This window comes from Diadema antillarum, unplaced genomic scaffold, assembly GCF_040938485.1.
Source record: "Diadema antillarum isolate AM-2024a unplaced genomic scaffold, OU_Dant_1.0 scf00000170, whole genome shotgun sequence".
Taxonomy (NCBI): domain Eukaryota; kingdom Metazoa; phylum Echinodermata; class Echinoidea; order Diadematoida; family Diadematidae; genus Diadema; species Diadema antillarum.
This window is the reverse complement of record NW_027271059.1, coordinates 1,472,157-1,534,825: the sequence shown is the minus strand read 5'-3', so window position 1 is coordinate 1,534,825 and position 62,669 is coordinate 1,472,157. Positions and strand designations below refer to the sequence as shown.

Genomic DNA, 62,669 nt, shown 5'->3' with positions numbered 1-62,669 from the left:
ACGGGGCATTAAACTGCACATTACTTGAATATGAGACCGTTCTGAAGCAAATAATTTTCACAAAGCAGTTGATATAAAATGTATTCTTAAATGAATCCCACAAGGATTGGAATAATCATCCCTCAGCATTCCCACTGATTTCCACTGATCGGTTACTAGCCATCCCCTTTAAATCAAACATGAAGTTTAAGCTCAAGTTGTTTTATTTCTTTTTCCGACAAATTGAGGATACAATGAATGTTTGGTATAAAATAATGACACTAAATCAGTATGCAATGAACATAATAACATTCAATAAAGACACAGAAGTATGTACACAGGCTTATTTCTCTTAAGCAATGGCATTGCCTGTACATGTAACTTTTACCCATGTTCAAATAAGACGTTGACCATTGCGTAAATGAAGGTTTGAAAAAAAAAAACAACAAATAGAACAACATGATAGAATCATTTCATACCTTTACTTGGTGGAAAGATCTCTTAAAAGGGATGAAGGTCACCCAGCGGTAAGCAAAATAAAGTTACTTGTCCCTTCTTGACGCGTGTCGTGAAGAAGCTCTGGCTGGACTGGATTCTAATAGGTTAAAATCTCATTGAGGTAGTGAACCTTAAGTCTACTGCAAAAGACTTTGCATTTATTTTTTCCCTTACACAAACAGATAGTGTGTGCAGGCATTGGGGGTATTATTGGGAAAAACATAAGAACATACTTTGATTTTCGCTCATGCCAGTCGTGCATGCGATGACAGACAAAATTATTTATCCGTGTGTCTCAGTTTACAGTAATTTTAAAAAAAAAAACAGTTTATGTCAAAAATAATTTCTTGCACTTTGGGTTTTGACATTCAGCAATCAGAAAATGAAAGAGATGGACACAATGACGTCTAAGTTTCCCAAACAGAACAGCAAACCCCAAAGCAAAGGTTAAATGTTGGAATCTTGGGGCGTATAATTTTTTTTTAAAGTAATATTTGACTTTTCTGTACAAAATGATAGATTAAGCAAACGCTTTTCGTTCATAATTATGTCTCTGAGTACCGTGACTTTGAACACTTAATGCAAAAAGCCATTTGCTGCACATTTTTGGCTCTGACACTGACCCATGCAATTCTTTCTAGCATTGATATCCCTTGGTTACAACTTGAAGACGACGGGAAAGTGAATCAATGTTGTCTGCAGTTCGCCCTATAATTCAAATTCGCACTGAGCGTCTTCCAGAATTACCCTCGTTTCTATTCGGTCTTGTGTCATGATTTTGATGTTTTCTCATTTTATTGCCCAGATGTTGAATTTGACGTCGGTCCTCGATCAGAAAAAGCATTCCTATAAACTATGCTTCCTGACTCATTACATAACTCAATGTCTCAATGAATTTGGAACCGATAAACAATCTCTCTATACAGGGGTTAGCTGAATTATATTCTGTAGGTTTGGTAAAGTAGGGGTGTTTCATGCACCAATTCCTTCACTCGATTGATTCATTACCCAGGCTCACCCTGTTTTATGAGGCAGGGAATGAGATGAAGAGAATGAGCACTCATAGCAATAGATTTGTTCACAAACATTCATTTAGTCGTTGCTATGTCAAACAAGCCTCAGACAAGTTTCTTTCTTGTCAAATGCAACCTATGCTTAGTTTGTTCAAAAGGTATAATAACTTTCGAATATGTTAGTAAACAGTTATATCTACCATTCATCGTGAAATATTTTTTCCAAAAGTGTAGCAAATTAGTTAATTTTAATTACATTTTACCAAACCACAAAATGTCATAATGATCTTGTCACATCGTCTCCTGTCATTTCTCCTGCTTCAGCCACGTCATCACATGGCTCAGCTGCCTCGACCGCAAGTATGCTTATCACAAGAAAAAAAAAAAGAAAATGGAATTTCATGCTCGATAAGTTTAACCTGTCTCTTTCGTTCAGTTTTCGTGGTATTCATTTTAATGAGAATTATTTATTTTACAATTAAATGTACTTTGTAAGTATAAGTGTACATGTTGTTGGAAAATTAACTCTTTGTTCATTACCACACCCTGGGCTGCAACAACTAAACTGCTTCTTAATTTTGTATGACTGGCACAACATTATGGTGTATAACAATTTTTCAGTGTCTTTTGCGGCAGCCACATCATCAGATAGCCCAGCTGTTAAAGGCATAATTTACCATTTGCAGATAAAACAAAAACCCAGCATTAGTGCTTTAAAACAGATTAAAAATGCGAGTTAGGGATAGAAACAACCACTGTAAATACATGAATCAGCAAAATCGATGTTAAGTGTCGTTAAATATACAAAATATGAACTATAGTTATAATGAAAATGTTTCCAGAGTAAACCGTGTACAGTTACAGTTTATTAAGAAAAATACTGATATCTCCTTATATTTTAGGCTTTATTGCGAAAATTTTATATGGTAGGATGTTTTGTGGTACAACGACCTACTCATATGCATCAAATACGATATCTTTAACATTTTTAAAAGCACTGCTCCCAAAGGTAAACTGGACCTTTAAGTCCAGTGGTGACGCAAAATGATATAACTTGTCCCTTCTTGACGCATGTCGTGAAGAATTTCTGATTTATCAAGAGCAAGTCAAATACCTGTACTTATCTAAAAACTTGCTTTGAATAGCAAATAATTTCATACTTAAGTACAAGAATTGATTATATACTTATTCAGAGTAATTATTTCACTTATACCAAGGAATTGAAACCTTGGAATTTACAATGTTCTTTACTTAAGTACAAGTATTGAGTATTTTTACCTTTACTTAGGATTGGATCTTATAAGACTAAAACTCTAGAATTTACAATTAACTTTTCTTGTCATTTTTATCAATGACTGCAGGACAAACAGAAAATGATTGGGATTCTCTTCTGAACGAAATTGCCAGTGATATCTCAGAGGAATGTGATATCGAGCGTCTTGGGAAACAGTTAGGGTTCTCCGTGGCAGAAATCCAGAGATTCATTCGAACTAACATGATAGGCGGTAATGTGACAAACCGTGGAACCCTCAACATGCTTCGTGAATGGAGTAAGGGGCAGAGCATAGCATCACGCAAATCGGACCTGGGAAAAGCTCTTAAGGATGCCATGTTAGTCCGGATCGCTGACAGGCATCTACCCTAGGGTATGTCATCATGCAAAACCCGTCAAAATTTCGTACATGTACATATTTCCCCATAAACACACGTCTGAAAATGAAGTATCCAAAATACACTGATTGTATGAAAAAAAAAGTGCTTCATTATATCGAAGTACACTAACTGATTTCTCTTCAGTCCTGAAATTTGCAATGGGGTTTACTTGCTGAAAGTCTGTTGAAAAGTCTTAAGAGGTTAGACGACAGTTTCGTCACTCAGAAATGTCACATGTTTTCTCAATTTCTAAAGTGATGTTGAGGGTATCATAAATCAACACAAATCAACGTGCTTTAAAAAATACTTATGTCTCTCTTTCTCCAAAAAAAGAAAAAGAAAAGAGTTTTATCCTTCACATAGGTGAATATTAAGACGAACCAGTGTGTGTACTTTTCTTTAAAAATCTTTCTCCATGCGTAACGTCACTACCTGTTGTAATCGTCCTGGAAAGGTGGTACCGAAACGTAACCCCCCCCCCCCCTAAAAAAAAAATAAAATAAAAATAAAATAAAAGAATAAATAAATGAATAAATAGAAATGAAAATTAAGAAAGCACAAACAAACAAACAAAAGATAAAACAAAGAAATAATAGTACATCGTAGTAACAAGTATTAAAACAAAACAACAAACAAATTGTGGAAGGGTTGTGTTCCACTGATATCACTGCATTTGAAAAACTTAATTCCTCGAAGGGCTTCCATTCCTGTATAAATATATATATATATATATATATATATATATATATATATATATATATACATATACATATATATATAGGCTATATATATATATATATTCTTTTTAATACTAAGATTATGTGATGCTCAAAACATCAGATATGGATATAGTATATAAAACTGCAACATGATGTCATGATTTGTAGAAATCATTGAATATTGCCATGACAGAAAGTCATATTGCTGCAGCAGATTGTTGTTAATTTTTTTTTTTTTTTTTTTGCGACAGAGGGTTATTTCCAAATCGTTTTATTTAATTTAATTTGATTTCTTTATTCAATAATATCTAATACTACTCCAATCACATTTCTGGCAAGAATGAACAAAAAAGAAAGATAAGATTGTTAGGGAAATAACATAAACTTCTGTTTTAGTCCCAAATATAATTCTATGAAAGAAATCGCAGAATATAAACGGCTGTATCATAATATGGACATGAGTGGAAGGCACCCGAAGATGTTGTTAATATGGGAATGTTATCATCGGCTGTAATTCTCATAATTATTGTCCTGTTTCATTGGCTGTTTCAGAGCTCAGCGACTAAAACTCAACCAGCTGTCGACGAAACAGACCTTTTGCCACGACCCGAGCTGTATTGACATTCATCTGGACATGGCATTCTATGCGAACATTGGTAGTATGCCGGCTATGACAATACTGGATCCGGAGCCCAGAGTTTGACTTCATGTAAAATATGCCTTTGAGTTAGATGGTCCGCCAAGTCCACCTAGCTCGACACCAGTGAAACAAGACCAACGAGTTCAACACTAGGAAGAACGTCCCTCGAAGCCGATATTATATCGCGAGGTTTGATATACAGAGTGTCGGTCTCATCATGGGTCTTATTTTTTTATTTTTTTGCCTTGTGTTGAGCTTTTGGGCTCTCTGACTCGTGGGCTGTATGACTCGTGGAACTTTTTGCAGCGTTGATCTCGTGGGTTGTGTGACTCGTGGATGTTTAGCTCGTGGGATGACCCCGTAGTTTTGTCATCAAGCCATGGTTACATCGAAACTACAAAAATGTATGTCTTTTTCAACGGATTGTCCAATTATTCCTCGAGCTTTGATGTCTTCCACTTATATGCTGCATTCTCTCAATCCACGTGTGTATTTGGATTTTATTCGCCAATAACATGTAAAGACTTTGCATGTATTTAATGTAACTTGTTGACGTGTAATCAGATGTGCTATACGTAAACTTGAATCCACCACATGTTATCATTGTAACACGTAATTTTGCTAGTTTACAGTTTATACATTAGTGATGGATTTTGACTAACGAAAGAATGTGACCCAACGTATCCTACTTCTTACATGTGATAGTGTAATCCTAATACTAGAAACAAAAAGAAGATAGAAATTAAGACTCTGTATTTGGTTTTTCTGCGATGTATGATTTGATGCTACATTGCCACCTTTGTGCCTGAACTTCCCCTCAGAGGAAGAGTTGACCTCTGACATATAGAAATTAATGATACATATTTACCTTTGTCGTGTTCTTATACAGGAAAAATTATTTATTGTTAACGGGCACTGTTTTAATGGAGACTTATAGATTTCGATGATAAGTATATGGCAGCCTGTGTAGAAAGGATGTTCTTTTGAAAAAAAAAAAAAAACAACAACAACACATTATTAGCTGTATAACCCGCTAGCCTTTCGCCTGGATACAGGTGAGGTCGAAGAAACTTTCGACCTTTGTCATTCTTATTTGACACTGTGCCATGAAGATCATTTGAGGATGTGCAGCTGTAGATATGCTTCGAACAGAAAATGTTAGTGTCGTTTACATTATGTAAAGTAAAATTAATGTACAGGGTACATGACAACTTGTAAATGGTTTTACGTGATAAGTTTTCACTGTGTATGTTAGTCGTATATATATTTGTTGGTACATGCATTTTGTACTATGCACTAATAGATATACTAGTACTGTTCCATGACATAAATGAATAGTTTACATTGTGGTGACTCTTCCATCATGGCTCCAATGAATTACGTTACGTGGATGATTATGTGATTTTGCAAGTGCGTCATTGCTACAATGTAGAAAACGAAATCATAAGACGTAGCTGTGCTGCTCTGCTTGTACCTAAAATCATATGTCGATGCGATCAAATGTTAAGATAATTTCATGTTGTGTGGTGTATGCAGGGAGATTACAGTATTTCATCCTGTGTCCATCAATGATTACTGATTTAATGGTGGATGGATGCTGATAATGTTTGCCTACTTTCACTGGTGGTATTTTTTTTCACTACTTGACGATCACATGTTCCATATCTGCTGCTTCAGAATTACAGAGTGTAACATGTAAACTAGAGATCATTTGATATGGTATGTGGTCTTATGCAATTATGGAAGGCAGAGTTCAAGCAACTCTGTTCATAAATGTCTGATGCGAACTTTCTTGGACTGATAGTACCAAGTAAATGTTTTGGATTATCTAAATATAATGTTGACGACACTTTGGTATATATTTGTTCAAACAAATCTCCTTCAAGTTCATACGTTTTCCACAGATAATCAAACCATGTTTTGTTTTGTTTTGTTTTTTCTTTTTGCATGGTTAAATGGACACGGTGATTGACACTATTGCTGTGAATTATAGATTGGTGAAAAATCCTTGTGGGCAAATACGAAGTAACTTTGCCACGTTGAATTTCACATTATTCTACAAATTAACTGAACATGCAAGGCTGTGCGATCTATCATGCCTATAATTATAACAAAGTTGATAATTTGTTCATTGGCATGATCTTGATATGATGTATATCACTGTACACTGAAAACAATCAATGCCGATAATTGATCTGAAATGAAAATATCTCTGTTAAAATTGAAGTCGAAACATGTACTTTTTTCACAAGTTGAAATTACTCTACCATTTTTCATGCGTTATACTTAAGTAGTGTATGCATTTTGTAAGTGTAAATCACCTCATGTAAATACAATCACTGCAGGACAATTCACATCTGCTTATCAACATGACTTTCACTGCGTGAATGTAGTTTGTTTTTCAAATGGTTGCATTTCCCTAGTCTCTTGAAGACATCAGGAAAGTGTGGTAATAAAAAAAAAAATGTATGAAAATTGAATGTATGACAGCAGGCAAATCTACAGGACTGTGATTTGATCTCGATTCCATAATGTAAAATCAAATGAATGTATGGTGATCTTTTGATGTTTCGCCCAAGTATGCTCCTAGCGTTTGTAAAGACAATACAGACATATTCGTCATTGTCACGTTGTGGAGTGAGTTTTGTTTACCATTTGAAGTCTGTAGGAGAGGTTTTAGTGACAAGATAAAGATGGCTCAAATCTGGAAGGTCGGTAACTTAACAAAGAATGATGCCCACTTTATCTAATGAAAACGAGAGTGAGTAATTGTCCGCGGATGATTTGTTTTGTGTGTATAGATCTAATATTTTCCTGCTAAGCTACGATATGATACTCGGGAAATCATTACAATGATTTTGTTGTTGTTGCTATTGTCGAGAGTACAAACACGTTGAAGATGGAATAAGCATTGTACTGTACGGTCTTAAGGAGTATGAATCTATGGTACTGTAAATATTTTGAAACAACACTGAAATACGTTCGTGACGCAACTTTTTATTTTACTTGTTGTACAAACAAGGATTACAAGATGGTGTGCATAATGTGGTCGCTGTGAATATGTCTGACATGTCTGATGTTGAAACACTGATGTATAACAAAAATGATCAGAATATTTCTGTTTGTGGCTGTATACACGTTTATTTTTCCAAATAATTTTATGTTTAAGATTTAATTTGTATTCCATAAAGGGAATTTGCAGTTATTTATAAGTATGCTTAGATACACTGACCTTACAGTTTAGCCACATGAAGTTGATGTATATATTTCATGATCTTATATCAAGAATAGGAATGAATTGTATCAAATTTTAATGATTATATCTTAGTCAAAAATAAAGTTGAAACAATTATCTTTTAATGGTTCCATGTTCATGAGTTTTGTGATGTGTGTAAGTCCACTGTAAATTTGCCATATTGTAACTTTAAATTGCATTATTTGAAGTGTCATGTGTAAACCTTTTCACGTAGGATGAACGGTATCGCCTGTTATCATCAAATAATGACTTCTGTTCCTGTCTTAGAAGCATTGTGGGAGATGTGGTTATAGGAAATGTAAATGCAAATAAATTGTGATGCTTGATAGGACTTAGGAAGACATCATTCTTCAACTTCAATATTTTGAGTTTAAGAATAATAGCTATATTCAATGTGCAACATTTGTTACTCAAGGTAACCTTTATTCAGTTGAACCTTACATGAAGATATTCATTTTAGCCAGTCACTGTACGTATTTTATTCACCAAGATCACAACCAGATTTAAGCTTCTATGCATCAAGTTTCAAGATTTAAACATTGATTTGATATCATTTGATATGTGTGATATACATTATGTGAAACAGTTTCATGCTATGATGGAAGGCATACTTCAACATCTTTGTAAATTGATATAATCTTGCAAATTTCTTGTGCTAATAAGACAAATCAGATGTCTTACAATAGGCTTATTTATGTTAGAATGTTGAAAACACTGTCTTATGTATAATTATGTTCAGAAAATCTCCTGCAAGTATGCTTTCTAGATAATATTAAACAATGTTTATAGCATGGTGAATTGGATGTAGTGAATAAATCATTCAATTCTGAGTTACAGATTGGTGATAATCCGTACGAATGTGGGCAATTAATGCAATGTAACTTTACCATGTTGAATTTCACATTATTCTACATATGAGCCAACACGATGTGCCTACAATAATGGTATAACTTTAATGGCTTGTTCATTCACATGATCTTGATGTGATGTCAGGACTGACAAATAAAAACAATCAATACCAATGCTCAGTAATTATTAAGCTGCATTATTCTATCTCACTTTACAGTGAACCCAAAACATACATTTTTCACAAGTTGTAAATACTGTTTCCTTAATGTGAAATACTTACAATGTGTATGCAGTTTGTAGGTGTAAACACCGTGTGTAAATATCTGAAAACTTCACTGTATCTATAGGCCTTTTCAAATATACCTTTTTTTAACGTGATATTCACTGCTTGGATGTAGTTTGTTTTTCAACTTGCCAATTCCCCAGTCTCTTTGAAGACACAAGGGATGTGTGATGATAAGACATGTACAAAAACGAAGTGTATGACAATAGGCAACTCTACAGGTGAGTTGATAGTGATTCCATAATGTTACATGGAATGAATATATCTTGTTCTTGATGTTTGGACCAAGTAGGTCCTATGCACTCAGCGTTTGTAAATCCAGGCATATCTTCGTTCATGTTACGATGTACAGTGAGTTTTGTTAGCTATTTAAAGTCTGAAGAATGGAATGAGTGACGAGAAAGAGATGGTTCAAACACTGATTTTTTTTTTATTTAAGAAAGAATGGTGCCTTCTTTATCTCATGAAAATCAGAGTAAGTAATTTTATGTCACTTATATTCATGAAACACTGATTTGTTTTGTGTAGGAAGTACTTACCTGTACTATGGTCCTACGCAGTCTGAAAATATACTGTAACCATTTTGCAACAACACGAAAAAAAAATGTTTGTAGACCTAACAAAACTTTTTATTTCACTTACTTCCTGTACAGACGAAGAATATTAGATGTAGCTGTGCATTTTGTGTGAGGTGATATACTTGTTCTGATGTTGAAACACTGTTGTTTATATGCTCAGAATAGCTCTGTTTGGTAGGTATTGTAAGTTATACGTGTTAACCTATCCACATATACGTCCAACGTATTTCTTGGAGCCATTTGGCAATGAATGAGTATATTTGCAAGCACGTTGCGTGAAGTTGATATTGTGCATTTTTCATGATTACATGTGATATAGCAGAAAAAAAAAATGATGTTGAAACATATTTTTCAAATGTTGTAATTACGGTTCCATTTTTGCTTGTTTCTGATTTGTAGGGTAAGTCTAGAGTGTCTTATTTGCCATGATCACTTTATCTGAAATGCTCTCTTATCTGAAGTGTTCTGTGTATTCATGTATGTGATGCCGGGGGGGGGGGGGGGGTCATTTTCATGAAGCATTTTGTCCGACAAAGTTGTCGGACAAATTTGCTCTGAGCCAATCTGATGCAAGGATTTCGGTAGCTTGTAACAGTTTGTCAGAAAAATATCCGACCAAAATGCTTCATGAAATGCATCCTTGGCGTCGTCTTCTATTCACTCCATAACTGCTTTGACTTGTTCTGTCTTAGAAGTCTTATGGGAAATGTGACCATATCATACGAAATGTTTGAAAATGAACTGCATTGAAAGAAGTAGAACTCGGTGGGACAGAGGAAAAGTTCATGCTACTTCAATTCGAGTTGAACGTGATCGGAAGACGAAAGTTCCAGCATCTGATATGACACACGTGCATCCAGTGGTTGTTGTCGTTGTTGTTTTTGTTATACGCAGATATTTTTATTATGATCGATCAAAATATGAAGCGCGGTGTGATAATGAGTTGACAGGTATAAAGAACGATGTATTATAGGTGACAAAACTGAAACAAAATTTGAAAGGTCGGTTAATGTACAGACTGATACTGACTTCAGATGGTGGAAGTCAGGGTCATGCCTCTTCCTCAATATGTTTTGGTTGCCTGTTGGTGTGTTTGTTTGTTGTTTATCATATAGCTTGCGCATTTTTCACTGTGAGTAAGTCTGATGTACTGAACGTAGTTTTATGTATACATCTGTAAAGAGGGCGCAACTACACACGTGATATACACAGGAAACAGAATAACTCATTTAACCTTAGAACACACCAAAAGCGTATGTTTCGTAGGGCATACATTTAGTTGTTTATTTTGTACAGCTGAAATATGATGCAGAGGTTGGCGAATTCAACCTTTCTTCTCGGGTCTACACAGCCGTGTTGCCCGCCGGTCCACACTGTGTAGGCCCTATATTTGAAGCCGGCCAAACACCACTCCATTTCAAAACGGCTGTTTGCAGGCCGCAATGCATACTCCCTGCCGACGAATTATAAAGGGCAGTGATCGAACAGGAACTCAGTGTTCATATCCGCTTCATGAGAAGACAGCTTTTCTTCATTTCGATTTTCGAATTTGCAAATGTTGCATTTCATATTTTGTTACTAATCTGCATCATCATTGTAACGTCTTTTGATAACTATAAGTAAAGCCCAGAGGTTGCAGACACTACATTTTGAGTACTCAGAAAAAGAGGAAAATAAATTTCTAAAGGAAAATTGATTAATCTGGATGAAGATAGATTTAAATAAACAAAACAAAACAAATTAATCGTCGCTGTACAAGCAAGGTTTCGTTTGTTTCTTGTTGGTTTTTTGTTTGTTTGTTTGTTTGTTTGTTTTTTGTATAGGTGGCTTATGAGATTTTTAAAGATAATAAAAAGTTTTAGTACCTCAAAAGTTTCCCTGAATTTCCTTGTCTTAGTTTGTGTTTCAGGTAAAAGTACCTTTCATATAATTAACACTGTGAGACTTACTCGCCACAAAGTGCTCTCATGTCTTAGTAATCATGCAATTAACTGCGACCAGCAGCCCCACACGCATAGCGTAATCGGGCTTCGCATTGTAGCATTCAGGATCATGACAGATTTAGTATCGCGGGTAAATGTCAACTTAAAATCCAACCCGAGTGGCAATGCCTTTGATATTTTTGTTTTTTATCATGGCTACTATACTAAAACAGTGGATAAATATTTGCCAATTTGCGTCGACGTAGGGCAATTTGTCAATCAGTTGCAATAAAAAAACAACATTTTCATTAATGTGAGTATTGTGAGATATAAATCTTGGCAACTAATTGTGTAAAATAGTTTAGCGATCAATTTCTTGCAAGATCCCAGAACGGTATATGTCAGTCAGACAAACAATGTATGAACACAAACAAAAACTAAATTACCACCATAGACAAAAGTAAGTGGTAGAATCTAACATTTTAAGAATAAGTTTTCTATGACTGAGTTTTTGTTTGTGTGTACTTTACATACATTCTATGGCTGTGTGGATTGCTATGTTTGCACACTGTCATAAAGAATGAAAAAGGGATTCACGCTCATTCAAATATTATATTACAACTTATCCATTCAATTCAATTCAATTCAATTCAATTCATTTTATTTCTATACTTCTCATTTATGAACATTACAACAGAAACCAGACAAGTTCTTTTACCTTGTGAACAATGTGCAGAAAACAAACAATATACATGGTGATAACACAGTAATTACATGTAATGATAAATGGTCAAAATCGAAATCGAAATGGGGTTGATCAAAGAGAAGTATGACGGGACCTACATGAAAGCTAGCTTCTTTGGCTGTAAGCCCCGAGTAATCAGTGTTTGTGAAAAAGAAACGGAGAACGGATAGAAGATAAGACCAGAATGATGATGTAAGGTTGCCAAATTTTATGTGATAAAAAAGAAGAAAAAAAGAAGAAGAAGAAAAACAAACAAACTATACATTAATATGAACTTACTGTCACCGAGCCATCATTATTATACAGCCTACTTTGGTATATATACTATAAACTATTGTTGCATTAAAGCTCCTATTAGTAATGTATGCGTAGAGAATTGGACCAAATCTATAGTAGACGTTCTGGAATTCAAGCCGTAATCTCACTTAAAAAAGAATAAATAAACATCTTGACATTCACCATATCTGTCCTCTCTCAAGTTCTTCTCCTGAAGCTTCGATCCTGCTGTCAACCGTTGTCATGGAATTAGTTTGTTCTGCTCTCTTTCCTGTGGAGACTGGTCAATGATCTCGGATGCTTTCATTTCGGGTGCGGTTCGTCTTTCCGAAGGTTTTGTTCCGAAGGATCGTTAATCCCAAAAAAAAAAAAAAAAATCATAACAATAGCAATAATAAAAATAATAATAATAATAATAATAATAATAACAGTAATAATGATAATAATAATAATATTGATAGTAACAATGATAATAATAATAATAGTAATGGTAATAATAATACTAAGACTAACTTTACCTAGATGTTCGTTATTTCACAAATGAAAAGGGGTTCGTTAATCCGAACATTTGTGGCATTATTCCGAAGGTTCGTTATTCCGAAGGTCCATTAACCCGTTCCATGCGGGAACCTGGTGGCCTGCGTGTTAAGTCTATGGGCATTTATGAATTCAGTATGGAACAGGTTAATCTAAAATAAAATAGGGTTCGCTATTCGGAAGGCCCGTTGATCCGAAAATGAAATAGGGTCCATTATTCTGAACGTTTGTTTGTTATCTGAAAATGAAATAAGATAATAGGCTCGATAATCTGATATGATTTTCATTACAAGGCCAGCGGAACGTTTTAAAAAGTGTGTGTGTGTGTGTGTGTGTGTGTGTGTGTGTTGGGGGAGGGGGAGGGAGGGGGTCCCCGGTTCCGCCGGCCTGATGCGTTAATCCAAAAATAAAATGAGGCTTGGCCGGAGGAGCGTTTTCAAAAGTAAGGGGGGTGCACACTTCCGGGTTTCATGAGCTAACAACCAAACAAAAACAAACGAACAAACAGACCAAATACAAGGTCCTAAGGTCATCTTTCCCCTTCCACTTCCGAGTTTCAGCTGACAAGCAATGCAAAAAAAAAAAAAAAAAAAAAAAAAAAGGCCTAAGCCCATCTCTCCCCTTCCACCTCCGAATTTCTTCATCTGTCAACATGACAAGCGGAAAAAAAGGTCTTCGGCTCAAAAACATAATTTCATCGCGCTCACACTTCAAGATCTCTATCTATTTCTTTTTTATTACCACTCACTTACTTCCGGGTTAAAAAAAAAATAGTGGGGGGACCCAAAGTGATGACACCTTTGTATTTCTTTGTATGCCATGTAAGGTTGAGTATAACGAACGGTATTGTTTCACCGCGATTTCATCCAGTCTGCGTCCCCGCCCAACCCCCCCCCCCCCCCCCCCCCCCCCCTCCCTATGCTATGGTACATATCTGCGAGCGCGTCCGCGTAGTTGGGGAGAGTTGCTGAGCGTTCACTACAGCGGACGGACGTGCTGTCTGAATTCTCTCCGGCAGACTAATCGTCACCTACGAGTTACCATAGGGTTTGTGTGTAGGTGTTAGGTGCTAGGCGTCGGCTTCACACCCACTTTGTGTCGACTGGATCGTCATATACGGTAATAAAGTTCTTTATCTTCATGAACTCGTTATGATTCGCGTGATTTAGTGTGATCAATTCTGCGATTATGATGTGGCGTGGTTTGTTGGCGTGATTTTTAACGTAAAGGCCGTGACCGTAGAGCCTACATAGAATATACATCGTATATAAGATACTGTCTACTGACTGTTCAGAGAGAGAGAAACTAGAAGATACTTACGCGCGCGGTTACGTTACATTTTTATTATTATTTTTTTTTTGTTATTATTATTATCATTACTGTTATTATCATTATTATTTGTCTCTCTCTCTACACAACTCGCCTCTCCTCGAAAATCGGCTATGACGGACGGGCATCATAATTGGACTATTAATGAGACCCAATCCACGTGACCACAATGACAGTGAACCCAGGTTTATTCAGTACTAATATTCGTATTCATCTCATTGAAGATATATATAAATATATATATTATATATGTATATATATATTTCTCTCCTCTGTCCATCATTTTGATTGCGTGTGTGTGTACGTGTGTTTGTGATGCGTGTTTGTCTTTTTTTTTCTTTTCTTTATGTTTTGGATTTATTATGTAGCCTCTAATTCAGAACAAGTAGAAATGGAAACTTCTCGAACTTTAATTGCGCAATTTGTCGTTTTGGCGCTCCATAATTACCACATAGTCGTCGGTGAGCACAGCATGCATGCTATAAATTGTGCGTGCGTGCATAGCTAGCTAGCTAGTTAGCTATTAGCTAGCTAGCTGCAGGCAGAGTCTAACTGTTAATACAGTGACAACGTTCAGCCCGAACTTCCCACTACAGCTGTGTACAATACCTTTGACCTTGGCCTTGGCTGGTTCTGTGGCAAACTAATTTGTGACATTGATTCCACAGATATTTTACAGACAGTGAAGACTGGGACCGGGTGTGAATCGTGGGGAGGACTCCTTTACTTAATATACTGTCTAGTCTTCTAGATTTCTGGTCCTGCAACAGACGAGTGTTAAAATGGCCCAGCCGCGGGAAGAGGTAAATTTGATACGTTCTCATGTTTCACTTTCTTCTTTTTTTTAACCAATAATTTTGTTAGACCAGTAGGCCTAACACTGCTCCTAACGTTACTAAGTTTGTAACCTTTTAACGGTAGGTACCGTACCTATGGTTGACTAACAAATCTAATGTCAAGTTGATAAATTATAAAATCAACGTAGGAAAAGTAAAGTACAGTAAGTATCAATATCATGATTATGGTAGGCTTTGTGTGACCTCAATAATATTCTATTCTTACAAAGCTGTCTCATGTTGAAAAATTTTGAGACTTTTCATATACATAAAGGAATTAAAGTGCCAGTTAACAATTACTCCAAGATCTTAGAATTTGCTAAGTTATTATCTCAAAGCTAAAGGGCAGCCCACGTCATACAGTTGTAAGTCATAAGCCGGTAAGGCGATCGGGACACATTTTTTTTTTTTTTTCCTGGGAGACTTAAATGAGGAAATGATTGCTGGGTGGATGAGTGTGGGTTGGGTTGATGCGGAGTGATACACCATAGGCGTGATGACTATAATCCATTGTACGTCTGGATTATGTGTTCCTGAAAATGGCAAATATGGTTCTTGTACAACTGATTATCTACAGGATGACAAATACAGTTTGCACCTTCACCAACCCATGGAGTAGCATACGTGGCAACTTTTGCTATACAAATGATGCACAGGTGTGTTAGTGGAGATGTAGCGCACTCGAGGGTATTTACAATTTTGAAACATGCACAAGGCGAAGCCGAGTGCATGTTGCACTACATTGTAAATACCCGAGAGTGAGCTGCATCTCCACTAACGCCAAAAAATAATCCTGTGCATCATTTGTTTTATAAAATGGGTCGAAAACTAACAGTTTCACGTACCTTTGTGGGTCAATACCAGTCAGCTACATGTAGCACTCGCTCAAGAGTCAAGATGTCCGAAGATGTTCGTCCCAAACATTTACGCACGTCGCACTCGGAAATCCCGCACATATGTGACCGTGCACCTCAAAACGAACATAAAGTCGCACACGCAGATTTTGCGTGAGGACTGAAAATAAGTGAAGTGGTTCAACCTAGCCGAACTTGACTTTTTCATATTTTCTGAAAGAGCGGGTCTTCTTTTACATTATGGGCAAGTCCAAGATAATGCGCGCGTTACGTATGGGACATTCAGAGACTTTTATGAGCTGAAAAATAGTGTTAATGGCCTTTGATCATATTGAACTTCATCATGGTGATTGATATCTAGGAGAAGTATAAACATGTAAAAAATTGAGAAAAATGACCTTGACAATTATATTCTAGAAGAGAAAATATGTGCAGTTACGTATGGGACCAGAAAACTTTTGTTTTTTTGAACATTTTTTTCAACCTCAAAACTCTCTGAAAGTATTTCATTCTATAACTTGTAACTCACTGTGATGAAAGTCACAACACTCAAGATTATCACAGGTAAGTTTCATGTCATTAGGCAAAAAGCTCTAATTACAGGTTCTAATTAAAGACAGACGTGACGTGTTACGTATGGGACAGTTACGTATGGGACAGTTTGTCCCCCATTCATTTAGTGTGTGAAGAACCATATTTATGGGTATTTTGCATAATTATTGTAGTAAAATCAGTTGAAACTACTCAAATACTGATCCAGATTGTCAAAGAAACATTATTCCCCAAATATTCACCATCATAATCATATTCAATCATATTTTTATATTTTTATGACCAACCTGAGTATGCATGCCCTTTGTCCCCCATTCGTTTAGTGTGTGGAGAACCAAGTTTATATGGGTATTTTGCAAAATAATTTTGCAAAATACCCATAAACAAATTTTTGCATAATTATTGAGGTAGAATCAGTTGAAATTACTCAAATGCTGTTCCAGATTGACAAGGGAACAATATTCCCCGTATATTTACCATCATAATCATATTTAACCATATTCTATATTTTTTATGACCAACCTGAGTATGTATGCCCTATTTTTATCAGGATAGTTACTATTAAAAAATTGAATAGTTTAAAGTGTTTACTTCCATTGATGAAGGGCAGTTTGCCATTTAGTTTCAACAAAAAATGACTTGACACAAGAAATATTAATTTTAATAAATAAGCAATACCTGCTGCGTGGAACCCCAGTGATCGAGTAGATATATGATGTCTGTCTAGCAGTCAGGTCATTGATTCGTGTCACACCTCGGTATGTGGCTACTATTGAAACTGAATAAGGACAATTTGTGTATCACTTGCAATAAAAAGGAATCATTGTACTTTATATATTTTTTTTTTGTATATATCACAACCATTTCAAATTGGATCTCCATCACATAAACTTTGAATTCCTCTAGTCTTAGGATTGTATGCTCTTTAGTAATTCATATAATTGGTTTCCAATCATCTCATTAAATGTTGAAAACTGAATCCCCATTTCTACAAAAACTATACCATCCCTTTAATGCTGATTTTTCATTGTGTATTTTGCCATTTTCCCCTCCCCCTTTCTGAAAATTGTTCAGTCAAGTACATGCATTGTTTCAAGTGTCTAAAACTCAAAAAGTAGCTACAATGTTGGGATGCTTTCTTCAGGATGATTGACCATTTGTGTACTGAGAGACCTTCCCAGCTAGCTACATATGCATTTACATGCAATATGTATGAGGATGTCCCATACGTAATGCATTTGTCCCATACGTAACATTATTTTAATGCCTAATAGAATATATTTCTTTTACTGTTTTTTCCTTTTTTCTATGGTATTTAGTTTCTCTAAACAATAAATTAGAACTTTCCAAAAGGGCATTAAAATATCCATAGCAATTTCAGAAAAAACCTAAAAAAATGACCTCAATTTGTTACGTATGGGACATCTCATGATAAGACACAAGCTAATTTGCATAATCATTTGCATAATCCCTAAATTTTTATACCAAGTTAAACTATTTGATGAACTTCTTATGTCCACATATTAATCAAGTATCATTTGCTTTCCTTTGAATTAATATGAATTTTTATAAATGTCCCATACGTAACGCTGTGTTTCACATTTATGCAAATGAAGCCCTTGAAATTTGCATAAACTTACATAATATCATTTTTTCCTCCATGGAAATCAAAACTTCAACTCATAAGCTTCAAAATGATACCAAACACGTCAATATTGAGCAAGGATGAAATTTTGCCTTCTGAGGGGACCTTATCTTGGACTTGCCCTTATGCTAAACTTTGGTATCATAAAAGAGGCAGGAAAGTGTGTTTTTTTAGCAGTTTATCTCGAACATTTTTGGTAGAATAGTGTGATTAGGTGTGTCTTTAGAATCCCTTCTTCATTTCTGAAAAACCTTATCCACACTCTTCACTTTTAACTCTAATAACTTTTGAAAGGATAGCGCTACTGCTTTGAAAGTTGGCATTAGTTATGGACAGAATGTGTTCATGAGGCATGCTTAATTTCAGTTTAATCTGATAATCTCTTCATTGTTGTTACTCTGGTGGTTTACTTCCTGTTTTTTGTCCCATTCTTGCACAGCCAGCACAATTTGGTAAAGATTAAGCGCTTGAAAAGACACTGTACTTCAGATCCTCTTTTCTCAGTTCACACTTTTCCTGAGTTTGTGCTTTCTTTCCAATATTTAGATAGGTTAGGAGAGTCCATTTGATTTGAGTTATACATCATTTTAAAGCTTAAAGTCTGCTCTTTCAGAATATGGTCTAAACGAAAAATTCATGTCTGGCGAATTTTTGTTTGTTTTGAGGTGCAGGGTCACATATAAGTACTGTACGTATAAGAGTTTACGTACGCCACACATATGTTATGCACACAAGAAAGGCCGGCCGGCAGCCCGAACTAGAAGTTGTTTACAGGATTGACAGCGCTTATAGTAGCGCGCGACGCACTTGTAACAACTGATTGAGTGCGCACTGCTAGTGTAAACATTGTGATGTCAGGCCGTAAAGTGAGAAATTAATGCACGCACACGTGACTCATTTCAGCTCTTCCAATTGGCTACATTCTTGAACCCATTTTATAATTGCAGTTATTGTCTTCTTTCAATTTCATCAAATGTGAGTTCACTGAATATCTCTGGTCTGGGAAAATACAATGTACAGTATAAATTCCCGGGTTAGAGTTTTAAAAAGCTGCAGATTCTTCATGTTCCGTCGGACTACGCCAGTCTTCATGTGAATTGATACCCATACTGGACTTACCATGTAATGTAGTGTATTTGATTGGGATTGTATTTTAGTGTTAATAAGACTTGTGGGACTTGGCTGTCCACACGCTATCACCAAGTAGGATGTAATCTTGTGAATGTCTGTCAAACAATGTACCAGTATTAAAAAGCATGACATTTTCAATCTGGTTGCACCGGTTCATTGTTATTCCACAGTTGGAGCTGGACTGTGAGGAGCTGAAGCGACTCCTGGAGCTGACAGAAAGGGAGTCGGTCAAGGCACTGCTGGGGAAACAAATCCAAGATGTGGAAGGGAGACTGCAAGGCCTGGACAACGTCAGTGTACGAGAGCCACCCAGTGAGAAAAGGGAAGATCCAGTGGTGGCTATGAAGCCCAGTGAAACAAAGAAGATTGCTGTATCACAGCTGCCTACCAAAACCATCACTTCCTATGGTGAGGCCTTTAAGTGTAGTCCCACATGATTATTTTCAAGTTGGCCCTTTAAACTGATCACAGTAGATGAGAACCAACCAGTCAAATGGACTTACAAAATGATATTTCTGACTTGAAAGATGAAAGTAGTGGAATTTTAAAGTTTCCACGTGTGTGTTCTTGAATAGGGCCTAACCCATTAGAGTCAAAATCACATGTTTGAATTGACAGAGTTAAAGATGTGATGACATCACAAATCTCCCGTTGACATGTCAAATGATGGTATGGTGACATCATAGCCTCACCCTTTCTGTGTTGAAAACTTGAGTCTTGGTGTAAGAATATGGAGCTTTGACAAGTTTAAAGGGAACACTAACCCAAAGAGCAATGCGGATTGAGTGAAAGCAGCAACATTAGTAGAACACAGCAGTAGAAGTTTGAGGAAAATTGGACAGTCGATGCAAAAGTTATGAATTGTTAAAGTTTTGGTGTTGGAACAGCTGGGTGAGGAGACTACTAGAGGTTATGACGTATGAGAGGACAACAATATAAAGAAAATAATATAAAGAAAATTCCACAAAAATTCAATTTTTCATGAAAATTACAAATTCCATCAACTTGGTAATGATATGTGTGGGTAGCAATATTCCCCCTGCTTTCTGAAAGCGGTATTAAAGTCAAGTGCTCTTCCACAATGCTAGAAAATTTATGTTTTGTTGAATTTTCTTAATCTTTTCTTTATACTTCATAACCTCTAGTAGTCTCCTCATCCAGGAGTCCCAACACCAAAACTTTAAAAATTTGTAACTTCTGCATCAATTGTCCAATTTCCCTCAAACTTTCACTGATGTGTTCTGCTAATAAATGTTTTCTACTTTCACTCACTACACATTGCTCTTTGGGTTTGCGTTCCCTTTAACCCTAACCAAGCCGGGCTTTTTTGGGTGTTCTGTGGCCGGGGAGGCGTTGATTCGACCCCCCCCCCCCGAGATCTCAGCCGTCGATCGCGCAATCACCATGAAATTTGGCATGTGTATTACCTGTGGCGTAATCTACCAAGCTATATAAAAAGAAATGGAAATTTTCGTCATAATAATTAATTATGCTAATATATGCATAAAATCATACATTTTGCTCTAAATCAGAAATTAAAGCTCCTAGAATCCTAATTTTTTGTGAAAACATTCTTTGTAGCATTCCTAACAATGTTACTTGACAAAAAAAATTTCGTATCAAAATCAATTTCTTATGCATATTATTGTTTTAAGAATTTCTTTGTTTTTTCGAACTTTTGTTTTATCAGTGTTTTTCCGCAAAATTTATGACAGAACCTATTTCAAGCATAATTATGCTAAAATTATTTAGTTTCAGCCTATGAAAGTGAAAATAATCACATCTTTATGAATAAGAAGAGAAAACTCCATTTGCATAGACTTTATACACAAAATCACGTTTTTGAGCCATTTTCGGTCTAACAGGCTTGTATAAAACGTCATGCAGCGTCGTAACGGTATGCACGATTTTTGCAAAAATGGTGTCAAAATGATGCGCGAGACTTGAAAGTAAAAAGTCAGTGAACGGCGCAGTCAAAAAATTTCGCGCGGCGGAGAAGTTGCGAAAAATGTTGAGGAGGGGTTGATTCATCCCCCCCTGGCCTTTTTAGGGTTAAAGTGAAAGAGAGAAATGGAAGATATGCAGGCTTACTGGATGAGAGGATTCTGTGCTGGTTACATTCATTCTGGTAACAAGAGACTCTGATCAGGATAAAGTGATGTTCCATGTCCCCCTTTTCTATTAATGAGATGCTAAGCAAGGTGTATTGAAGGACATGTTCACAAAACTTTGCTGTATTGTTTATACACTCTGTTTCAGCTCCCCTGCAGGAGGTGATTTACGGATTCTAAACCATACAGTACCAAGGCTGATGATATGAATGAAATATTATAATCGACATGGTGGTGACTTGTTTTAACTAAGGATTAAGTGTAAGAAAGTAGAAACTATGTTGATTGAGGGTGTCCAAACATACACCGTACAATATATTCTCCGCCTGGCCATGTCCCAGCCAAATTAAAGCGTCGACGAAATCTGGACATGAATACAGTGGCTTAAAGCCTGCATCATTCATAGGTAGCCTATCTGTAGGTAGGTATGTTGTCTCATATGAAATGACTGACAACACACAGGGTGACAAATTCTAATGGGATTATCCTTCCAGTACAAGTGTACTTTGATGGCATGTACAGTACAGTTGCTAGTCGATAGATAGAGGGTTTCATAATTTGTTTGTTTTTTACTTTTGACAATGATTGGCATAATTAGCTGGAAGACTTGTTGGGAGTACCCCAATATGATCTGTTTTATGTTACTGCTTGGGAAGCAATGAATATAATATTATGTGAAAGGAAGCAACTGTGGGACCAATGCCCTAGAGGTCCACTGTTACACATGACATGTGTGCCTCATCCTTGTTCTTGTCTTTCTACCCCACCACCTTCCATTTCTGTTCCCCACACCTCCTAGGGTGGGACCAGTCTCCAAAGTTTGTCAAAGTTTACATCACCCTCAATGGAGTACAGACCCTCGCCAAAGAAGATGTATCAGTGGAGTACACTTCCAGGCAAGTGTCTACCCTTCCTATGACATCATGTACACATAAAAGAATTTAGGAACATTGCACTCAGACATTGGATTCTTAGGGATGTTCCTGCCTATTGGCTAACATGACAGTACAGATTTAAAAAAAAAAAAAGACAAAGAGAAAGTTGCATTCAGTTGAAAAATCTCTAGATAGTCACATTCAGCTGTGTACTTCAATAGATTATACACGGTAGTACAGAAAAAAGAAAAAAAGAATTGAAAAAAAAAAAGCAGGAACAGCATCAGTAAGCATTTCTTGTACATTGTAGATATCTGCCGGGGTATACTTCAAGTAGTCTTCAGTAGGTTAAGAGTGGTCATTTTCTGATAAACACTGTTCAATGTTATTTTCATTTTTTATTTATTTATTTATTATTATTATTTTTTTTTTTTTACCTTTTCTCATTTTTTTTTATTTATTTCTTTTTTTTTTTTGGGGGGGGGGGTTCTTGTTGTACCCAGAAAGGATGCTGGTTATTGCATCTCAATTTCTTCTGATTACTCTGAATTTTTGAGCTCCTTTTCAAACAGTGGTGCACATTATGTTAAATTTGCAACTTTGAAACACAGTCATATTTTAACATTAGTAGGGGTTTGCCTTTTTGATCTGACATTTTTCCCCTCTGTGTATGTGGTCTTTGAATCAGATCCTTCACACTGAAGGTGACACAGAAAGACTGCATCCATCAGTTGACAATCAACAGTTTACTTCACTCCTTGATAGCAGAGAAGAGCTATCACAAGGTATGTATTTTCTCTCCCAAGCCAGAAGGTACTTAGTACATTGTGTGTACTGATCTACAGTTAAATTGACCTAAGTTGACCCTCACACATTTAGCAAAAAAAAAAAGATAAATAAATTAGTGTGCTGATATGCTGCATTTCTAGACTTCCGTAGAATGACTGCATGACATTCAGAAAATGCGCTGTGACCGAAGCCAGTAGATGTTTACCTCTGTGTACTTTTTGTGTATGTTGGCAGGTAAAAACAGACAACCTGGTCATCCTACTCAAGAAAGAAGTTGAGAAGAATTGGGACTATCTTACACAGACTGAGGCGAAGGTGAAATCGAAAAAGTAAGCACACTTAATACATGTATGGAGAAATTTACTCAGAATACAGTAATTGTGTGTCGGCAGGCATCCCCATTTTTGTGTGAATTACATAGCGTATTGCTATTTTTTCCTCAAATTTTGGTGCAGTTTTTAACAGAATAGCATTTAGCAATTGAGCTCTCTCGGGAGTCTTCAGATTTACCTTGTTTTTTAAAGTTATGTTACAGGCATATTTTTTTTTTTTTTTTTTTAAAGAAGTCATAAAATTATATCTCCTGCCAAAAAAGATCTATTTCAGCCCTGCTTCTTCATTGGACATAATTTGAGTGAATGCTTGAATGTTTGTATCAAGTGCCATACATGACTGCTACACTCAGAAAACACCAAGGTTTCAAGGGCTACTCAGCCTTTAAATACTCTCTTTTTTTTTCTCCCGCGTAGACCGCCACCATCAGCAGCCGATGCCTCCGACCCTTCAGCTGGCATCATGAACATGATGAAGCAGATGTATGATGAAGGTGACGACGAGATGAAACGAACCATCGCCAAGGCGTGGACGGAAGCCAGGGACAAGAAGGGCACCATGGATCTCCCCTGAGGGGGGAAAACCAGAACCCTCTTCTCTTGGTCTGCACCCCTCTCCAGGGATTGGCTCGGAAGATTGACCCAACTTGTAACTGAACCAAAGGAATTCTGTTCCACTTGTACGTAAACTTATGAAAAAATGCAAGTAGGCCAGCCAACACAGCTGGCTGGTCTGGTGTGTGTGAACTTTGGCTCCAATGAAGTTTCTGCTAAGATTGAAAGTTCAGGTCCCATGTGACGGGAAAAAAACGAGGAAAAAAAAACTTTAAAAAAGGTTGCAAATGTCAAACATTACTAGAAGAAGCAGACATCTCACTGATACTGCAAGTAGTATGTATGTACCAGTAAGATGCCCACAGAGTGAATGCAAAGGGTTTGCTGATTTCCAATACCCAACAAGTGACATGGACAAAACATGGTATTGTTAGAAAGTGTTGGAAAGTGCTGTCCAACATTAAATCAGGTATGAGGTATTTCAATTGGCTTTCATCATGAAGTTCCTAGGAATGCCAGATCTGACACCTGTGACAGGTAGCTCTGAAAACTATGTATGAAAAAAAAGTTAAGCAAATCTTAATAGCTCTATGTTGTTTTCAAGCTGATACCAAGACACTTTAACAAATCCAATTACAGTGCACTCCAGTTATAATGAGCACGGTTATAATGAAATTATACTTACAATGAAGTAAAAATTCAGGCCACAACATTATTTGCTCTTTTTTTTTTCCTTGTTCAGTTATAACAAATTCTGATTTAACAAAAGAAAACTGTCAGTCCCAAGGACTTTGTTGTAACAGGAGTCCAGTGTAACAGCCACTGCTTGTTTTATGGTACAGAGTGGAAGAAACATCGAGAAGATATATACACTTTGCATGAAATGTAGCCAGAACATTTGCCATGCATACACATTATTCTCCTAACAAGAATAAAGTTCTGATGACCTTTGTTCTCTAAAATTTCCATGTGCTTGGACACTGGTGTTAGTACATACATATTTTTTGTTTTGTTTTTTTACCTAGAAAAGACCTACACTATATACTCTATGAGACCTACAAAGTTTCATCCTTAGGAATACACTTGAGATCAGTGGTAAACAGACAACTTGGGAAGAGGAATATTGCAGAATTACAATGTACTTGTGGATCAAGTCAGTAAAATTTTTCAATGTGCAAGCCATCAGCTGAGTACAAATGTAAAGAAAGAGAAAACAATCAAACTGATACTAGTTTGAACCTGTTCCCTCATCAAAATCATGTGACTACAATGTGTAGCTCAGACAGACAAATTTAAAATGTTGAAATACATGTATTGAAATAAAAAATCTCATCTTGCTTCATGAAAAGAAAAAAGAACAAGATTGTACCACCACACAAGGACTTCTTTATTTGAAGAGTTTGTTCGCAAAAACCAACAAGTCCATATTTGCCAAATGGAGATATTTGCGATTAAAGGTCAAGAAAAATAAAGGGAATAATAAGAACATTTTTCTTCTTTTGACCATAACTTCAAAAATGTGCCTTTATATATAGTATAATCATTTAAAAGGTATTATTTTGTACTTTATGACAGAGACCATACTTCAAACTCTTCAAAAATTGACTTACCGGTTTTTGCGAACAAACTCTTCATTTGTTTTATGAAGGACATATCTCCACCTCTCAGGCCCAATAGGTCACACTGTGTATGTGTGTGTTTGCTTGGCCAGTGAAATCCAGTAAAATTGGTCAGTTGCTTCTATCCACCAGTGTTAGGAGTATACCATAATGGGTAGGACAGGATAAGAATGTTTATGTCGGTTGATCAGCATATGTGTGTGTGCTTGTAAAATGGTGATTGACTGGAATTCTCCCCAGGCAGTGGAGAGTGATTACTGTCAGTGCTAATTGGAAATAACTATCCAGAGACCTGGGTAATGGTAGAGGGCATCAACATTTTTAATAAGTCTGAAATGTGTAGCAAAAAAAGCTGTTGAAAACTGCTTATCCAATAGTGGCGAGCCAATGGAGTAAAGTGGAGGAAAAAGGAACCTGAGCTTTTGTCTGAAATGTGCTACAATAAAAAAAAAAGTTAAAAAAACTATTAAATGATAAAAATATCATTTTTTTTTTCATATGGCTCTTTTTTTTTTCTGACAAGCTGAACCATTAAAGGGGAATTAACCCCCAAAATACATGTTGATTGAGTGAATGGAGTAATACAGCAATACATCAGTGAAAGTCTGAGGAAAATTGTACAATCCGTTCAAGAGTTTTGGTGATGAGACCGCTAAATCAGAAGACGTGTACGGATCATGACATGGACTACCACATAAAGAAAATATAAAGATTTTTTTTTTTCACTTTTCTAGCATAATGAAAGACCACTAAATTTACCTCTTTCAGAAAGCAAGGGGAATAATACAGCTGTATTTAATACCCTTGTCATATTATGTCGGTTACTAACAAGTCCAGGAAATATGTACTTTTCATAGTATTTTGTGGAATTTTCTTTATACTTTCTTTATATTGTAGTCCATAAGTGGTGTCATGATCTGGGCCCTGTTTTATGAAGAGTTATAACTGATTATATAGTTGATTTCCATGGTAAGTCTATGGTAGCCTGTGTGGTAAGGAATCTATTTTATCTTTTGGTAAAACGGGGCCCTGTAGTAGTATTCTGATCCGGTGGTCTCGTCACCAAATTTGAAAAATTCAGAACTTTTCAACAGATTGTCCGATTTTCCTCAAACTTTCCCTGATGTCTTCTACTAATATTGCTGCGTTCACTCAATCCATGTGTATAAATGTATTCTTGGTTTTCTCATATAAAGTGAGGTCATTGCACTCTGATATCCCACAGTACATATCTGTAATTCTATCCATGTGTGTGTGTACTACAGTGTATTACATGTAGTGTTGCGTTCAGTCTTGTTTATGACTTGATCCTTGTGCACTGTGGTAATCTACTAGTACGTACTTGGTGTGCAAGCCAGCTGCCAGCTCTCAGCCATGAGTGTAAATCTTGCGACACATGTGAGCACAGTGGGTGAAAAGGTCACGTAAATTCAAACTAAAACATGGTACATGTATAAGCACTACGATTCATCACATTAGAGTACACATGAACAAGTCTAGTTTATAAATCGTGTTTATTGTTCCAGCTTGCTCCACCTATAATATTCAAATAGTGTGAAGGTAGACATTCTTTTTGTGAATATCTGCATTACAGTTGAAATCACGCAATAAAAATCTGCCTGCGTCTGCAACCCAAACTGCAACCCAAACTGTCACATTTTGATTTCCAGTGCCATCAGGACAAGCTGTATCAGATCTACCAAGCTAAATCAGGGCCACAACATTCCTCTGTCTGGATAGGAATAATCTTTTTTTTTTACTTGCATGAAAGTTGAATACAAGTACAATGCATTGCCTACGTTGATGCGTCTCCCTCAGTCCCATCAGATTGCCTCATGCGGAGTAGACTGGACTGGATATGTCAACCACATTTAACTATACACTGTTCAAGACTGGAAGGCAAAGTGAGGCAGAATTATCATGTTGAACAAAGTTTTAAAGCAAAGGAAAGTCATCCATTCATTCATCTTTATGCACTATTCTGAAGGGCTGTCTGAAAGGTGACTTACATACCCACAAAATGGCACCAGCTGGGGTAAAATGTTTTGGCTTTGTCATGATAGAGATACAAAGGAGAGATGTCATAAGATGGAAAATAAATGCACCAAATGATATTAAGACAGAGCAAAAGAAGCTACAAGTACATTTGTAGGAACTACATGAATACTTAGTGTGTCTGTCCTTCATGGCAACTCTAAGATGGTGTTTTAATTATTCAGGATGAAGTAAGCATGATCACTGATATACATGTACATTGTACAATTTGTACATTGTAATTCATAGGTTGAAGTAGCAGACTAATTTTGATTTTACCATTGTAGGGACTGTATTAATTTTTATCAGAATCAGCTGCTTGCACTCAGTTGTTTTATTCATATACATTGAACAACATATCCTATGGCTCTTACATCTTACAGTCTGAAATCTTTCTCAAGTTTGATTGTGAAACTACTGAATTTTATTTACTTACATTTCTTTTTTTAAAGGTCAATTATCCATCATAATAGCACACAGGAGCAGCTTATACATTGTACTTCTGTGTGATTGTGTGTGGCACTCAGAAGAGAAACTCACAACTTCTGCTCTACCCAAACACTGTTTGCTTTAATGTCACAAACAATTGTTAGAGTAAGCAGTGTAGCCACTGTGCTAAAAGAAAAAGAGATGACCTTGAAGATTGTACATGTACTGCATTAGCAACCAGCTCAAAATGTATAGGATAATGAATTTCTCTCCCCCCCCCCCCACCCCCCAACCCAATAAAAAGAATACAGTGTATATACCAGACAAAACGAAAACACCAACTCAAGGACACCAGAAATCATTTCTCTCATCCTGGACCAGTCTCTGATATCAGAGAGACATTTGACTTGAACATTATCCAAGGGAGCACTCCTACGTTGACCAATCATGAACAAAACCTACTGTACTTTTACTCATAACATTAACTTCACTTGATCACTTCTGGTTCTAGAGAAGACTCCTACATATTCAGAGGCTTTGGAATACCCCCCCCCCCCCAACCTTATGAAAAATTGATAATCCTTCACAGGGTGTTCAAGAAGGTGAAAGCATAAAAAATTTATACACAGCGCATGTAACATTCAGCAGACAGTAAGTTACTAAAACTGCAATGGCTCACCAAAGCTTAGGTAAGCTAAAAATCACACACACTTTATTTGAGTCGGCCACCCATGACTGCTCAATTAAAAAAAAAAAAAAATAATAATAATGATAATAAATAATTAATAAAAAAAGACTTGATTGACAGATCCCTTGGATTGGCACCACTTCTGATGCATCTATTTGTTTTGGTCGGTTACAAAGTGATCCATTAAAAAGTGAAGAAGTTTCCCCCAAGATGTCATTGGATGTAGCCTTCTGCTAGAGACCACTGCTTCGATCCATATCAACAATGGTTTGTATCTTGGCACTTCTCTTCACTGGAGTTGACAATGATGCATCTGCATACGGGTGAACTCCAAATCTCTTTAAGCTGGAAAAGATCTTGACCATGTCAGCTCCTATCAGGAGAGGATCACTATGATGTCCAAGCTTTCATTGCACACAATCATCTTTACATCAGCTCTATCTGGGTTTCTGTTAATCACACCAATCAATGTTGAGTGTCTCATCATTCAAAAATGGGTTCATTGTTCTGGGTCTGAAGTACAGTCTAGTTGTGACATCACATGACAGCACACTGCTCTCCACTGGGTAAACCTGGTATTCTTGGCAGTCCATTTTCATCAAATGTCAAACCGGTGTTCTGTAAGGAAATATGAATTGAATTGAATTGAATTGAACAGGTTCTTTTAAAAGTCATGTCTGGCAGCCAAAGGCTGAATTGCACATGTTTTGCAATCAGTCATAAAAACAGAGAGACTATTTCAGTGCCCTGTACAAACAATGATATAAAGACATGATATTAAAAAAGAACAAATACTACAGTAGTCACATGTGACAAATCACAAGAAGTGGTCGATCAATGAGGGGACCAGCCCAATCAATTATAGAATTGCTTTTACAAAAACAAAAACAAAAACAAAAAAGAGATAGAATTATCCTGTCAACACGGCAACACTGCTAAATACTGAAAAAATAATATAATTACTATTACAACTGATAATGAAACTTTATCAGTGAGGGTACCAGCCCGATCAATACTCGGATTACTCAGATTACTTTATCATAAAGAAAAGAAACGAAAGAAGAAAATGGTGGAAAAGAACAAAAAAATTCACTGTCAACATATCATTACACAGCTAATCATTGAAAAGTGCCATTACTATTTCATCTACATATATTGATTTTGATTAAAAAACAAAAAATAAAAATTACCCATCTGCACATCACATTCATCACATGTGCCAAATTTCAATAAAAATGAGCAATATTTCTTTTTTTTCCATAATTATCATCATAACAGCTCATCCTTCTTTTCATAATCATCGTGACAGCTCGTCCTGCAACATAAATAAAACATTTCTTTTAGGCCTACATATCAAAGAACTATATCCATCGGAAAAACTAAACCTCAATTCAAAATCTGAGATAAAAAAACAAAAACAAAAACAAAAAAACCTCGACACCTTGTACATAATTAAAGATGCAGAATTATGGACTTTGATGCACACTTTCCAGTAAGTTTTTACTTTTGGCAATGAAAAGAGAGAGGTTAATGGAATGACACCAACGGCAATTATTTATGTCGCTGATTGTTCATATACAGTGAGTGAATGAAGGGGCTCTGGCGTTAGCTTTGGTGTCAGTATTTTTTCGTTTCTATTATTCCCAATGCAATTGATTCAAGCCTATACAGTTGTGAGATTCACACACAGAGAGGTGATAGGAGAGAAAAGAGGAGACATTTTTTCACTCCATTCTGTGCATTACAGCAATGGGAATCATTTCACTACAGCAATCTTACTATGGTTGTGTGAAATGTGGAACACATTTCAATGAGGTTTATGAGGAATATACAGGAACATAGAAGACAGCTTATCTAGGGTTATTCAGGACTACGAAACAAAAAATAACAAAACTACATTAATTGTGAGGTGCAAATTTGAATCAGAATTCTGAATCAAATCGAGTAGTATGTATGAGTGTATTTACCATGTCACCAACAATTTCAGCTGGGGGCTGACCGAGACTTTCCATCTGTTATACACAAACAAGTTATAAAAATTATATCTTTATATATTTTTGTTTGAACAAAGGGAGAAATCAGATAACTGATTTGAATGCATGGCATAAATGTGCACTGATATTATAGGGAAAAACAAAATAAAGAAAAATAGTGCACAGTGTTGCTTGAATAATATCCACACAAAAGTTTCGTATAGATGTGGGTGCTCCATAACTTGCTACAGTCTATCTCTAGTCGAGATTTTCTATAGAAGAAATGAAAAGAATGATTTCAATGCATGTATTCACCCAAATCACATCTTCACATCCACAAAACAGGTTCTAGCAATGCTTCTTGACATCATGACAGTAGAGCTATTTTCACATCCCTTCATATTCTATTCATAATTCTTTGCCAGACAGAGCTGAATGAACCAAACAAAAACTGTCGTGTTCATGCTTTCTATGGGATAGGCCCAGTTTACCAACCTGACCAAGTTAAATAACTTTCAGTAGAATAAATCAAAATCAACATTGATGTCTATGTACTTCTTAATAGGATTAAAAAAAAAAAAGTTTATCTTCCTTCTAATAGCCAGAGTTCTCTTGGAAATCCTACCTTTTGAATAAGGTCCATGATTTTTGTCATCCTTTGTTGACGAACTGTCACACTGTCAGAATCCTGCTCCCCTTCATACTCAGTACATAAAGCCATCATGATTCTATGCTGCTCACTGTACCTCTGGTGATCAGAGCTGCTTATTGTTGTCTTGTTCTCATCCAACCAACCTTGGTACTACGTGTATTTCATGAAAAAAGAACACAAACAATACTGCATTGAGGTTTTTGTTTTGTTTTTCAGAAACCCTTATTAACATAAAAACAACAATAACCAAACAAACACAATAACAAAAAATAATACTCCAGCTTTGTTGATATAAATTTGACCTATTAAAAGTATGCAAAAAAATATAACAGACAATTGATAGTAGAGCTAATTCATTCATTCATTCACCTAATATTATTATTATTACCATCATTATTATTAGTATTATTATTATTATTATTATCATTATTATTATTATCATTATTATTATTATTATTATTATTATTATCATCATCATCATCATCAAAGTCACACTCATTTTTTTTCTTTTATTTTCATTCTTGTTTACACAATTCTATGCTTTGACTGTGAGGAATCTAAAACACATGAAATTCATCTCACCCTGCCAAGGAAAAAGTTTTTAGACCACATGAGTCCTTCCCGCTCTTCAACATACATGCATTAGTTTCACAACCTCAGCATATCCTAAAGAATTATCTTTCTTCATGAATTGGGTAGTCCAATGTTACTATGGTACAGCATTTCACTGTCAGACTTTATTCTTGTTTTTCAAAATGTGGTGGCGTTTTGTGATTGTTACTTTTTGCAGGAAAATGTTTCATGTATTTGGTATGTAAGTATGGATTAACAGTCGACCACCTTTAAACTGAAAGAGTCAACTAAAAAAAGCTCATAAGATGAGATAAATGCTATGCAGACAAACCTTGTCCACAACTTCCTTAAGAGACGGGTAGAGGACGTCCTTAGAGAGGAGACTGTGCATCATAGTCTGAACCATCGGCAAAAGTTCTGCATCTCCCTCTTCAAGATTCATTCCTCCAAGTGATCTCAGGAGCTCTTCATCCGGTATCTGACCTTCCTGGAAAATTACATATCGTTTTAGCTCACATTTCTATACATGCTGTCATGATCAAAATGCCACACACAATCCCCAAATCTCTGGCTGTACAGTATCATCAATAAAAACATTTTTTGGATTACTATTCTGACCATAAAATCAGTCCTAGCAAGTTTGTGCCTAACCAAACTCATTGTTATTCATCAATAATCAGCGTTTGCACATGGCAATTCCTCTCTTAGAAGAACTATTATTACTTTTCACAGTGATTTAGAGCTATTTAGAGATGTCTATTTTGTTTATTTAGGCAAATCATGAAATATTCTTCTGCATTCCATAATCTCAAAGAAAAACTGACTGAAGCAGAAGCTAGACAGTGTCTTATTTTGAAGAAGTGCTGATACTTTAAGAATTGATTCCTCCTCAAATCATTTTTCCTCTCCCACTCTCTCAAATCAAGACAGAGTACTAATAATTGAAAAAACCAACACTGGCATAACAAACAAGTAATACCATCTTGAAAATTCCAGAGTACTTTTTTTTTTTAATAAATCAAATAGAGTGGTTCCAAATTACACAAAATCTGTATTCTATACAGTCACACACCTATGTTTCTCATCTTGGCTGAAGCTATAATTTTGTAAATTACTGTGACATTCAGTTCGTAAAATGTAAAATGCTACTTATAGACAGTAAACCAAGATCTCCCTTTGAAAGACATTACTTCAATATGGATTGTCGACCAACAATGCGCATTTGAATTGTGTTTTTACCGAAGTCCTAGATTTCAAGTTTAGAGTGTGTGAAGAGAAAAAAACAGAAGGAGGAAAGAAAGGAAGAAGAAAAAGTCTGGATACACTTGCTCTATTTGATGCTGATTTTGTGTGCCATTCTTTACCTGTAAGTCTCTTGCATTCTGACTTCATGAGTCATTCATTACCTGTAAAGGCCACCACACACTACATGATCAGACTGGCCTTAAAGTCTTAAGCCAAGCTGGGTCTTAAGAACAGTCGTACGACCGGACACCGCACACTATACAACCTAGTAGGCTTACGACTGTAAAGCGCGCGCAGTGCGCACTGCGTGCGCTTGTATTTTAAAGGACAAGTCCACCTTCATATACATAAGGATTGAGAGAATGCAGCAATATTAGTAGAACACATCAGTGGAAGTTTGAGGAAAATTGGACAATCCGTTCAAAAGTAACGAATATTTTAAGTATCTGCGCAGTCACTGCTGGAAGAGAAGACTACTACAGTGTATGATGTCACATGCGTACAACTATATAAGGAAAATAAAAAGAGAATTTCACAAAACTTTACTTTTTGAATAAAGTGCACATTTCTTCGACTTGCTACTAACGTATGTTAAGGATAATATTATTCCCTCTGCCTTCTGAAAGAGAGAAAGTCGAGTGTTCTTTTGTTATGCGAGAAAAATGGAAATATGTTGAATTTTCTTTATTCTTTCTTTATATCGTTGTACTCATGTGACATCACAAGCTATAGTAGTCTTTTCATCCAGCCGTGACTGAGCAGAAACTTCAAAAATTCATAACTTTTTAACTGATTGTCCGATTTTGCTCAAACTCTCACTGATGTGTTCTACTAGTATTGCTGCATTCACTCAACCCACATGTCTATGAAGGTGAACTCGTCCTTTAAGTACTGCATTGTGAATGTCTGAAAGCCTGCGAGCGGTTGTAGAAATTCAACGTGTCAAATCTCTATGACTGGCGCTACGACCCAGTCTTACAACTATAAAATGGCAAGACTGTGTCGTCACACTTCTAGTCTTAACCCGTTGAGGACGAGTCCCCGAGTATACTTGGGCAGGTATCTATGGGAAATGCGTGCTGTAGCAAAAATCAAATCGTCCTCTCAAGGGGTTAAGATCTTAGGACCGGTGAATTGGGGCAAATTCGTGTAGTGTGCGGCAGGCTTAAGTCTCTTGCATTCTGATTTTGTGTGTCATTCTTTACCTGTAAGTCTCTTGCATTCGGATTTTGTGTATCCTTCTTTACCTGTAAGTCTCTTGCATTCTGTGCCAGTCTGGTCATTGTGTCTGCTAAGGTGGAAGTCAGTTCATCAGGATTGTCAGTACTCCCATCAGCAGACACCCCTTAATGGCAGAGAGAGAGAGAGAGAGAGCAAAGAGTGAAAGGGTCAATAAGTCTATAAACTTTCACCTGTTGATCAAGCTATCATCAATTTTTTTCCATTTTTTTTTTTTTTTTTTTAGATTGAGGATTGGTGAGCTCTTTTGGCCTTTCTTTCTAAAACCTATTGTACATGTACCTGACATAAAAATAAAATCACAGAAAAATAGAACAAAGATTTCCATTTGAATAGCACAGTTCCTTACCAGGACCCTTTGTTATGCAAATTCCATTATTTTAAACACTTCAAACATGTTACCTCTTTGAATTATTAAAATCAAATTGTGCAAATGATTCCAGCACGAAGGGGTAAAACCTAATTCAGTGACTTCAAGTCAATACAACCAACATTTGTCATCATCTTAGGAGAGATATGGCATCTTGGCATAGCATATCAATTGTTCTGTTTTGTTTTGTTTTGTTTTCAATGACTCTGTGAAAATCACCGATCATATCTTACCATATTTATCATATTGTTGACTTTGGGAAGACATTTTGACAAATCAAGAAAGGAAGAAGACGGGATTATTTTGATTTAACAGAAGAAAGCCTGCACACATGTATCACTATCAAATTTATAAGGCTATTAACATTCTATTTTGTTTATGAATCATGCATAGAAGAAAAGAAAATGAAAACAAAAAAGAGAACCTTTAATACTCATCATACTATTTGCATCTTTAGGTTCTAAAGTATCTACAGCCATGGATTTACTATGTGACTCACATTATGCACATACTGTAACTTATCTATCAGAATTTAATATTTTTGTAACAAGCCTGGATTCTGCATCCTTTAGAACTTACTTTTTAACCTGGTACGATGAATAAATCATTTCAATAAAGAACAAGAAAATAAAGCAAAGCAATAATAATGTGTGTCTAAAGATTCACTGTGCCAAGATTCCTACATGTCCTAATAATGTTCCTTTGAGAAAAGTGCTAAATTACGTCTTCTCTTGGAACTCTTCATACAAAGAAGCTCTATGATATTCCAATAAAATCCCATTGCACTGCCTTGACTTACATGAGTTAGCCGTCATTTTTAATTTTTTTTTTTGGGGGGGGGTAAAAATCCAAGTTTACGCACTTACATCTAAGTTAGACATTTAACCCTCCAAGGCCCCCCCCCCCCCCCTTGATGTTCCGCACAATGTATCGCTAACGCGAAAAGCTATCGCCGTGATGTTTCATGACTTTTTTCTTTGAGTCTCCCGCATTGTTTGACATCAAATTTGCAATGCCCGGGAGCGTGGTTCCGAAGTTGCAAATAAATATGTACGTGCATGTCAGACCTAAAACCGCTCAAAAACGTGAATTTCAATGCTAACTGTGCTTACAGGCAAATTTCATAAAAGTATGATTATTTTTGGATTTTATTGATTAAAATCAATTGATAACATATTTTCTTGATTGGAACAAGTCGCGGACAAGTTTCATCGAAAAAACAATGAAAAACATAAAGTCCAAAAAACAAAGAAATACATAAGAAATTTAAAAAACAATTTACTTAAGAAATTTTTTTCGGATGACACAATTTTTTTTTCTCTTATATTTGCTCAGGACACAAGAAAATGTGTCCATTTTGAGCTTTATTTTAATAGTGATTTATACCAAATTGTCTGATTTCATGCATCATTATTCATAAATTAGCATAATTTAGCATAAATGATAATCTTTCTTAAAAATCTACCTCTGTGGTACTTTAGATGACATCATAGGCAACGTGTGCGCCAATTTTCGTCTTGATCGTGCGGTCGACGGCTGAGATCTGGAGGGGGGGCCTGGGAGGCCCCTTCCCGGCTCTAAGATTTACCTAAATAGCACGGCCTATTAACCCTAACTGCACTGGGGGGGGGCCTGGTTGGCCCCCCCATACTTTTGGCGATTGCATCGCGACCGCTGAGAACTTCGGATTCTCGCTTCATGACTTTTTCCCCTGAAGTCTTGCGCACATTTTGATACCACATTTGTCCATATCGGACCTACCTAGGGGATGTTATGGGCCAACTAGTATGCGCATGTCATTAAAACGGCTAATCGCTGCATATATTTGTGTACAGTTACATACTGTCAATAGACCATGACTTGCATTACTCTATAAATTTTGCTCAGAAATTGGTTTTCCACTTGGTTCATGCTTCTATATTGTTCTAAAATAAATTGGGCAAAGTTTAGAAACAATGATATACATGTACATAAGGAATAGAAAACAATAGAAAACATAAGAAATAAAAACAATACAAAACATAACAACAAAGTTGTTTTTTCTCGTTTTTTTTTCTCTCTCTGATTTATTTCACATTTGGGAAACATTATTCTTCATCATTACACAGTTTTCATGTAATTTTGTACTTGTTTAGGCTGAAATTATGAAAATATCCCCCAAATGCATAAAATACGCATTATGAATAATCAATTAGCTAATTATGAAAAAAAATTGCATAATTGATTAAAATAAATTACACTATCAGATTCAGCTTGCGAAGATCTATCAGCATGCAAATTTTCAAGTTCATCGGACATTGCGTTTCCGAGATCAATGGGGGGGGGGGCTCCCGCCCCCCCCCCCCCCCCCCCCCCCCCAGTATTTTCATGGAGCCAAATAGCCTAGTACAGTAAGGGTTAAGTTAGCATACAAAAAGTGTAAGACAGCAAAATACATGTACCTGATGATGGTGTGGGTGGAATGGGTCCCATCTCGGCTAAGTTCTGGAACATTTTCTGGAGGTCAGCTGGCATGCCTGCATCCTCTCCAAGATTGAGATCTGACAATAATCCCGAGAGAACGTTGCCAAACTCTGCCTCAGATTGCATAGCAGCAGGGCTCTCAGAGAAGAGAGCTTCAAAGAGAGCATCTTGACTTGAAGGAGTCTTGCTTTCCTATTACACAGTCAATGAAATATTTGTAAGTTTTCCTCTGTGAAGTACACCATATCAAACAGCTGGCATGGATTGGTTCATCTTGAAATTGAAAAGTACAGTTGTACAAGAGCTTCACACTTATAGGACCAGGGGGTGTTTCATACAAATGACCTACATGTAAGAACAATTGAAACACATTCTGATGTGCTTTGCCTATGTAGATCAGAATTTCAATAATTCATCACAAAAATTGATCACCAGCCATTTTATTAGAGTCATTCCTAACTTTAAGAACAGCCTTATGGAACATACCCAGGTGTTCTGTTTTGTTTTGTTTGTTTGTTTTTTTGTTTGTTTTTTATTTTTCCACAAAGGGTCATACAGTGTACCCACTAGATATGACTCAGGCAAACGACTTCCATGTTCAAACTATTTCAAAGTGCTGTCCGGTGTCTTTGAGTGGACAGGAACTTTGCCTGAGACCTGGGTCTGCTGACTGAATGGCAGACATACTATTTAAACACTTGGTCACCTTGCTTCAATGAATGTGAATTGATTTGATACCAGATAATGTCCTTACATTGTAGTTGTATTTTCTTGACACAAAATCCCCTTAAACCAACATCTTATCTAAACTGTATCAGAGTCAAAATTGTGTGTAAACCATGGTTACAATGTAGGTCACCTTATTTTCCTTCTTTTCTTCTGCATCTTGCACTTTTGTAGTAAGAATGTTCAGTCCAGGAGTTGATGTGGCACCACCATCTTGTGACGAGGCACTAGCTGACGGGGGATGAAGAGGTCCATCAAAATCACTCAGTGCACCTGAAAAGCATGACCAGAGTAGGATGATAAATTATGTTCAGTTACATAAAATTTACTCCAGAAATGCATACACCTATGATTAATCCTAACTAGGCCGGGGGGAGGGGGGAGGAGGGAGGGGAAGGGGGAAGGGCTCTGAGGCCCCCCCCCCCCCCCCTTGACATTCCGCGCGATGTACCACTAACACGAAAAGCTATCGCCGCGACGTTTCATGACTTTTTCCTTTGAGTATCTGCATCTTTTGACATCAAATTTGCGATGCCCGGGCGCAAGGTTCCGAAGTTGCGTATAAATATGTACCTATACGTGCATGTCAGACAAAAAATTGCTCAAAAACATGAATTCATACAATTTCAATGCAAACTGTGGTTACAGGCAAATTTCATAAAAGCACAATTATTTGGGGGTTTTATCGGCTAAAATTATTTCATAACATATTTTCTTGTTCGGAACAATGTCGCAGACAAGTTTCATCGAAAATAACAATCAAAACCATACAGTCAAAAAACAAAGAAATACATTAGAAATTCAGAAAACAATAAAATGAGAAATTTTTTTCTGATGGCACAATTTTTTCTCTTATATTTGCTCAGGACACTCAAAAAAATATTTACACAAAAAATGTGCCCATTTTGAGCTTTATTTAGTGATTTATACAGGGATCATTATGCATATAAAAATTAGCATAATTTAGCAAAAATTATATATATTTTTTATTATCTTTGTAGTACCATACTTTAGATTATGTCATAGGCAATGTGTGTGCCAATTTTCGTTGTTGACGGCCAAAATCTGGAGGTGGGAGGGCCTAGACCCCTCCCCCCCCCCCCCCTTTTCCAGCTAGGGTAGTTGACTTGAAGCTGGAGGTGTCTGGGAGGAGAGGGGGTAAATTGAGCTTGGCAAGGAGCTGCTTCCAATAGGGGATGGAGGGGGTGTTGTTTGCCAGTGCATGGAGGAGGATCCTGTGCTCGAATCTGTCTGAAGACAGTGTGACTAGTTGTCCTAGAGAGAGGATAGGGCAAGTCCAAGATAAGGTCCCCTCAGAAGGCAAAATTTCATCTTTGCTCAATATTGACATGTTTGGTATCATTTTGAAGCTTATGAGTTGAAGTTTTGATTTCCATGGAGGAAAAAATGATATTATGTAAATTTATGCAAATTTCAAGGGCTTCATTTGCATATATGTGAAACACAGCGTTACGTATGGGACATTTATAAAAATTCATATTAATTCAAAGGAAAGCAAATAATATTTGATTAATATGTGGACATAAGAAGTTCATCACATAGTTTAACTTGGTATGAAAATTTAGGGATTATGCAAATGATTATGCAAATTAGCTCGTGTCCTATCATGAGATGTCCCATACGTAACAAAATGAGGTCATTTTTTTAGGTTTATTCTGAAATTGCTAAGGTTATTTTAATGCCCTTTTGGAAAGTTCTAATTTATTGTTTAGAGAAATTAGATACCAGAGAAAAGAGAAAAAAAAGTAAAAGAAATATTTTTTATTAGGCATTGAAATAATGTTACGTATGGGACAAATGCGTTACGTATGGGACATCCTCATACATATTGCATGTGAATGCATGTAGCTAGCTGGGAAGGTTTCTCAGTACACAAATGGTCAATCATCCTGAAGAAAGCATCCCAACATCGTAGCTACTTTTTGAGTTATAGACACTTGAAACAATACATGAACTTGACTGAACAATTTTCAGAAAGGGGGAGGGGAAAATGGCAAAATACACAATGAAAAATCAGCATTAAAGGGATGGTATACATTGTAGTTTTTTGTAGAAATGGGGATTCAGTTTTCAACATTTAAAGAGATGATTGGAAACCAATTATATGAATTACTTAGGAGCATAAAATCCTAAGACTAGAGGAATTCAAAGTTTATGTGATGGAGATTCAATTTGAAATGGTTGTGATATATATAGAAAAAAAATATAAAAGGTAAAATGATTTTTTTTTTAATTGCAAGTGATACACAAATTGTCCTTATTCAGTTTTCAGTAGTAGCCACAACAAAATTCATGGGTATACATACTGAGGTGTGACTCGAATCAATGACCTGACTGCTAGACAGACATCATATACAATGTATCTACTCGATCACTGGGGTTCCACGCAGCAGGTATTGCTTATTTATTAAACTTAATATTTCTTGTGTCAAGTTGTTTTTTATTGAAACTAAATGGCAAACTGCCCTTCATCAATGGAAGAAAACACTTTAAACTACCAGGTATTCAATTTTTCAGTAGTAACTATCCTGATAAAAATAGGGCATACATACTCAGGTTGGTCATAAAAAATATAGAATATGATTGAATGTGATTATGATGGTAAATATCTGGGGAATATTGTTCCCTTGTCAATCTGGATCAGTATTTCAGTAATTTCAACTGATTCCACCTCAATAATTATGCAAAAATTTGTTTATGGGTATTTTGCAAAATTATTTTGCAAAATACCCATAAACATGCTTCTCCACACACTTAACGAATGGGGGACAAAGGGCATGCATACCCAGGTTGGTCATAAAAATATAAAAATATGATTGAATATGATTATGATGGTGAATATTTGGGGAATATTGTTTCCTTGACAATCTGGATCAGTATTTGAGTAGTTTCAACTGATTCTACTTCAATGATTATGCAAAATACCCATAAACATGGTTCTTCACACACTAAATGAATGGGGGACAAACTGTCCCATACGTAACTGTCCCATACGTAACACGTCATGTCTGTCTTTAATTAGAACCTGTAATTAGAGCTTTTTGCCTAATGACATGAAACTTACCTGTGATAATCTTGAGTGTTGTGACTTTCATCACAGTGAGTTACAAGTTGTAGAATGATATACTTTCAGAGAGTTTTGAGGTTGAAAAAAATGTTCAAAAAAACAAAATTTTTCTGGTCCCATACGTAACGGCACATATTTTCCCTTTTAGAATATAATTGTCAAGGTCATTTTTCTCAATTTTTTACAAGATTATACTTCTCCTAGATGTCAATCACCATGATGAAGTTCAATATGATCAAAGGCCATTAACACTATTTTTCAGGTCATAAAAGTCTCTGAATGTCCCATACGTAACGTGCGTGTTATCTTGGACTTGCCCGATAGTGAAGAGATCAGTGTGAAGGGAGAGAGGAAGGATGCCTGTCAGAAGGATCACAGCTTCATTCACAGCACTTTTGTTGAGGCCAAGGAGTTTCTTGAAAAGAAGAGCCTGTGCAGGGTCAAGCTTTTCCCCGAGATCATTTGCTGAGCTTCACTACTGCAATCCCGTACAACATTACAGCATGCAGATGAGTCCGAAGTGACAAACATGAATCAACATGAATCAAAACTCAATACTCTATATGATCGACGTGTGTCGCTGTAGCTCTGTGTTTTTGGATCCAAACTGGTATATCTTAGACTACAAAATGTGTAGATCTAATGTCAATTACTATTAAGTCGCCAGACATTCACACCGCATGTAACGTGCTGCAATCAGTCGGAGAACAGCTGGGCCGGAGAGACAAATTTTCATCACTCTCATCCAGATCTCAAGACATTTCTAATTCAAGTTTCCCTCCATAAATACATGATTGTAATCCAAAAATATTTTACCATATGTACCAGGTGACAAAACCATTTTTAATGCGATAATGTTTTTGATTTCAAATGGATTTCAGGTGGCAGATTGACAAAGTTTTTCAAATGCGATGATGCATGATGCATCCTATTCCTACATTGAAGTGTGTTAACACATGATATACATTTACCGTAGTTATGCCAGATGGGTAAACTCGGCCTAGCGGGTAAACTCGGCCCCCAGCGCGCACGTTACAACTACTGTATCTATAATGTGCGCGCTGGGGGCCGAGTTTACCCATAACTACAGTACACTACACTTAATATACATCATATGTATGCTAACGCTATAAATGGTAATAATACGTGGCACGCTATCTATGGACGGCGAACTACACAGGTACACTCTACAGTGCCTATCGTGAGTTTGCTAACCCGGGAGTGCATAGCCATAGGATAAAGTTTAGATAGACCTAGAACCTAGTCTAATTCAAGTGACGTTAGACCAGAGTTAGAGAGCTCGAGAGGCAGAGCCCTGCGACTGTCGTGTTGTGTACAAAGTCGTAAAGTCAAGACTCAATTTTGTGTATTAAATTTACTATGCAAGAGATAGGGTCTACATTTTTGTAATTTAGCTAGATCTAGTCTAGTCTATTTAATTTTAGTTAGGTTAGGATTAGGGTTTAGGGTTAGGGGCTGTGCTGACGTTAGAAGCCTATTGCTTATTTTAGCCCCCTTAAACCCAGGAGTACCCTCGACTGGCTGGGCGGGGGCACCGGAGGCCGGAGAGCCGCGGCCGGCGCCGGGGAAGGGGTGGGTGCGGCATGCGGGTGGGAAATTGACGTGGGCTTCGTTCCAGCAAGAAAACTATCGCATGGGACTACATGTCAGACGCCCCCTTTTTGTCTGGTTTTCGGACTTGAAAATTGAATTACTGTACGGCCAGAAAAGATATGAATCAATGTAAAAAGATAGGTGACTTACTGTCAAGGAGGTGATCAAGATCAGCGTCATCTTTGTTTTCAGGTGAAGTACTGTGAACGAGGGACTCCTTCGAGGGTTTTTCGTCTGTTTGTGTTGATAAACTGCTCGCATCTTCCGAGTTTCTGCTGGCTGCCATGTTTGATAATACTGCTAGCAAACGTAGATGGCGTGCGAACATACCAATAACCAGCCATATTAAAGAGGTCATTTTTCTTATTTTGACTTTTTGATATCAGAAATGTGTTTTTGATGATATTTGCCCCTACATCATATGGGAAATTGCACATTCAAAGGTTATAAAGTTTCTCAAAGAGACTCTTTAAGAATTTATGCCCTTTGGAGTTTTTTCAAAAATAAATCTGGCAGTTTTGATTAGTTTTTTTTTTTTTTTTCATGAGATGAATACATAGATGCATGTAGTTATCCTTTAGGGGGTGTCATCATCACCTCATTGCCTACAAAGTCCGGTAAAACACTTCTATTTATCAAACAGAGTAACTTGATGTATTTGGAGCTGTTTCAGTGGTAGCCCAAACCAAGAGATACATTAAAATGACATAATCATCAAAGTTGCCTGATACTGAGGACTAGTTTTTACCAAGATCTAGTACCACAAGAACATAAGGGGGGGGGGGGGGGGGGGGGGTAGAGGGGGGATAAGGGGAGAGGAGGAGGGTAGGAGAGGGATGGATTCGACAGAATAGATCAACATAAACCAGCAGAGCTTGTATAGGATGAATACTCCCTATAAACGTGTGTGCATTGCGTGCATTCTCTATAGGGCTCACACGGGTAAATAATTCCCCATAGAGTCGTGTGTTAAAATTCAAATGTCAAAAAAAAAGAAGAAAAATCTGTAAAATAGCTGGGAGAAATGAGGTGTTTCATTTTCACTAACTTGGATAAGTGAGCTATAGGGCCTACCCTGTCATCCATCAAATTTACAAGGCAGGTTCTCCGGCTCAAACTCTGTCCAAGGGTCCGCAAAGCCAGACTACGTGTTCTTCTAAAAAATACAAAATAATAAAAAAATAAAATAAAAATCACCTATAATTTTCCGCACACGCACCCAATGAAATAGTCCCCTCAAATTCCATGAGAAAAACTTTCATCTTCCAACCAAAATGCAAATTCGTACTCGGCATCTACAGCTACATATATATATATATATATATATATATATATATATATATATATATATCTTTTTTTCTTTTCTTTTTGCCAAACTGAATCATTGATTTTTAATCGATTCATTTCTTCATTTATTTTGGTATCTTTGGTACGATTTCGTGAAGGGGTCTGGGACAGTCCATTCTATTTACAGGTGTGATCCCTGGAAGGCTCTGCCGATAACTACAGTAGCGTAAACCACCATAATACTTTACGTGTGTGCCTCGTTTATTTCCTGTCCATTGGTTGTGTTCAAAATTTGTTTATATTTGACTCATTGGCACAGCCTAAAGGATAATTGCTATAGACGATGCTTTTCAGCTCTTTATACACGAAAAAAACTTTGACACATAATGTCTCAGGTAGTAATAACGTTATTCTCAATAAAGGCACTGGGTGATTTCAAGTTTGATGCTAGTGCTGAGATAGCACTAGCACTAGCACTAGCACTAACACTAGCACTAGCACTAGCACTAGCACTAGCACTAGCACTAGCACTAGCACTAGCACTAGCACTAGCACTAGCACTAGCACTAGCACAAGTAGCACTAGCACCGAACTTGAAATCACCCAATATATTTAGATATTAAATTCTTGAAAATTCTGTATGAAAATATGCTAGAACAAATGTCTAGCGTATCTCATATGTCTTTCTTTTACAACATTGTTTCTAAAATAGATTTCAGCAAGACACGTTCTGCTGCTCAAACTCTGTTCAGCGAGATCTGTTAAAAAGAAGAAACATGAAGATTGATTTGTCATGTACATTAACTGTATGACTGACTATACACAAATTGTGACTCTGTATATTATTAATTACAACAAACAATAGAAGAAAAAATTAATGATAATGCATTGAGTCTAAGAATATGGCGAACTAAGTATTCAAATCGTCAAATCAACCTGTCAACTGCTGCTTATTTTCATACCCCCACTGACACATAGTGCGCAACAATAGGAATAAATAGGAATCACTCTGAAGTCGGGTGCCCGGCCGCCCGGTACGTCGGACGGTCGGTCTGTCGGTCGGTTGGTCGGTCGGTCGGTCGGTCGGTCGGTCGATCGGTCGGTCGGTCGGTAGGTCGGTATAGGTCGGGTTGTCGGGCTGTCGGGCTGTTGGCATGGGCGTAAATCCGGGGGGGGGGGGGGGGGGGATATATCCCCCCCCCCCTGAAATGGAGGAGGGGGGATGGCCTGTACAATCATCCCCCCCTCCCCCCTGAAATTTGAGAAAAAAAGTGGAGGAAGCTGAAATGTGATTGTATCAATTTTGGCATATTGTATGACGTTCGTACGCCCGCCTTCAGACAGGTAACAGCGCTGAACAGTATTCTATCTTGTAGGATAGTGTATACATAATTTTCTCAAGCGCTGGCTCTCTTCGCTCGCTCGCGAAGGAAGTAATATCAACATAAGGTATGGTCCAGATGTTGACAACGTCAAACATAGGCTTACATGTAAACATGCTATGACGCGAGCAACTCGTGACCATCTGCAAACTATATGTACGAAAACAAGCCCTAAAACAAACAACAAAAACTATACCGCCATAATTGAACACCCCCCCCCCCCCATTTCCTGAATCATTCCTGAAACGACGATGGGGCAAAGGGGCACGGCCCCCGCCCCTACAGAAATGTTGGGAGCAGACAATTTGTCCCCCAAGCAATTCCCGAGATGAGGACAAATCTCAAACTTTCTTTATGGAAAATTGTCCAACTACCACCAGAACTATGCACCGGATCGTTGAATTGCAATTATAAATAAAAAGCTATGCAAAAGCTCCGCTACTGAGTCCCTTTCGATAGACCTTGCACACTTTTGAGATTGACGTATTTTTATATTTTATCACAGAGTGTGCAGCAGATCTTTCACTTTAATACAAAAGCTCCCTCATAATTATGCAGAGGCGTCAGATGGAGGATGAGGGGGATGGTTCCCCCATAAAAGTATTGGGGACAAACATATCATGCATGCTCCTCCTCGTAACTCCCGAGATGTGGAAATGTTTTTCACTGTTTTGATAGAAAACTGTCTAAATATTTCACCCAAAGATGGCTGAATTTCAACTCTGAAAATACAAAATCTCCCTCGCGTAAGAGGGGGATAGGCCTAACCCCTTCTATATCCTCCCCGTTCAGTCCTTTCTACTTGATACACTTTAGATTGACAAATTTTGAAATGTTTCATCTAAAGTGTGCACCAGGTCTGTTACTTCAGTTTAAAAAAAAATGCAAATATGTTCCGTGGGTGGGAAGGGATATCATACTTTCAATTAACGGAGGGTTCCCACTCTCCCTAAAAAAAAAAAAAAAAAAAAAAAAAATAGTATACACTTCTTGGATTGAAATTTTCCCAGATTACATCATAAATGTGTTTACGAGATTTTTTCATCTGAATTCTAAAAATGCAAAAGCACCCTCGTATGCAGGGGCGTCGATCCTGGAGGACCATGAGCGCGGACGGGGGAGGAAGGGAAGGGGCAAAGATCTATATACAGTAATCGAGAGAGCTGTTTTTTGTTGAGCTATCTCCTCCGAAGCCGTCGGATCGGGGCCGCCCAGACCGGTGCCGTCGGCAGCGGGAGGGTCTCTTCTATTCGGTAGGCCGGGTTTCGGCCGCGCTCCTCCTCCGTGTCGACGTCGAGAGCGGCACAAAAAACAAAGACAAACAAAAGACAAACAACAACATGCAGCATTTGCGCGCTGGCGCGCTGGACTCCCGCTTTAGTGGCGAAAGCTCTATCATCGTTCTGAATTGGACGCACACACACGCACACGATGTATACGGGTTACACAGCTCGCGCCAGCTCGCAGGCTCAGGTCGCACACACAGAACTCTATATAGTAGAGCAGATAAGCCGAAGAATTGTGCAAAATTTGACTAAGGCATGAAACTTTCACCATTGTTAGTACATGCTATAAGATTAATTTTAAGATCGGGAGGTAAGTCTGAATTGACCTCTGATGACCTCTAGAGGTCAATGACCTCAAAATCTAAGAAAATTTATATTTTGCGTCATTGGTTAATGATAAACACAGTAATGATGTACTAAAACTTAATATTTGTCACAGTGAAATTGTCTTTATGTTCCACAGAGCCCTGACAGGTTTCTACCTTTGACCTTTGATGACCTCCAGAGGTCAATGACCTCAAAATGTCAGAAAATTGATATTTTGCATCATTGGTTAATGATAAAACACAGTAATGATGTACTAAAACTTAATTTTTGTCACTGTGAAATTGTCTTTATATTCCACAGAGCCCTGACAGGTTTCTATCTTTGACCTTTGATGACCTTCAGAGGTCAATGTCCTCAAAATGTCAAAAAAATTGATATTTTAATGCGTCACTCATAACTGAAACACGATAATTATGTACTAAAAACTAATTTTTGTAAGAGGAATTGCCTCAATGTTCCACTGAGCCTTTCGAGTCAGATTTCTACCTTTGACCTCTGATGACCTCAGATGACCTATGATGAGGCCAATGACCTCAAAATGTCAGAACATTGATATTTGGTGCAATTGGTTGATGACAAACATGATTTAGATGTTATATTCATTTGTATTACAATTGAATTGTTTTCCTATTCCACAGAGCAAGAGAAATTACTCACGTGTCTCTACCTTTGACCTCTGTGGAAGGTGACAGGTGAATGACCTCAAAATATCAGAATATTGATATTCTATGTATAGTCAATGGTCAACTTTGTAATACCCGATGTACAATCATTTATGCTATAATAGAAGAATCTTGTCATTCCATGGAACATTGGTCATTAGCCTGTGCATTATATCCAACTTTGACCTCTCAGGACAATGAGAGGTCACTGAGGTCACATGTGTAGGCTTACCTGTATTGATGTTTGGCTTCATTGGTGTAATCGTAAATGCTTAATCATGTACAAATCACGCATTGATGTTTTGATCAAAGTATGTATGCATATTCCACAGAGCATTGGTTTATAGTAACAGGTCTCTGAAATGTGAGAGGTCAATTACTTCAGAAATAAAGCTTAAGTTTCTTGAGTGATGGCAGTGACCTCAAATACAACTGTTATGTTTGGGTTAGTTATGTAGACTAGCAAATATGGCCATTATCTCGACACTCGAGGAAAACAAGGTCCACGAGACTGATATACAGAGTGTTTAATCTATTCAGTGTAAGTCTCATAGATCTTTTCCCCCATTTGTCGGACTCATTATGGGACTGGTTTGCCTAAGTGTCAAGCTCATGGGCAATATTTGCATAGTTTCCAGCTGGTGGGCCTGTATTGGCCAGTGTAAAGCTGGTGGGTTGTTACAGTATGACTGCGATGAATGACTCATGGTCCTGGAGTATACAGTCCACAGCTGCGACATCATGGACCATCTTGAAAACTTCGACATACTGTGAGGCCCAACATGCATTCCACATGAAGCAATCCTGTGTATTGCAACTAGCTATTGCCATCCGAGACCTACCCAGGGAATAGATAAGCATTCATGGCAAACCATGGAGAAAGCGGATTGTGCAAAATATTTTGGAGTTCCAATAGGAGGCTCAGCTGGAATCAAATCGCCACAGCAGCTTTAAAAGGTTATACTTCAACCAAAGACTCTCTCCAGACGAAGATACGAGTATCATAAAGTTCAGGTGTTTTGCTACTCCATGCCGCTCAGGACTGTCCTGGAATATGCATGCATCATCTGGGATCCATTCACCCAGGTGAAACATCATGAAGTTTGGAATGATCCAGAGAAGATATGCACTCTTTAGCTGCAATGACCATCATATGCAAAACAAGCAGTGTTACAGCCACACTTGAAAAACAAAACAAAGCAAAACTATAATGGCAATCCCTGTAAGAAAGTACAGCTCAGGCAAATTCAGCGATGATGTTCTGCATCAAGAACCCCACAATATCCACTCCGCAGGAAGTTGTGGCTCTATTGCTGCATTCTTCAAAAAGGGCAAATGACCAAAAATGTCAGGCATCATTTGCAAGAACACAAAGTAGGCCTACTCCCAAAAAAGGTGGCGGCTACTCTCGGCCACTATCTCTTGTATCTCTTTGAAACACTTCAGGAGAGAGATACTCAATATTCAGCTCTGTTATTAAAGATACATATGTCTCTCTTTTTGTTTTTGCATTTGTTTGTTGTTTTTTGCTTCATATAGCTCTTTGGATACCTTCTTTAACCAATTAAGAAAAGGCTCCATGGCAGAATATTACAAGATTACACAGCATAATGAAGAAGAAGAAGAAGAAGAAGAAGAAGAAGAAGAAGAAGAAGAAGAAGGAGAATAGGAAACGAGATCTGCTGTCAGTGATGCAGAGCCAATACCAATCAGTTCCATGGCAGATCTTAGTCGGCACTGCAAAGGTTTGGATGTCTCTCTCTGTTGACAAAGGATATTCTAAAGCTCCAAGTAAGTCCATGGGGTGGTTTACATTGTCTGGGCATAGAGGGTTGGGTTGGGTATATGAGGATATGATGCTTTGTTATAACAATTAGGTCTGAGATATCTATTTTTTGTTTGTTTTGACCATCCCGCATAGATCTCCAACGAAAAGGAATGATAATGTGTTAGACCCAGCCGCCACCGTGTTTTTTCAATAGATTTTGATATTACAGTGTAGTTGAGAAAAAAGTAACCGCTCATTGTCCTAGATGGAAGTCAAAATTGAACTGTGTGTGGAATACTCTGCATACAATTTTGGACACACACACACACACACACACACACACACAAAATGCATTTTTTTAAATATAATTATTATTTCATAAGCAGCAGGCCATTACAAACCAATGAGACCAGACATCAATATTCTTACATTTTGATGCATATCTTTCAATATCCTCCAGAGGTCAGAGGGTCATCGCTAATGTTCATGTGAAATGAGTACACGCCTTTTGAATTGCTCACTTTTATTGCTATAGAAATACACAATATGTGCATCATGTCAATCATTAAAGGGAAGGTAAACCCAAAGAACAATGTGGAGTGAGTGAAAGCAGCAACATTAGTAGAACACATCAGTGAAAGTTTGAGGAAAATCGGACAATCGATGCAAAAGTTATGAATTTTTAAAGTTTTGGTGTTGGAACCGCTGGATGAGGAGACTACTAGAGGATATGACGTATGAGTGGACAACAATACAAAGAAAATATAAAGGAAATTCAACAAAAGTTCACTTTTCTAGAATTATGAAAGAGCAATGGACCAACCGCTTTCAGAAAGCAGGAAGAATAATTGCTACCCTTAACATATGTCAATATCAAGTTGATGGAATTTGTAATTTTCATGAAAAAGGGATTTTTGCGGAATTTTCTTTATATTTTCTTGGTATTGTTGTCCACTCATACGTCATAACCTCTAGTAGTCTCCTCATCCAGCAGTTCCAACATCAAAACTTTAAAAATTCATAACTTTTGCATCGATTGTCCGATTTTCCTCAAACTTTCACTGATGTGTTCTACTAATGCTGCTACTTTCACTCAATCCACATTGCTCTTGGGGTTTACCTTCCCTTTAAATATTGTATCAGTTTCATTTTCAGTCTTGGATTATTTTTTCTATGTACAAATAAAATCGTGGCAAAGTAAACAACTTTCACATCAAAATATAAACGAGAATACTAAAAAAGAAATAGATGTAATAACGTGCAAGGCAAATACCAGGCCTACATCATCTTAAGGTATACAGGTGAAGGAAATCACCTTATTGATAAACAATTTACTTGACTGGGATAGCGACCACTGAACAATATTGTTTCTTAAAACTCTCTCTTCTTTTCAACAAGTGGAATAAAACACATGCACATACCGGGGCATTAGTTTGGAGGAGGGGTGGGGTGGTGGCAGGGATAGTTGACCCCCACCCCATTAAATTCTGAGATGTGGACTATGTTTTGTTGTTGTTACTTTTTGTTGTTGTTTTTTGTTTTTTGCTTTTTAGACAGAAAACTGCCCAAGTTTTTCACTTTAAGTGTGCATCGGATTGTTAAAATTTAATTCTGAAATGCAAAATCTCCCTTCTGTGAGAGGGGATATCTCCTTTCGATAGACTCCTTCCCCCTGCTTGGTTCCTTCCACAGATATAACATACTTTGGGGAATGATAATTTCCCTTATTCTATGAAAAATATTTTTAAGAGATATTTTTATTTGAATTCCAAAGATGAAAAGGCTTTCCTATATATGCACGATTGTTCATTTTGGAGGGCAAGAGGCATTTGCCCCGCCTCCCGAGAAAATATGGGAGGGGGAATGGTGGGGACATAAAACTTTGCCTCCAAGTATTTCCTGAGATTGAGATTTTTTTTCTTCACTTTTTTGACAGAAAAATGAATTGTCACTGAACATTTTAGCTATAGTATGCACCAGAATCTCCTTTGCATACCCCCTCCCCCACACTATCTTTCGTTATGTCCCCTTCCATATATGCTCAGTGCTTTTGTCCCATTTTTGTTCTATATCATCACAAATTATGTACTAGATCTTTAATTTCAGTTCCGACATATTAAAGAAAATCCCTCTTGTTGGAGGGGTATAGTGTATAATCTTTCAATTAACAATCCCTCCTCGGTTTCTACCCTTAGATTTGGTACACTCCTTTTACTGATAATTTCCCAAATATTCCATCATAAATGTGTATACTAGATTTTTTTTTTTACATTTCTATTCTTACTGCAAAGGCTCCCTCGCATGGGAAGGATTGGGGGACAGCCCCTTTCATACCCTCCTCTCGCTGTATCAACCTCTCCTCCATGCATTGATTATGGCTACACATTTGGGTATGGACTTTTTTTTTTCAAAATGGTAGTTCAACCAAGAGTGGCACGAGATCATTGAATTGCAAACAAAAGAATGCAAAAGCTCCATAATGTGGGAGGGGGATACCTCCACCCACATCCTTCTGTCGATTGGTCTTCCTCCATAGATGGCTGACTTACTACACCTTTTTGATACAAATTTCGAGGTATTCCTTCAAAAGTGCCTGTGTGCCAGGTCGTTGAATCTCATTTCTCAAAATACAAGAGCTCTGTCGAATGGGAGTGGAATACCCTACCCTCGCCAACGCTGCGCTTGCTGGGTTCCCATCCATATAGACTTGGTACACCTTGGTGATCCATAATTTTCGAAATATTCCCCAAAACGTATGCATCAGATTCTTAAAAAAAAAAAAAAAAAAAAAGAAAAAACTTCGTCTTTGGGAGGAGGGTAGGTGAGATGCGCCCACACCCCATCAACTTCCGTACGTGATGACGCACACATTAAACAAGAGCTACACTAAATCACTGATTTCAGGTCTAAACCTGCAAAAAATCCAATCCCCCACCCACATCCTCCCCCTCCCCCTCCGCTTCATTCCTTTGCACCATGAACTTATGCTTTTACATATTTTCAAAGTTCCCCCCCCCCCCCACGTGAAAACAGATCGACACCCCTTGCTCTGTGCACATACCCGACTTAGATAATTACCTGAAAAGTTCTGCGGAATGAGTAGCCACTTTTTTGGTAACAGAAATGCATGGTTTGTAAGCCCTACATTATAAACAATTATTAACTATTAAGTATCGCAATATCAATATTAACATCCTCACATTTCATTCGAGGTATTTGACCTTGTGTGATTTTCATAGGTGAACGGTAATGGCTCGTTAATAAACAGGGCCTACGAGTGCTCTCTAAAACATCATCATGTTTACCATTGATGATGCCAAACTATTCTGATACTTTGAGGTCATTGACCTCTCGAGATCATCAGAGGTCAAAGGCAGAAACTCGTCTGTGTGCCTTGGAATATGAAGACGATGTCATTGTACACAGATATTCTTGTTTTGTACATCCTTACCATGTTTGACCTTTCACCAATGATGTCATACTTTAATATTCTGATATTCTGAGGTCATTGACCTCTCAAAGTCATCAGAGGTCAAAGGTAGAAACCTGTCTGCTCTTTAGAATATTAAGACAATTATCTGCTCTACTAATACAATCTGTGGTAGCACAGTGGGCATTCTCGCTGGCCCAGCTGATCGTTCGCGGAGACATGATACACGCACTACGGGTACGAGCAATGTATCGCGGAGAGTGGTGCATTGAGCCTGTCGCTGTGTTGCATTGCATAATCATGATGCGTTCTCGGTACACGGGAAGCTACGAATGCCGTATTTTATTTCGCGAAACTACAGGATCATGTGCACCTCAGCTACGTTATTTAGTTTACTCCCAAGTCGGGTATCATTGTACTCAGACTGTTTAGCAGTGATGTCGACGGCTAAAATTAATATCCACTTAAATTTTGTCCTTGCCGATCGTGCCTTTCCATATCAGTGCATAGCTGCTGTAAACATGAATATTCATAAGACACGTGCGGACGTAAAAGAAAACCTCGCTTTGCCGACCGCCTATTTTTGAAGTTACAAGTGGAAATTAAATGAGTGGTTCTATAGTCCGTCAAACCAAGTTTTGGTGATAAAAATAAAAAAAGAGGGAGCAAATGAAGATAAAAATATTCTTTTTCCCATAACGTGGGAAAAGAAAAAATACGAGGCCCTGCGATCGAAGGATACCCACGGATGCCTACTTATTAATCCTATAATGACTAAATCATCTCTCCTCCCAAAATAACATTTATTAAATGATGATACGATAATAGTAGGTCTATTCATATAATAATGATAATAATAATAATGTACAGTCTGAAGCAGATAAACGGGCGAGGATATGTAAACATAATCATAAACATAATTGTCGTTGTGTGTGTTTTTTTTTTAATGACGTGGTAAAATTAATATTATTCATGACATACGCCACTTTCAAGCTTTTTCATGAAGAGAAAAGATGTGTGTGGGTTGGGGCCAGATAGGGCTCATGTATTTTTTTTTTCAGACTGAGGGCGAATGGCATGGGGAAGGGGTAGATATGCAGGGCAAAATGTCAATGGCACCCCCCCCCCCCCCCCCGTGCTTCAACGGGAAGAATCTTAGGGCAAAGAAGAGAATCCTTGAATTTCCACGGGTGCTGCTATAAGTTGATCTGTGATAACAGCAAGCGGGGCGATTTTAAAGTCCCATTCCATGGACCGCTTCCTCAGCTCAGGTGTTAGAGCTAGGGGATGGCCATGGGTAGAAGAGGGTGCAAAAGAAGAAAGGAGAAAATAGTAAAGTTCTTTCTTTTCGACTACTAAAAACTAAAAATTCAAAAAAATATGACGCCCTCAGACCTGTGGATTTCCACGGGTGCTGCTAGTATCATTATAATCCCCAATGATTACCGAAATGAGGAAAATTTTCTTGTGTTTTTTGATAGAAAACTGGAAGGGTGGTGTTATCACTCGCCCACGCCTTCTCCCTGCTCGCCCGGCCGTCCCCTCCCCACCCCCGCTAATTTGCATAAAGTAGACTGTGGTTACACTTTGAACATAGACAGTTTTCCAATGAATAATTATGCCACAAAATGTGTGCACCAAAACGTTTAAATGCAATCAGAAAATATAGAATCTCCCTTGTGTAGGAAGGGGGAATAGGTAATAGGGCTTAGCCCCTCCCATCTTCTCTGACTGACAAATTTCCAGATATTCCAACAAAAGTGTGCACCAGATTGTTGAATTTCAGTTCTAAAACTGAAAAAAAGCTCCCTCGAATACTTAAGTATGGGAGACCGTATCTTGCCATCCTCCCATTGCTTGGTCCCCTCTATAGACTTACATTGGTATACTTTGGGGAATGACAATTTCCGAATTTTCCGCAAAAAGTGTGCTTCAATTTGCTTTATTTCAATTCTAATAACGCAAAAACTCCGTCTTGTGTTCCCCCTCCCACACCCTCCCCCTTTTAAGCTCTACCTCACTTAGACTCTGTACATATAACACAAAGATGGTGCACATTCACTCGGAATAAGAGCTAGACTCCATGATTTTAACACTTCCCTGCAAAAGTCTGAAAAAGCCTGAACAATTTATTTCTTCAATTATTATTACTTTTGGGGGGGGGGCGCTGAAAAAAATCCAAGTATTGCACCAAAAGTTTGCACCATATTGCTGAATTTCAGGTCTGAAAATGTCAAATCACCTTCGTGTGGGAGGAGAAATGCCCTTTATCTACACCCTCGTGTGTTTGCTTTTTCTGTTTGAATTGCTTAACAGACAGCGGTCGTGATAATTATTCATCGTAAAAAATATTACAATGAGTTTATTCAAATAATACCATTTTATAGGCGAATTGTTCATTGTAATCTGCATCAAGATATTCTGCTATCTTAAACAAGTGGGACTGTTTCAAGTCGATAAAACACCCAAACACGCCTAAAATTGCACCATTTACAACATTAAAATGCAAAAAGTTCTCACCGTGGGAGGGGGAACATCGCTCGGGCTCGGTCGCGTTCATGACATTTAGTGAATCAATACAAGAATTTTATTTAAATGATACCATTTAAGGCAGATTGCTCAATAATAATAGACATCAAAATATTCTGCCATCATGAACAAGTGTTACTGTTTCAAGTCGATAAAACACGTAAAAAAAATAAAATGCATACATTGCACCATTTACAAAATCAAAATGCAAAAAGTTCGCACCATATTAAGTGAAAGAATTAATACAAGAATTTTATCTAAATAATCCCATTTCATAGCCAAACCCTTTAATGGTTTAACAATAATTGATATCGAAATATATTGCTACCTTAAACAAGTGGGACTGTTTCAAGTCGACAAAACGCGCAAAATCATGCATCAAATTGCACCATGTACTTACAACATCAAAATGCAAAAAGTTCTCACCCCCTCCCACACCCCCTCCACCCGGGCCCCTCCTCCCGCGCTCTCTCCGCTCGCTCGGGCTCAGTCGCTTTCATGATATTCAATGTTAGATTTAATGCAAGAAGTTTATTTAAATGATACTATTTTATACCAAAATTTATTGTATAATAATTATCGACATCAAGATGTATTGCTACCTTAAACAAGGGAAACTGTTTCAAGTCGACAAAACGCGAAAAAAAACATGCATCAAATGGCACCATGTACAACATCAAAATGCAAAAAGTTCTCATTGTGAGACGGGGACACCCTCCTCCCAAACCCACCCCCTCTCGCTCGCTCCACTCGCTCGGGCTCGGTCGCGTTCGTGATCTTCAGTGTAAGAATTAATACAAGAAGTTTATTTAAATGATACCATTTTATAGGCAAAATTGTTCGATAATTATCTTCATAAAATGTACTGCTACCTCAAACATGTGGGACTGTTTGAAGTCGATAAAAAATGCGTCAAATTGCACCATTTACAACATCAATATGCAAAAAGTTCTGACTATGGGAGGGGGGAACCCCCTCCCACCCCCTCCCCCTAGCTCGCTTCGCTCCCTCACATCTAACCTCTCCCCCTAAGATCAAATCCTGGCTATGCCGGTAATAGGCCCCACTATTTAGTAGGCCTTCACAGTGATGTCGCACAGGCGGAGCAAGAGCTAATACCCGTAGTCATTCCATTATCTATATGAATATTTCTTTTTCTTACTTGTTTTTTGATAGAAAAACAAATCCCAAATTCAACCAAAAGTGTGCACCAGATCGCTGAATTTCAGGTCTGAAAAATGCAAAATCTTCCTCGTGTGGGAGGGGGATACCCCCTCCCAACCCCCCCCCCCCCCCCCCCCCGGCTAGGTCGCTAGGTCCCTCGCACAGATATTCCAACTCAAAGTCCCTCTCCCACGCGCCATCATTAAAACGGAACGATGCCCCTGGGATGATTGCTTTATTGACTCAAATCAAGAAAATTGAAGAATACAATTAATAGCTGCAGGAAAATATCTACTACGTTATTACATACAAAGAAATGGATATCCATATTACCATTTTATTGAATTTATTGGGCATTATTCAGGGCTGCGCAACGTTCTTGAAAGGGGGTGGGGGCGTCAGAATCGCCTGTCAGTCAGGAAAAAAGAACATCAAAAGACAAGAGAAACAGCAATCACAAAGTGTTCATGCTTTTAAGGTCTGATTTTCCGCCGAAAGTCGGCTGACAAGCAACTAACAAACAAAAAAACAAACAAACAAACAAACAAACAAACAAACAAACAAAAACAAGAACAAAAAGTAGTCATATTTTTGCTGCCACTTCCATGCCACTTTGCATGCAAGAGAGTTGGACATTCGATCCCTGTAAAGTGTGTGTGTGTGTTTGTGTGTGTGTGTAGGGGGGGGGGACCAAGCTTCTCTCCCCCCCCCCCCCCTCCCCACCCTCCCCCCCCCCCCGGGCTGCGCCGCTTCGGTTATGGGTTTGTAATCGTGGTGATGGTGACTATCGCCGATCATCCCTCCCCCTACTCCTCAGTACGGATTTACGCCGTTGGCTGTCGGGCGGTTGGTCCGTACGGTTGCTAAATAAATATTGTGGATCGAACTATTGTAACTCTCTCATTTTTTTTTCTTTTTGTTCTCTTTCTTAACCATTGACACCTAATTTGGCATGTGTGACCACTACCAAAGGTGGATGTGCAAGACACCTTTTTCGTAACTATCGCATAATGCGTTGCCATGGCAACGGCAAATTTCCATAAAAACTTGTAGATTGAAGTACTTTCTCATTTTAGAGCAATTAAGCCCAAATTTAGTATGTGTAACCATTATCAAAGAAAGATGCCCAAGACACCTTTTTTCTTTTCTTTTTTGTAAATATTGCATAATGCATGAAATATTATTGCCAGGGCAACTACAGCAAGTTGTGAAGAAATCTTGCAAAATGTTGTGGATGAAATTACTCTGTCATTTTTAATGCAGTTCAGTCAAAATTTGGGGTATACGATCAATGTAATTATGTACACGTTGTGCAAGACGCCCGGCCAGGCCTTGTTCGTTATTGTGTGAATAAATCTGTTGCCATGGCAACAACAGTTTGCTATAGGCCTACCAATCGTACAAAATAATTCTGGGGATTGACCTAACTCCCTGAGTTTTGGAGTATTTGGCATGAGTTTTGGCACGTGTGACCACTACAGTATAGATGTGCAGAACTCATCTTAATTCTGTCGATGTTGAATAATGCGTTGCCATGGTAACGACATTTTTCACTGAAAAGCGTTCAAAACTATTGTGGATTCAGCTTACTCCCTCAGTCTTTGAGCATTTAGCTTTAAATTTGACCGCTATGGTACGTAGATGTACAAACTTAATCATCCGTCATGATCAAACAATGCCTTGTCATGGTAATAGCATATGTGACCCTTCACCTCAAAACAAACAAAAAGTCGCCAGACATGAATTTTTAGTTAAGACCATATTCTGACAGAGCAAACTTTAAGCTTTAAAATGATGTATAACTCAAATCAAATGGACTCTCCTAACCCATCTAAACATCGGAAAGAAAGCACAAACTCAGGAAAATGTGAACTAAGAAAAGAGGCTCTGAAGTACAATGTCTATTCAAGCGCTTCATCTTTACCAAACCGTGCTGGCTGTGCGATGAATGGGACAAAAAACAGGAAGTAAACCACCAGAGTAACAACAATGAAGGGACTATCAGATTAAACTGAAATTGAGCATGCCTCATTAACACATTCTGTCCATAATTAATGCCAACTTTCAAAGCAGTAGCACTATCTTTTCAAAAGTTATCAGAGTTGAAAGTGAAGAGTGTGGACAAGGTTTTTCAGAAATGAAAAAAGGATTCTAAAGACACACCTAATCACACTATTCTACCAAAAATGTTCGAGATGAACTGCTAAAAAAAAACACACACACTTTCCTGCCCGTTTTAGGATACCAAATTTTAGCATAATGTAAAAGAAGACCCGTTCTTTCAGAAAATATGAAAAAGTCAAGTTCGGCTAGGTTGACCCATTTCACTTATTTTCAGTCCTCACGCAAAATCAGTGTATGCGACTTTATGTTCGTTTTGAGGTGCACGGTCACATATTTTGAATAAAATCATACAAAAATACCGTGGACTCAGTTAACTCCGGATTCTCAGTCTTCGAGCATTGACAGGAGCTTGAAATAAGGGTTGGCACATGTGACTGTTATAGTAGTAGGGGAGAGCGGGGAGAAGTGGGACATTATTTCAAGTTCGCCAATTTTCTTCTTATATCTTTTTATAGAAGAGATGATTACATTTCCTTTTGGGCTTGCATGAAGGTTCATATGGTAGGTTACATAAAGAGCTATAAACTGGGGGTGGCACTGTTCTCAATTTTCTGCAGTTAATGAAAAGAAAAAACCTTATTTTGGGGGAGAAGTTGACCCACCCGTGGGTAAAGTGGGACAACGGCAAGGGAGAAATGGGACGGTGTTGGTAAAGTGTGACATCCTATAGAAATGTCGGAAATGTCAAAGTTGGAAGGCGTAATGAAACATTGGTAATGAAAACAGTCAAACATGCTTTAAAATTATCTCTGTTTTAACAAAACAAGTTTGAACGACATGTTTGAAAATCTCAACTTTTTTTTTACATGTAATGCTATTATGAGGGACAAATGGGACACGTTGTCCCAATTGTCCCTCACATGGCATATACATAAAAGGCCCCATGTCACAGTGGAAATTGACAAAAGTTGCCAAAAATTGACAAAATTGACCAAAGTTGCACAAAATTGTACAAAATTGCATAAACTTTTCACAAAGTTGCTCAAAATTGCGCAAAGTTGTACAAAGTTGCATAAACTTTTCACAAAGTTGCACAAAATTGCGCAAAATTGTACAAAGTTGCACAAACTTTTCTCAAAGTTGCACTAAATTGCGCAAAATTGTACTAAGTTGCACAAACTTTTCTCAAAGTTGCACTAAATTGCGCAAAATTGTACAAAGTTGCACAAACTTTTCTCAAAGTTGCACTAAATTGCGCAAAATTGTACAAAGTTGCACTAAATTGCGCAAAATTGTACAAAGTTGCACTAAATTGCGCAAAATTGTACAAAGTTGCACTAAATTGCGCAAAATTGTACAAAGTTGCACTAAAAATTGCGCAAAATTGTACAAAGTTGCACTAAATTGCGCAAAATTGTACAAAGTTGCACTAAATTGCATAAACTTCTCACGAAGTTGCACAAAAATGTGCAAAGTTGTACAAAGTTGCATGACCTTCTCACAAAGTTGCAAAAAATTGCGCAAAGTTGTACAAAGTTACATTAACTTTTCACAAAGTTATGCAAAATTGCGCAAAGGTTCACAAAGTCACATAAAATTGTAGGGGCAAGCATGGTGTCACCGGACACCATGGTATTACCGGACACGCACATTTTTGCGTACTAATGACATTCTGTACGCGCGAGACTTCGTAGATTAGCCTCACAGAACTTTGTGTGGACCGAAATCGCAAAAAACGCCACATAAAAATGTAAAAAAAAAAACGAAAAAATTCACATTTTACCTCAAATTTATAGTTGAGTGACCCGTACCTTGTTTATAGTTAATATTTATGCATGTTTGAATCACATTTCGCGACTGAAATTCTATGAAATCCCACTCACATACAGGAAAAATGCTGAAGATTCTATTAGAACCAAAAGTTCACTGATCAATATCGGAAAAATTGTAGCTATCGTCCTCAAACGCGAACGATGCGGAATAGTTGTGCGCTAAGGGGCACGCAACTCATCACCCGCGCGTGCAGCTCCCATAGACAAAGCACGTATACTCTAACCAGTTGTCGATTTCTCACAAGGTTTTATTGCGTGAACTGTTCGAAATGGTCAAGACAGACATTTTACTGTAAAATACGAAATTTGAGCTTCATTTGCAGATTTTTTTGTGTGTCATCCGCTCGGTGAGAATGTGTATGGTGATTTGTGGGATGAATTGTGATTCTGGTGCAAGGATTAGGTGCGAAAGACCTCGATTATTCGATTACGAAAATAGCGTCCGGTAATACAATGCGATTTTGCACCGCGCAAAAAACCACTATTTTTAGAGGGGTATGTTTGAAGCATATTTTCTAAAAACTGGAACGAAGAAATGACGTAAGTTGGCTGAATTCGTAATTTCCATGAGTCTGTGAATAAGTGGTGTTGTTTTTAGCCGAAATTTCACTCTATGAGTACGGAATTCAAAGCCACAAAGAAAAGCGTCCGGTAATAGGATGTTCCACCCTACTAAGTTCCATTAACCCGTTGAAGACGAGCTGATTTTGCTATTACACGCAATTCTTATGACCCCAGCCCGATTATACCCGGGACTCGTCTTCAACGGGTTAACTTCTCACAAAATTCCACTTTAATTCTTCTCCCTTCCCCAAATGAGGTCCAAATGTGCTTGCTCCGTACATTCTGTGCGTTTTCCTATCTTGTTAACTCTAATATCTTTGGTACTATCAAAGAGTTAACAAGATAGGAAAGCGTGCAGTATGCATGGAGCAAGCACATTTGGACCGCAATCGGCAGTCAGGCACAAGATCGAAATACCGTTCTTCCCCAAAAGAACGGTTTATGGTTGTTTTGGGGCCTGATGAATAATACATAAACCTTAGTCCCGTCATGCTTTGCGATGCGTTGCGTGTTATACCTATGGCCAACAAATGTTTGGTTTGCAGTACCGTTTTTCAAAAAATATTTACGGAAAATGTCATGGCTCAATATTTTTTACAAAGCGCATGAATCATGAAGAATACATAATGATACTTCTCTGTTAATATAAAAGAAAATGAGCCATGACATTTTGAGAATTTCCACTGGAATACGTAATTAGGCTCGATATTTTTGAAGATTTGAACGAACCGTTCCTTATAGACGTGTTCGAACAGGCGCTTTGTCAAATAACGCAATCTGGTAAGGGTATTGTTTGTTATCAGTTGGGTTGCAACTCGCTAATGTTTATCAATGTAACATCTTATCGTGAAGCTCAGAGACATAGAGTAGAAGGGGGGGGGGTGGAGCAGAATAGATGATTTGGTAATGTAGACAAACTATGTATTCACCTGTCAAATACAACCACATCACAATAGTCAGAAGGCGAACTGCATACATTAGTATTGCCAAGTCGGACAAACATTGTAGCTTGTCAAACCTATAGCAACATTCACAGCGGGTGACGATCATTCCATCCATTACAATGTTATTGTTTGTTATCAGGTGAACAAATGTTTGCTTATCGAAATTTAACAAAGGTGTGTGCATAAAATTTGACATTACGAAACCCCTCTATTGAACCGGGGGTAAGATTATGTAATTGTTCTTGTTTTGATTTCTTATATACCAAGATATGCAATTGAATTATGACAAACGAGCAGGGGAAAACATTCTAAAACGGTACTAAAAACATCTCCCGCTCTGCGTATGGGTCAACACCCTGTTTGGTTTTCAAATTATGGGGTTTGCTTCTCCTGCTTGACCCCCCCCCCCCCCCCCCCCCACCAAGCATGCACATCAGGCCAGGTAGTTTTTGGACCATAGTAATCGCGAAATGGAACTGCATTGTCTTAGAATAAAAGCGCTACATATTGAGACACTAAAAATATGTGTGTTTGTGTGTATGTATGTATGTATGTATGTGTGTGTGTGTGCGTGTGTGTATACTACTAATAACGTAACAAAACTGCAATACCTTCAAAAAGAAACTATACTGAGAAATATTCTGTGCATGTGTGTGTGTTTGTGTGTGTGTGTGTGTGTGTGTGTGTGAGAATGAAGTTACCATGTCACCCGTTCACGTATACGCAACTCCTATCATTCTTGCGTGCAGATCGATTAATA

At 37.5% G+C, this 62,669-nt stretch overlaps 2 protein-coding genes across 2 annotated transcripts; one reads left to right on the top strand and one right to left on the bottom strand.

Annotated features, from left to right (window-relative positions):
* The first annotated feature begins 14,866 nt into the window (after positions 1-14,866).
* On the top strand, positions 14,867-24,427 carry LOC139722722 (calcyclin-binding protein-like). The gene is made up of 6 exons (XM_071634012.1): positions 14,867-15,080; positions 19,466-19,703; positions 22,206-22,302; positions 22,970-23,066; positions 23,305-23,399; positions 23,820-24,427. The coding sequence occupies exons 1-6, from the start codon at positions 15,060-15,062 to the stop codon at positions 23,974-23,976; spliced, it is 705 nt and encodes a 234-aa protein (XP_071490113.1). The 5' UTR covers positions 14,867-15,059; the 3' UTR covers positions 23,977-24,427.
* Positions 24,428-28,974: 4,547 nt separating this feature from the next.
* On the bottom strand, positions 28,975-42,956 carry LOC139722686 (peroxisomal biogenesis factor 19-like). Its single transcript, XM_071633979.1, has 8 exons — positions 42,821-42,956; positions 38,102-38,241; positions 37,221-37,434; positions 34,418-34,515; positions 32,257-32,412; positions 31,326-31,502; positions 30,695-30,739; positions 28,975-29,345 (listed from the first exon to the last, which is right to left on the bottom strand). The coding sequence occupies exons 1-8, from the start codon at positions 42,954-42,956 to the stop codon at positions 29,265-29,267; spliced, it is 1,047 nt and encodes a 348-aa protein (XP_071490080.1). The 3' UTR covers positions 28,975-29,264.
* Positions 42,957-62,669: the final 19,713 nt, after the last annotated feature.

Bases quoted from the DNA above. Each gene is read 5' to 3' on its own strand.
- LOC139722686 (XM_071633979.1), bottom strand. From the start codon at position 42,956: ATGGCAGCCAGCAGAAACTCGGAAGATGCGAGCAGTTTATCAACACAA. The intron at 34,516-37,220 runs GTACATGTATTT...TCTGCCATTAAG, and splicing joins TCCACCCACACCATCATCAG to GGGTGTCTGCTGATGGGAGT. The intron at 30,740-31,325 runs GTAGGATTTCCA...TGTGTATAACAG, and splicing joins TCATGGACCTTATTCAAAAG to ATGGAAAGTCTCGGTCAGCC.
- LOC139722722 (XM_071634012.1), top strand. From the start codon at position 15,060: ATGGCCCAGCCGCGGGAAGAG. The intron at 19,704-22,205 runs GTGAGGCCTTTA...CACACCTCCTAG, and splicing joins CAAAACCATCACTTCCTATG to GGTGGGACCAGTCTCCAAAG. The intron at 23,400-23,819 runs GTAAGCACACTT...TCTCCCGCGTAG, and splicing joins GCGAAGGTGAAATCGAAAAA to ACCGCCACCATCAGCAGCCG.